The sequence below is a fragment of the Bactrocera neohumeralis genome, chromosome 4 (assembly GCF_024586455.1).
Source record: "Bactrocera neohumeralis isolate Rockhampton chromosome 4, APGP_CSIRO_Bneo_wtdbg2-racon-allhic-juicebox.fasta_v2, whole genome shotgun sequence".
Classification (NCBI taxonomy): domain Eukaryota; kingdom Metazoa; phylum Arthropoda; class Insecta; order Diptera; family Tephritidae; genus Bactrocera; species Bactrocera neohumeralis.
The window spans coordinates 56,231,536-56,303,624 of record NC_065921.1 but is presented as its reverse complement, the minus strand read 5'-3'; the positions used below and the strand labels follow the sequence as shown (position 1 = coordinate 56,303,624).

The 72,089-nt window shown below is 36.6% G+C and overlaps 2 protein-coding genes across 2 annotated transcripts; one reads left to right on the top strand and one right to left on the bottom strand.

The window, feature by feature from the left end:
• Positions 1-38,073: 38,073 nt before the first annotated feature.
• On the bottom strand, positions 38,074-39,134 carry LOC126755780 (putative nuclease HARBI1). The gene is made up of 3 exons (XM_050468512.1): positions 39,115-39,134; positions 38,768-39,057; positions 38,074-38,522 (listed from the first exon to the last, which is right to left on the bottom strand). Exons 1-3 carry the CDS (start codon positions 39,132-39,134, stop codon positions 38,074-38,076), a joined length of 759 nt encoding a protein of 252 aa, XP_050324469.1.
• An 11,315-nt stretch (positions 39,135-50,449) lies between these two features.
• On the top strand, positions 50,450-51,112 carry LOC126755779 (uncharacterized). The gene has a single exon (XM_050468511.1). The coding sequence runs from the start codon at positions 50,450-50,452 to the stop codon at positions 51,110-51,112; it is 663 nt and encodes a 220-aa protein (XP_050324468.1).
• Positions 51,113-72,089: the final 20,977 nt, after the last annotated feature.

Genomic DNA, 72,089 nt, shown 5'->3' with positions numbered 1-72,089 from the left:
AAGCTTTTAAATTGCATTTGAAAGTGTTCACTCTCAAAATAAAAGCTTAAGCTTTTAATTTGAAGTTGAATGTGTTAACTTTTAATTTAAATACAAACATTTTTAAATTGGGTTAAAAGTGTGAACTTTAAAATCAAAAGTGTTTAAATTGTATTCGAGAATGCACATATTAAAATGTAAAGTTTTCACTTTAATATTCAAAGTGCTAACATTAATAATTTACATTTTAAAGTGTTAACTTTAAGATTAAATATTTTTCAATACGGCTGGTTTTCATACATAAAAATTTTTAATTTTAAAGTTCCTTGTACTGGATTTAAAGTGACTTTAAAGTGTTTCTTTTCTGAGTGTATAGATAGGTACAAAACACCTATAAATTTGAAAGACTTAAGATCTTTCTTAGGAATGACCTCATATTACAGAAAATTTATAAAAGGATTTGCATCCATAACGAAACCATTAACACTTTTACGGTAATATTTCAAAGAATAAAAGTAGCGCAGTACATGTAAAATTAGATGACGAAGCGCTTAAAGCAGTTGAAACACTCAAAACTAAACTAAAAGAACAAATAGAATTATTCCAACCAGATTTTGGAAAAGGATTTGATTTGACTACAGACGCAAGCAATCATGCGATTGGAGCTGTATTGTAACAAGGCAAGAAACCTATAGCATTCATTTCACGTAAATTAACGCGAACTGAACAAAATTACTCAACAAACGAAAAAGAAATGTTAGCAATCGTTTGGGCACTCAAGAAACTTAGGAATTATCTGTATGGTCTCACTAGTAATACGAGTACTACTAGGATTGCAGAGATAATAAAGTATATATTTAGAGACAAACCAAAAGTTGATGTTCACTCCACGAGGTTTTAATCCAGAAGAAAATGTTATATTACAAGAAGAATTAAAGAACAAAAGTAATAACTAATACTTATACATGTAAATGTGAGAATGACAGTATGTAAAGAATGTAATAACGTAAAGAGTGTAATGACATGCATAGTGTTAGGTAAACGACTATATTCAACACGCCCCTTCAATATGCAGGTCATTCGGTGGACAAACCAAGTCCGTTAAGACATCTGTCGTGGCTTGCTCGCGTCAATGGTTTCGTCATCACATCCGCAATCATCTCTTGAGAAGATACGTGCCTCAATGAAAATAACCCTGCGCTAATGCACTCTCTCACAAAATGATGTTTGATATCAATGTGCTTGGTACGCGCATGAAAAACGGGATCATTAGCCAAAAACTGCGCACCTCTGTTGTCCACATAAATTATTACATCAGTGAGTTTTTGTAAACCAATCTCATTTAGGAGACTACGCAAATACACTGCTTCCTTTGCTGATTCCGCCAAGCTCACATATTCAGCTTCTGTGGACGAAAGAGCGACTGTGCGTTGTTTTCGTGACTTCCAGCTAATCGCAGCACCGCTGAGCAAGAAAACGTATCCCGTGTAGGAATGGCGATCAGTTGTGCAGCCTCCCCAATCAGCATCAGCGTACCCAACTAGCTGTAAATCGGACTTTTGATACAGCAAGCTTCTATTGGCAGTACCGGCAAGATACCTTAAAATACGTTTGGCGGCATTCCAATGACATTTCAATGGATTCGTGACAAACTGCGCTAGTCTTGACACGGTGTTCGCTATGTCTGGCCTTGATGCGATGGACATATACATTAGAGTTCCAATTAATTCACGATATGGACAGAGTTTATCAATTGAATTATTTTCAACTAAATTCATCTTTAACTCTGAAGGTGTAGCGACCGGGTTGCACTCACTCATTCCAAATCTCCTTAATAATGCTTTTATGTAGCCACTTTGCTTTAAAGTAATCTTACCATCCATTTGGTTAATCTCTAGTCCAAGACAATAATTTGCTCTACCAAGGTCCTTAATGTCAAAATGTTTCAAAAGTTGTTGCTTTAATTTGTGAATAATATTCACTTCACGTGACGCAATAAGTAGATCGTCTACATATACAAGGAGTAAAACTAAGTTATTCTCAAAATAACCATAAAATAAACACGATTCATTTTCAGTGGGCTTTAACCCCATACTTATCAACTTCGATTTAAGTTTGGCATACCACTGCCTACCAGCTTGCTTTAGGCCATACAGAGCTTTCTTAAGTCGACACGCATTACCTCCTTCGTTTAGTTCTTTTATCATTTTTGATGCTTTAATGCCAACGTCGCAATTTTTATCAAATTTCATTGTTATTCGTTGCAAAATATCATGTAGCAAGTCTGGTACCTTCATGAGCACTTTTTCGTTCAAGGTTCCATTCAGATATGCGCTTACAACATCAAACTGCCAGATAGTGAGATTAAAATGAGCCGACAATGCGAGTAATAACCGAATCGATTCTAAACGTGCTACTGGAGCATAAGTGCTAGTATAATTTATACCATATTTTTGACCGTACCCTTTGGCTACAAGACGCGCTTTGCGTCGCTCAATCCTACCGTCTGACCCATACTTATTTGTCAAAACAAAACGGCATCCCACTATATTTTTGTTGTGATCGACCGGAACAATATCCCATGTGTCATTTTTAATAATATTAATTACTTCACATTCCAATCCGTCGCGCCATTCATCACTCTCAGGCCCATTTAAAGCATCTTGTAAGCTAACCTCAGCCATACCAGCAAACACAACATCGTCTCCTGCACTATCGTTGTCGCTCTCTGGGTGTGCCGTTTTCTGTGATGGCTCTGAATTAACACGACTACGAAACACTTTTCGCGGTCTTCCTCTATTTCCCATTCGCATCAGTTTTGGCCTACCTGGCGCTCTCCGAATTTCTTCTAATTCACAATCCGCAACTGCTGTTGGCTCACTAATTCCGTTTTCATCGGTTTGTGAATGAGAAAAATCTACAAATTTACGACAATTACTGTAATTCTCTTCAGGAATTTTAAGTGGTAGCAGCAGGTCACTAGCTTCATTTATTGGATTCGAAATCAGTTGATGTTCGCTAACAAACCGGACATCACGTGCACATATGACTTTATGCGCTTTCGGTATCCACACACGATAACCCTTTGTTTCTCTGGGATACCCAACAAACACACCTTCTTGACATCTAGGTGCCAGCTTATTTTTATCTGGTATTTTATCAAGCACCATTACCTTTGATCCAAACGACTTGAAGTGTTTAACACTTGGCTTTACTTTATTTAGGCATTCATAAGGCGATTTCCCACCTAATGTTCGGGATGGACATCTGTTTCTTATATGGCAAGCAGATGCCACAGCTTCTGACCAAAAAATATGACTGAGGCCAGACTGCAATAACAAACACCTAGTCATGTCCAGTAGTGTTCTATTCATTCGTTCTGCGACTCCATTCTGTTGAGGCGTCCTGGGAACACTTAGCCGACGAGCTATGCCACACTCTGAAAGATACTTATCAAAATCATTATTTAGATACTCACGTCCATTATCGGACTGCAAACATTTAATTTTAAACCCAGTCTGTCTTTCCATGAAACTTTGGTACATCTTGAATGCTTCGAAAACGTCAGACTTCTGCCTTAGTAAGTATATTTCGCACCACCTTGTACAATCATCTATAAAGGTCACAAAATATCGAGCTCGTCCAATGGATTCTTCTCTGAACGGTCCCACAACATCAGAATGTATAATTCTCATTGGTTCTGGACAAGGCACTCTGCCTCTATTGAACGGTAACGCAGACATTTTGCCTAATATACACACTTCGCACTGTATTGGTTGCTTCACCTCGCCAACATCAGAGACAGGAACTATGCCATCTCTTACCAATTTTGATAAATCAGCCCCGTTGAGATGACCCAGACGATAATGCCACTTCAACAGTTCGGAGCACTTCGCCTGAATAGAAGCACACTCGCTGCTTTCTCTGATATAATATAAATCACCCATGCGATCAGCAATCAAAGTAATTTCATCACTCGCGTTGGATACAAACGCTCCATCTTTGGTAAATGTCACTTTATGTCCCTTGTTAGTAATTTTTGCCACCGAAACTAAATTTGTGCGCAGTTCCGGAACTAACAACGTATTTTGTAACTCAACTACTCGCTGGCCATCTGCGCCTGTCACCGACAAATTTACCACACCTTCACCTCGTACATCTGCACACGCCTGTTGACTTGCCAAATTCAACTTAACTTTGGATGATTTTTCCACGGTCTTAAACATGCACTCGTCACTACACAAATGAGCAGTACACCCACTATCCAATATCCAAGCTCGTCTTCCACGCATATCCCCAAGAAATTTTTCTTCTATTGCAGAATGATATGCTACATACGTTTCATCAACACAATATGCCAAACGTTTGGAATTATTGGAATCTTTTCCGTGAACACCATTATTACTCCTAATAGAACAAGAGCTCGCCTTGTGCCCTAACGCGCCGCACTTAAAGCATCGGAATTCTCTTTTATTCTTTATTAACTTTTTCCTACTCAGCTTATCTTGCACATGTGATTTCGCGGCCATAGCCATTACTGTATTACCAGCCGATTGCTTACGTGCTTCGCTCTCCTCTATTATTTTTATTTTCAGTACTTCAGCTGATGGAAGCGTATCGCGTGATTCTATTGCGCACCGAAAGTTTTCATAAGTAGACGGTAAACTATACAATAGCATGATACATAACAGATCACCGTTTATCTGTACATTCATGCTCTCCAACTTATCTACCGCATCGAAAAATTTCGCCATGTGCTCTTTCACGTCATCGCTTTCATCTAACTTTTGCAACATCAACTGCTTTAATAATGTTGCTTTACGTGCCGGTCCTTTTGACGCATAAATCGATTCTAGTTTCAGCCAAACTTCCCGCGAAGTCTCACAACCCCTGACTTGCTTTAGTTCGGATGGTTGAATTGACAAAACCAAATCTGCTTTAGCTTTCTTGTCGGCTTTCAACCAAGCGCTTCTTGTTGTAGTGTCAGTCTCTGCCGGCATCAAATTAGAACCATTTACGTACTCCCACAAATCATTTTTAGTCAGCAATGCTTCCACTTGCATGCTCCAAGTGTCGAAATTGTCCTTGGAAAGCAACTCGATCCGAGAAGAAGTTGACGAAGTAACCGTAGCCATTACTTCAGCCGTATCCAAGCACCTGCTAGCTTTACTGATTTCAATTTTTGGCAAAAACGCTTCTGGATTCTCAATATCACTCATTAGTCTTACAAAGTCTCAAAATTTAAACAAATTTGCGATCCTGGGCCCATAACCTGATAGGATTGCAGAGATAATAAAGTATATATTTAGAGACAAACCAAAAGTTGATGTTCACTCCACGAGGTTTTAATCCAGAAGAAAATGTTATATTACAAGAAGAATTAAAGAACAAAGTAATAACTAATACTTATACATGTAAATGTGAGAATGACAGTATGTAAAGAATGTAATAACGTAAAGAGTGTAATGACATGCATAGTGTTAGGTAAACGACTATATTCAACAACACCGATCATCAATCACTAATTTTTCCAATATCAGATGACAACCCAAATTCAAAATTAAAACGATGGAAAAATTTTATAGAAGAATACGGAGCTAAAATTAAATGTTTTAGAGGAGATTTAAATGTAGCAGGAATCATCCTCGTCAATCAGAATTAAATATGTCAGCGCTCCACTGAACCAATTTAAAACACAAATTGTGATAAAAAAAATGGGAACAAAATGCATTAGAAAGAGCAACAATTTTTGCAAACCACGAGAGATTTTATGTTAATTACGTCACACCACAAGACTTGATAGATACTCTAACGAAAATTATCAAACCTAATATCACGACCGCATTTTACACTACACTAGAAACCTGGTATGAAATTCATGATATTATAAACTCTTCATTTAATATAGAGAAAAAGGTTTTTTGTCAAAATCTATTAAAGGACATTACGAGTGAAGAGGATAGTGAAAATATAATTAAACATACGCATGAAAGAGCACATAGAAATGCAAAAAATTATACATTAGAGATACTAGAAAAAAAAGAAATTGATACACCCCAGTGTTGGACCGACCAGGGTTATTTTTTTTTGAAGCGCGGCCGAAGGCCAGACCAGAGCTATTTTTTTTTGAAGTGGGGCCGAAGAAGTAGCAATGTCATAGAGGGTATAACATTTGTATATTGCCAAAATATTCCACACATTCGAATCGAGAGAGAGCTGCATAGCTTTTTGCGAAGAGGAGGATCTCATTGCTAAAGGAAGGACTTGCAGGGTGCATAGACTGCCGATGGTGCTCTCCGTCATGGGAAATAGCACCGTCGGTTCGTTTAGGTGCCGCAAAGGATCTTGCCGAACGCGTTCGGCGATATCTCCATCCATGGGCACCTGGTTGGAGAATGTGAGAATACCTTTGCCACAAGTTTTTTATCTAATGTTTTGCTACGCATCGGACTGGTCGCACGAGGTAGTCAGGAAAACCAGCATTGTAAGGGAACCTATATTATCTAGCGCTACCATATGTGACTGGTATAACTACTGTTGCGAAGCGGTAGTTTTATACCAAATGGAACATCAGGAGGCGGTAGGTAAAATTGGTGGCCCTGGCAAAAACGTGCAAATAGTAAAAAGCAAATTCGGGAAGAGGAAATTTAATAAAGGTAAGGTTAAAAATATACAATATTAGGTAATTACTTATATGTTTTTCTCATTTTAGGCAGGAGTGTGGAAGGTCACTGGGTGTTGGGGATGGTTGAGGATGGGAGCGACGACATGCGGCTGGAGGTATGCCCAGGAAATATTAGGTCTGCAGAGGGGCTCATACCCCTGATTAAGAAGCATGTTGCGCCAGGAACTATAATAAGCACGGATTGCTGGAAGGCGTACGATGGTTTGGCGAATCACGGGTATGAGCACCGAAAAGTAAATCATAGCGCGAATTTCGGCGTTAGTGGACTCCATGTCTACACGTCTATAACTGTTGAACGCAATATCCAAACTAATCATGCAAAGCGTCATTTTGTGGGTTATGTCAAGACCTTTCAAAGATGTATAGAATTACCAGATACAAGCTCTGTAGCGCTTTATATAAGGTACGTTCCAAAGTAATAAGGACTTCATAAAAAAAAAACAGAACATATGATTTTTTCGGCAAAATTAATTTATTTTATTCAAAATAATCTCCTTTTGCTTCAATACAGCTTTTTGCATGGTTCAAAAGCATGTCGAACGAGTGTTTTAGCTCGTTGGCCGGCATGGCCGCCAGTATGCCGGTGCAAGTCTTTTGAATGGATTCTACTTACGTCTGCATAACGCTTTCCCTTCATCGGCAAATGCATGTTTTCGAAAAGGAAGAAGTCGAACGGTGCCATATCAGGTGAATACGGGGAGTGGTTGATATTTAAAATGTGAGTTTTGGTCAAATAATCGGTCACAAGCGTAAGCGTCTATCGTGCAACAAACGCCAAATTTCATCTTCGCGATATTCGGGCCGAACACGTCGAGTACGGCGCACCAAAGGCTTCAAAGCTCCATGGTATTATATTGGAACAAATTCTTTGTGGACAATACCATCTGATTTGTGATGAATTCACGCACAGTTTCGATGGAATTTCCGGTGATCACGGATTTTTATATCCTCACGACCATTTTGAAAACGTTGAAACCACTTGTGCACTCTGCTACGGGATAGGCAATCATCGCCATAAACTTGTTTCATCAACTGAAACGCTGTGGTAAACGTTTTACCAATTTTAAAACAAAATTTAATATTTTTATTTGCTAAGTAGAAAATAAATTTAGAGAACGCTGTTGCAGGCTGTGGATTGGCATTCACCTTTCGGGCCTTAAACAACAGGCAGGGGCTGTAGAGTGTGTGGAAATTTAAATTTGCCATCAACAAGCCAGTATTGTTTTTATCTTTGTACTTCCTTTTGTTGGCCATAATGTGTTTATTTATGGTCCTTTGCGCGTTGGCCACGGTAAATATCGCATTCGATGGAACGATGAGCTGTACGAGGTCATGTTGTCCGAATGGACGAAAACACTCCAGCTCTGAAAGTATTCGACGCTGTCCCCGCCGGGGAAAGCAGAGGAAGAGGAAGACCTCCACTCCGTTGGAAGGACCAAGTGGAGAAGGACCTGGCACGCGGCAAATTTGAATCCAAAATTTGAATAACAACCTAAAGGTGCGTTCAGTAGTAATCAGCTGTGTGAAGCAATAAGACGATGAGTTAGTTGGCCCGGCAATGGAGTGGTGCGACGATTTGGTAACTGCAGACGCCATCATCAACAACGACAGTAATGGCGCAGCGAAAGGGTTGGTTAGTACTTTCTTTTTTGTAAATAAAACTTTTAACATATTTTATAAGCTGCTGTAATACGTATTTGTAATATTTTTTTTCTGCGCAATTGGTGTAGACTTCAAGCTCGAAATTTAAAACCAGTATTGGATGTGAAGTTCCTATGTACTATAATGTATTAGCATAAACGTAAGCAATTTATAATCAATTTATTTAACATAAATTTTCAATTTTTTCATAATAGAAATTATAGGATTTTAAAATGAGAAAAATCAGAATATCGAAAATTTTCAGAATTTTTATGCCCTGAACAGAGCATATTAAGTTTATCACGAAGTTTGTAACACAAAAGCGTCCGAAACCCTATAAACCCATATATGTATATATGTAAATGATCAGTATGTTGAGCTGAGTCGATTTAGCCACATCCGTCTGTCTGTCTTTCTGTATATATACGAACTAGTCCCTCAGTTTTGAAGATATCGTTTTGAAATGTTGCAAACGTCATTTTCCCTTTAAGGGGCTGCTCATTTGTCGGAACGGCCGATGTCGGACCACTAAAACATATAGCTGCCATACAAACTGAACGATCGGAATCAAGTTCTTGTATGGAAAACTTTCACATTTGCCAATGTATCTTCACAAAAGTTGGCACAAGTAATTTTCTAAGATAATAATGTAATATGCAAAGAAACTGTTCAGATCGGTAACTATAGCATATAGCTGCTACACAAACTGAACGATCGGAATCCAGTGCTGGTAAGGAAAACTTTTGCATTTGACAAGATATATACACGAACTTTGGTTTAAATTATTTTCAAAAGCAACAATGTAATCTCCTAAGAAATTGTTCAGATCGAGTAACTATAGCATATAGCTGCCATACAAACTGAACGATCGGAATCAAATGCTTGCATGGGAAACTTCCTCATTTGACGATATATCTTCAAGAAATTTGGTATGAGATATTGTTCATAGAAATAAATTAATATCGAAAGAAATTGTTCAGATCGGCTCACTATATTATGTAGATTCCATACAAACCGAACGATCGGAATCAAGGGCTTGTATGGAAAACTTTCGCATTTGACGTAGTATCTTCACGAAATTTGGTATGAGTTATTGGTTATAGAAATAATGTAATATCGGAAGAAATTGTTCAGATCGGCTGAGTATAGCATATAGCTGCCATACAAACTTAATGATCGGAAACAAATGCTTGCATGGGAAACTTCCTCATTTGACGATATATCTTCACGAAATTCGGTATGAGATATTGTTCATAGAAATAAATTAATATCGAAAGAAATTGTTCAGATCGGCTCACTATAGTATGTAGCTGCCATACAAACCGAACGATCGGAATCAAGGGCTTGTATGGAAAACTTTCGCATTTGACGTAGTATCTTCACGAAATTTGACAAGGATTACTACTTACGGGGGTATTCTAGTCTAGAATTTTGAAAAAATCGATTTTTTTTTTGCATATTCTTAAAAACTGGACCTTTAAGAATATATTCTCCAAAGGAATTTTTAAAATTCCTATTATTTACCGACTTATATCTATTTTAGTAATGTTAGTATAGACTGCCTGCAGTTGATCTCAAATCTTTAATCGCGTTTTTCTCGAAACTATTATTTTCAACACTTCTGACTTGATTTCTCAAGTTCTAATGAACCGATTAACTTGAAATTTGGTGTGGGCCTTCTTTATATATCTCTCTATGGTTGGAACTAGGATTATTAAAAAATATAGAAATATATGAAAATATATATGATATTTTTAAAAAATTTTGATCTTTGCCAAAAAACAGGCAAAAAATTCAAACAGTCGCCGTTTACTGAAATTTTTATTTTATTTATCCTAGTTCAGACGATAGCGGTATTTGTTGTTTTTCAGATCACCCAAAGTGTTGGAATCGTGTCAGGAAGGGCGCACCCTTATTTTCAACTCCCGCCACGCCACCACTCCGCAATTAATCAAATTATCACAAATTTTTTGTTTTTTATTTTTTTTTTTTTGTATTCCTAAAATACCAATAAATATCTGATAAAAATTGGATAGTAAAAATATTCTTAGTTTTTTTTTATTGGACTTTAAAAAATGCCGTTAAATAGCATTTCTAGCCTAGAATACCCTCTTAAGATTATAACACAATCTCCGAAAAAATTGTTCAGACCGGATTATTATAGCATATAGCTTCCATACAAACTGGACACATAGTTACTAAAAGACATGCACCTGTGAAGGGTTTATTAGCTTCGGTCCAGCCGAAGTTAACGTTTTTGCTTGCTTGTATAATCAATCAATGCAGCTTGAAATTTTGGGAAAATAAAATAAAGCGGGATCCTAAACACTCTCTGAATTATTATATAAATCAATTTATTTAATTCGAATTTTCGAGATTTTAATAAAAAATAAATCGGGATCTCCAATAGGTAGGTTCATTTGTTTTAGTCGAAATTTCTAGATTTTAAATAAACTATATCGGTATCCCGAAGATTTTCGGAGTTTTTATAATTGCTTTGAAACTACTCTTAAACATAAAAACCTTAAGAAAAATGAAAATGTTACTTCGTAAGTTTTAAATGATACAATAATTTGTTAATAATATTGATACAAATAGTAATTGATGTGTACTATTTTCGTAACTTTCCAAGCATTATACATTCAATATATCTACAGTTTTAGGTACAAATACAAGTATATGCCAAATATTTTAAATTAGCGCAAAATACTTTAATAACACCAATCCTTAAATTTCGGGATGCCGAAACAAATTTGGGGTTTCAATATTTAGATATAAATATAACACTGATTCAGCAACAATCTGCATTTGGCTTGCGCATTCACACTCGATTAACACGCCGTCAGAGAGACGGTTACCGAGTGACGCCTGATGAACGACTTTTTTAGCACCTTTTTTATTGTGCAAAATACTGATAGTATTTATAGATTGCCATAATGTTGCTGGAGCAAGCGTTCCTTCCTTTTTATCACTGCTGTTTTCAATTGCTTTGATTTTTTATTTCCTTTGCTGCTATCATATCTGCTAGTGTGTTTTCTTTGTTTTTGTCTTGTTGCTCATGATATGTTTCACCGTTGTACCATTAAAAAAGTATAAGTTTAATTAAATGCAAATCAGAGTTTTTACCCAAAGGGATGTTGAATATAAGTATGTACATGATGTATAAATAAAAATGCAGATAAACATGGCTAAACATGTCGATACTCGCTCGCACATGTTGAAAAGGCATTAGCTGAACATTCACATTGAAATTTGAGCATATGCATTACGTAAATATGTGCATACTATGGACATTTGCTAGGAGAAGTAAAGTGTGTTTTAAGCATGAAATGGTGTTTAGAAATATTTTTGGTACGTTACAAGCCTAGGCAAAGTTTTAAAGCTCGTTGCAATTCCGGCAATGGGTCTTATTAAAGTCTTGTTAAAAAAAAGGATTAATTTCTTCTTCCAAAAAATTATGAACTTGAAACTTTCACATATTTTATATACATATGTATATTCAGAAAAAGCTTGTCAGTGAGTGATACTGGGGAACTATAGCTTTTAAGTGTTTCCTTATTGCTCTTTATGTAGTCAGCTTTTTGCACGAAGTTAGGCCCCACTAATTTACGAGAGGCTTGAAAGTTCTTCCGCTTACATTTTTTCTCATTTCGCTTCAGTCCCTTTTTATTATTTGAGTTTCACAAGGCAAGAAGTCAACGTATCTCAGTGCACCACTGACGTTCTCCAACAAAAGGAAAATTACACTGCTGTACTCTACGTCGAAGCTTAGTTGGTTTCAAAGAAATATGAACTTAGTTTCTAATTCTCAAGAAGTTTAAGTTCTTAAGAAGTTTAACACCTACGAAAGTTAAATGATAAGTGTAGATACTAGTTTAGACTCAAATAGGGTTGTGCTCGAGTTGAGATTTTGGTTCTTTACAATTTCGGTTTCACGTTTGTTACTTTAACCTAAGCCCGAACATCAACCAGTATCGGAATTGTGTTCAGTTTAGATTCCGATCCAAACTCAGATAAGTTTATGTTAAGGTTATTACGATTTCAGTTCAGTTGCAGTTTCTGTCAAAAATTTAAGTCTACATTAAGGTTTCGGGGGAAATTAATTTTTCGTTCAATGTTATGGTTAATTTTCAGCTAAATATATTTTTTTTAGGTCTTGCTCTGTTTAATTTCGTTTCTGCTCAAGATTAACATTCAGTTTTGAATTTCAGGGTTCGATTTCGGTTCCGGTTTCATTTCAGGCTATTAGGGCTAATTAGGGATTAAGTATTGCCAATAATATGGTTTAAGTTTAAAACACAAATATGGATTTACGCTTAGATTCAGGTTCAGATATTTTCTAAAACCACTATAGCTAATATTTGAATAAACTGATGGCTAAAAATCTAGTTTTTTCATGAATATCATTTTACAATACCTGAATATATCCAGATCGGACTATGCTTTAGCCTATAGTTGCCATACAAGGTGATTCATCACAATCAAGTCCATATATGAATCACTTTATTATTTGACATGATACCCTCACGAAACTTGGCGTGAAATATTATCTTAAGCAACAGTATAATTTCAAATTGTTAAGATCGGATGTATGTATATAGCTTTCATACAAACCGAACTATCCAAATTAAGTTATTGTGTGAAAACACTTTTTTATTAGACAAGACATCTTGATAAAATTTACGATAAATTCTGTCAATACTACAACCTCCGAACAAATCGTTCAGATCGGATCACAATAGCATATTGCTGCCATACCCACTGACTGATCCAAATAAAATCCGTGTACGAATAACTTGCAAATATTTGAAAAGATATTTTCACGAAATTTGGCACACATTATCGTAAGAAAACTAAGTCCTTATATGGAAAAATTTGTACAATAATATATATTTATTACACAAAAAAAACTTGATTTTTTTTGCTTAAATCTCTTTAAAAATTATCTATGAATATGTCCCCAAAGTTATAGTAGATGAGAATTCGAAATATTGTCGAAGCTAAAAGGGAAATAGTGGCCGAGCGTCTAGCAGATATATGAGCTTTTGGTCAAAAAGCGAAAACTTTGAATATTTCTCGGTTTTTCATTTTTACGATTTTTCTCAATTGGCGGGCGGGATAGGAAAAAAACTAAACGACGTATGGAACTGGGGCAAAGTTTATTATTTTTGGCAATAAATTATCTTCTATTCAAAGTAAGAAAAGTCAAGTTTGAACATATTTTTAAACAACATAAATTAAAATTTTTTTAGTCAAAAACTACTTTCTTCCTGTTCAAAATTGAACATGTTCGTTGCTGCCAAAGGACGGACAACAACATTACATTTAAAAACGTTTATATATTTCACAATTATTAAATCTTACTATTGATACAGTCCACTAATATTAGATATCTATGTTCAAATATATTGAACATACATACATATAAACATAAACAGACAAATACTAAAAAGGCATTGTCATGCAAAACAATAGCATTCAACAGACAATACCACAAACATTACAAGAGATAAGATTAAACACACACACACATGCACACATGTATGGCATTGTATGGTTGAAAACAACCCCATGTGGTGTGCTGTAACATACATACACATACATATATTTAATTAGATAAGATAGTTTTAAAAATTTGTATATAAGCAAAGAAAAATACCAAATAAAATTAGAATGAAATATTTCTCTCTCAATGAAGGTCATTTTATTTCCCCCACCAGAGGTAAGGAATAAATAATCTTTTTTGAGTTCAAAAGTTTGATCTTACAAATCAAACAGTTTGATGTTATAATTCAAACATTTTGGTCCTTCGAGCCGGATGAAGAGCTCGGCCAAAATTAAAAAGTCCTGTATTTAAAAACCAGGCAACATACAAAAAAAGCCCTGTTTAAAATACAGGCAACATAAAAAAATAATTGTAAGACGGGTGTATATTCCCGCATATTAGAACCTTTATTAACACTTCCAATTTTTACAAAATTTCTAAAATTTTACACTTTTTTTTTGCAATTTTCTTAGTTTAACTAGAAAATAAATTTTTAAAAAAATATGAATCTCTTTAATTTTTTTGTTTCCGATAGAAATTACGCCCTGCATCCTGCCCGCCGTCCGAAAAATGCATATGCGAGATGCATCGGCAATTGCTTCCGAAAGGCAGAATACCAAAGATTTCGTATCTAAAAAAATTGTGAAATATGTTGAAATATATAACTATACTCGTGAGCCCTAGAAATTTCGCTTGAATCAATTATTTTTTTCCATCTCAAAAAAGTCCTCAAAAAATTTTTTTCAAGTCTCTAAAGCAGGCTCCACCCTTAAGCCATCGTAAAGATTCTCCCAATTAAACGCCTTAGCAACACATGCATCTTTGTATAAGCGCATAACAAGAGCAACATACAGACATGCCATTAGGCAAATTAAATGACAGCGAAACGTTTACCAAACCAAACGATAAATACAAAGCCGCAATCAATAAATAGGAAGCGACAAGTAAACACAAAAAGGTGTTAATAAATCTTTTTCATTAATAATAAAGCAAAAGTGCGGAAAACAATTAAAAATGTCATATTTAATGCACACACGCGCAAACAAACCTGAAGTTACATGGCGGGCGCCCGTGGCGTATACGTAATCTATTTTAATTTCGGTCGTGGCGCAAATATGCTTTGCCTGCGCAGCACTTTATGCGCTCGAGGTGTTCATGTCACATTAATGGCCTGCAAACATTTGACATTGTTGGTTTTGTTGTCGTATTTTTAATGCTGCCACTTTTATTATCAAAGCTGCTGTGCGCCGCGATTCAAAATATCTGCTTTATTTCTGCTTGTTCGCGAGTTGCTTTTCGCCATTTGCTTTTTAAATGTAAATTTATGTGCTCACAGCTCGCGTAATTGTTGTTGTAGGCGGTGTTTTTTTCCTCTCATTTTAAGTTATTAATTCATTAAGCAGCAGCGCGCCCGTCAAGCCCTTGGTTGTTTTCTGGTTTTTGTTTTTATTTTTTGTTTTTGCCTTTTGCTTCTATTATTTTTGCATTTTGCCTTAATTGTTTTTCGTTTGCTTGGGTTGCTGCTTTTCATTTGCCAGTCTCACAGGCTCACAGCTTCACGCTTTATTGGTAGCCGTAACAAATATTTATAGGATCTTACACTTAAACACACACATATACACTCACACACATGTATGCATACTTACAACCACAAATCAACCAGCTACATAAATATCTCAGTTTTGAGTAGATTTTCATAGTTTATTTATACCGTAATGTTGGCTGAAATTTATCCAATTTAAATTATATAAATGCTACCTGTATATATTATTTGGTATAACAAGAGAAAATGTAAGTTAACTATCATATCAGAAGTTATAGTACCCTTCTTGGATACGTTTCGTATAGTTTAAGATGGTATAAGTGGATTTTCATTTTGATTTTGAACTATCAGTTTGAACGTGGATATATACTGTAGTGATCCGATCTAAATAATTTTTTCGGAAATTGTAGCCCTGCCTTGTGGAAGTATTCCGACCTTCTTAGAAAGTCAACATAATTCTAAGTCAAATGAAGTTATAATCCTCATCAAATATACATGATCTAGTAAAGAGTGGGGATGATCAATTGCCGATATGAGGAAGAAGTTACATTTGCGTGCTTAGACAGTTGAATACTGTCTTTTCTATTTCCAGTATTGCGGCTAAGTCTGCTATTAGACTTAAGGAAAGTGAGTGTATGAGGGGCCGGGGCAGAGACAAATTGAACTTCTCCACGACTTCGATAGCATTCCTTTCAATATAGATTACTGCATCGCAAAATCCTTCCTCCCGGTTCCTTCTCACTTCACACACCGGCGAGGCATTTGTGGACGGGGCGAAGCCGTTGGAGAAGGGGTGCAGTGATGCTTTTCATCGATGGATCGAAGTTAGTAGGGAGAGTAGGTGGTGGATTCTTGTGCCGGGAGCTTTCTGTCAACTCTAGTTTCAGACTATCAGACCAATATACCATCCTTCAAGCGGATGTGGCTGTTAAGATGGTAGCAGTAGATGAACTGCTCCGAAATTCAACTTAAAGCGTTTTCCATATTAGACTTGCATAGGTGCCCGGTAATAGCGGAATCACCGAAAACTGCACCGCAGATGAGCTTGCTAGTGAGAACACCCTTTCCCCAATATTATCCGATTGGAAGCGAGTCGTTAATCCGATGTCTTCTTGCGTTGAAGCTTTAGTCCGCCAATGAGCTCAGCAAGCGTTTTCAACATCCATCTTAGCAAAGTTAATCTCGCCGCAAATGTAAGTGTTCTAAAAATGTTCGGAAATCTTTAGAATTTTTAGTCTTTAGATTTACAAAGTGCGTTGTTGATAAATTGTAGAAATTAATATAATTTTAGTTAACTTTTAACTGTAGCTTCATCGTTATTTCTAAGGTTTAGAACTCATTTTAAAAATATTTTCTTTACGAAATTTACTAAAATGAGTCGTTCATTCAGAACTCCGTACTGGCATTAGATACTCGAAGTATGGAGGTATTTTAGGTGAAGTACATTTTCATATGAATTTGTGAACTAAGCATAGTTCTAGGTGCATAAGCAAGCTGACTGGCTATGCTTGATTTGGACTAATTCATTAGTTTAAATACTTATATACATCTGTATGTGTTAGTATGTGTGGGTAGAGGCTCAAATGCATGTGTGCGAAACTGCATAAGCGGAGCGATGCAGGGTTACTCATTTGGAATGAGCACTCGAAGCGAATTTTATTAGTCCGTAATCGAAGCTTAGCTTGGTGGACCCCAGTAGCTAGATCCGTTTCTTCATATACAAAATTATTCGGGGAACTTTTCGAGTCCCTAAGCTTATTCGAAATTCGCCTGAAGTAAAAGCCTTATAGCAGTAGACGGTCGTTCTCATAACCGTCCAAACCCAGTAACCGGCATTAATTCGGACTTTTACCGTTCCCACAGTAGTCGGATCCGGATTTCGCACCGGCCGAAGACGGTTATCTTGCATTATTCCTCGAAATTACTTCAGAAATCTATTCTGCCACCACAACTGCTAGGCTTCATAGTCTCCGAAGAATAACTCAATTTCATAGCTGTCACAATTTTGGATGAATATCTTTGGATAACGAACTGTGACACCTGATGGGGTTCTCGAAATAGCAACGACATCAGAAAGTTTATCATAAATTGGGTTTAAGTTTATTGTCAATATGCATATTCGGTATCATATTTAGATTATAAGCTTGTTGTTCTTGGGGGGTGACATAATTTGACCCGCATATTTTTTAACTCGATTTCTTGTGGGATGTTAAAAAGTTCTAAACCTTTATACTGCATTGATTAGAAGTAATGATCCAGTCATTCGATGATTTACTGTTTATGTCACAAGAAATCTGGAGCACTTGATTTGAGGTTAGGAGTCTGTTTTTCATCAATAATTTGAGGTTATAATCGCCTTGTTACAAGATGTAATTTGTATTGGCATCAAAATTTAAGAATCTGAATGGTTAGAAATCTTCCTTTGACGTTTTGCAGCAATTACTTAAGGTTAGGAGCCTCTTATTCAAAAATAGTTTGAGGCTATGACTCTAATAATTGCAGAGTTGATTGGAATTTTATCTAAATACTTGTATATTGTGCTTAGACTACACTGGACTTTTTCTAATAGGTTTTATGAAGTTGCCGGACGATCCCTCACTAGATATAGCGTCCAATAACATTAATCATTAGACTTTTTTGGCTACCAAGTTATAGCGAAATTACTGGCAGCTTCAAAGCCTACGAGCTAGCAAGAAGGAATTTCCTTGCCTCACTCTTATTGGTAGGTGTGTTCATCAAATATACTAGTTAGATGTAAGCATACAATGTATCGGGAAAATACGTGCCTGCTCACTGAGGAATTGCTTATCAGGCGCTAGTCGACGACCAGTTCCTTTGACTGCGTGATCCTTTTGGCTTGAAGTAGAACGCAAGAGGTCTACTTAAATAAATGCCATTGGCAAAGTCCATATAGCCACAATAGTAAGGGTTCTTTCTAGACATTGTTCAGTAGGCATTCATGCGGCGAGACTAGACATCTGGGCGGACGTTAGTTGTCAAAGTTGTATGGAGGAGGGTGAAGTGTAAACATTCAGTCCCCTTCTCCTTTATTGTCTCGCCTTTGCAAGACTATTGCTGAAACATCTCGGCAGTCTTAACTTTGGCGAACCAGAAGACGTAGCCGAAACTGATATTCGCTATCTTAACAAATATGTGATATGCTAAAAGCGCCTTGACGATTTGTAAGGTCTTATGATCTATTATGCAGAAGTTTTAGGCAACACAACGGACCAGCGTTCTAAGCTGTTCAACTGAGACTCTTGTTCGGATCTACCTCAAAATTAACATAACCTCACCGGGACACCTTAAACGTACTACTACAATCACGCCTACTGGAGACCCATATACATATACATATATATGGGTCATTCCATCAAAAATTTACAAAAAAATTTTTTCGTCAAGGTGTTTCTTCGTCGGAATGACTGATATCGGACCACTAGAGCATATAGCCGATTAAAATCAAGTCTTCGTATAAAAAAAATTTATATTTGGGAAAATTTCTTTACAATATTTTGACACATATACAAAGTGTGTTCCAAGGTAAAACTGAACAAATTGTTTTTTGGGCAAAATTTATTTTATTCAAAATAGTCACTTTCAGCTTCAATACAGCTTTTTGCATGGTCCAAAAGCTCGTTGGCCGGTATGGCCGCCAGTATGCCGGTGCAAGCCTTCTGAATGGCCTCTACGTCTACATAACGCTTTTCTTTCATGGGCAAATGCATTTTTCCGAAAAGGAAGAAGTCGCACGGTGCCATATTAGGTGAATATGGTGAGTGGTTAATGGTTAAAATGTGATTTTTTGTTAAATAATCGTCCATCGAATGTTGGATTCTGAGCAATTTTTGGTCGTCAGTCAATTTGTGCGGAACAAACCGTGCACACACCTTTTGTAAGTCTAAATGTTCGGTCAAAATACGATAAATCGATGTTTTGGAGATGTTCAATTCCATTTCCATATTTCAATAATGATTTCGGCTGATTTTTGATGAATTCACCCACAGTTTTGATGGAATTTCCGGTGATCACAGTCTTTGATTGGCCCACATGTTGATCGTCATTTATGTCTTCACGACCACTTAGAAAATGTTAAATCCACTCGTCCACTCTGCTACGAGATAGGCAATAATCGCCATAAACTTGTTTCGTCAATTGAAACGTTTGGTAAGAGTTTTACCAATTTTAAACAAAATCTAATGTTGGCCCTTTGTTCGAAGGTAATTTTCGCACCGATAACACAAACATACTGACACTTAAACGCAATAACTTCACTTCCAATCGATGAAATGTCATGAAATTCTCAATACATATCAATAAAGCAGATTCTAACGCACCAGTCGAAATATAGATGGCGCCACTAGAGGGCGCTAGATTCCTGTTTACTTTGGAATTCTTGTTTTTGTGCTCTTTGATGCAAAATAGTCGACACGTATTTTTTTTATTCGGCTCAATTTGAAAATTTTTCGAATTAAGTTTCAGGTTTTGGAAAAAGTACCTGTCCGTCTGTATATATAAGAACTAGTCCCTCAGTTTTTGAGATATAGTTTTGAAATTTTGCAAACGTCATTTTCTTTTCAAGAAGCTGCTCGCTTATCGGAACTGCCGATATCGAACCACAATAACATATAACTACCATATAAACTGAATGATCGGAATCTAGTGCTGGTAAGGAAAACTTTTGCATTTGAAGTGGTATCTTTACGAAATTTGATATAGATTATTTTCTAAGGCAACTATGTAATCTCCGACGTAATTGTTCAGATCGATTAACTATAGCATATAGCTGCCATACAAACTGAATGATCGGAATCAAATGCTTGCATGAGAAACTTCCTCATTTGACGATATATCTTCACAAAACTTTGTATGAGTTATTGTTCATAGAAATAGCTTATAGCTGCCATACAAACTAAACGATTGGAATCAAGGGCTTGTATGGAAAACTTTGTTCTGATCGGATTACTATAACGTGTGGCTTCCATACAAACTGAACACATAATTACTAAAAGAAATGCACCTGTGAAGGCTATATTAGCTTCGGTGCAGCCGTAGTTAACGTTTTTTCTTGTTATTATTGGTGTTGTTGCATTTGAATAGTTGTATCTGATGTCACATTTCCCCAACATTGTTGGTTTTTTTATGTTGTGATTGTTGTTGTTGGAGGATGGGGTCATGTGTAGAAGACAGCGGCTACGCTGGCTAGGTCATGTTGTCCGAATGGACGAAAACACTCCAGCTCTGAAAGTATTTGACGCAGTACCTGCCGGGGGAAGCACAGGAAGGGAAGACCTCAACCGAAATCATCATTGAAATTCATGGAAATGGAACTGAATATCTCCAAAACATTGATTTATCGTATTTTGACCGAACATTTGAGCTTACGAAAGGTGTGTGCACGGTTTGTTCCGCACAAATTGACTGACGACCAAAAATTGCTCAGAATCCAACAATTGAACGATATCATTGTGACCGATTATTTGACCAAAAATCACATTTTAACCAATAACCATTCACCTGATATGGCACCGTGCGAAAAAATTTATTTTACCGAAAAAACCATTTGTTCTTTTTTTTTAAGTTCTGTTTACTTTGGAACGCATCTCTTACATGAGCTTATGTTGTGCTTCTCCATGAATTTGTATGCATTGTGCATGTGCTCATATGTGTGTGTATAAAACCTACATATGTATATCTATATAGTATATATCCCATGTGCCGCATTCTGTAGAATTTGCCTGCTTATTTGATTCATTTAGTATAATTAAAAGATAAGCATTTCGGAAATATCCGCTTCAGTGGCACTCGACTGTATGCTAGTACGCACAATGCACACACACCACTATTATTTTCACTACCGCTTTGGTTTGCACTGTTTGCTCTATCTTTCACGCTCACTATATCTTTCCAGTTCTGTCACCTGTTCACTTTCTCTCTTTCTCTCACTCTTTGTGGGTAATTTGCAACTGTGTCACGCTTATAAATATTACAATGGGGCATGCGATCACAAAGCTGCCGTTAAATGCTTCCTTCCACTCGAGTGATTTCTGATTTTATTTCCAGCCCGCAGTTGCATAGTTAATTGCATGCAACTAACAGACACACACACGCACACGTGGATGTGGAATATTAAATTACCAACTATTTATGGAATATTTATAGATAATATGAAAAATTTCTCAACATTTCAATTTATTTCTGTGCCTTAATTTAATAAGAAAAGCAGTCAAGTTTCTAACCTCAATTCAACAATAAAAGAGAGGAAATTATATGAGTTGGAGGATATGAAAAGCTAAACATCAGCTATCAACAATATGTCATAACAGAGTGAGATTGCTGTAAAGAGGTGTCTTAAAGAGACCTTTAAAGTCAACAATACTGCAGAGAAACCTAGGCCTTAAGATCTTATAATAAGAGAAGCTTAGTAAAGTAACCCGACATAGGTATGGCATATTGGTCGATTTTGGATAAGAAGGAGGTTAACCTACTACAGTAGTCCGAACGAAGTTGCTCATGGATACATCTAAGGCAAATCGGACTTCGTGTTTCGCATGTTTTGATTAGCGTTTTATATAGACACTGCTCATACTAGTAACCCTACGTATGTCTTTTTACTGTGTAAATGAGTTTAGGTTACCTCAGACGTCCTCAAGTCGCACCGACTTTAATTAACTAAGGCAAGATTCTTCTAGTAAAATGATAAGAATTTGATTTAGTTGCATTAGATCGACCTCTTGACTTTGTGTCTGGAGAAAAATTGAATTTTTCGGCCCTTTCTTTAGCTAGTCCATAGATTTCCGAATTTATTGACCAAAAATATGATATCTTGAATCTACTGGAATTGCAACCAGACAAAAAACGCTACGTGTTTGCATAACAATAATGCATTTATCGCCATATTACTGGTAAATTCAGATACTAAAAGTTTTCAAATTAAGATAATTATTTATTAATATAAATTGAAATCATCACTCAACAGCAGCAACTGAACCGAAAAGTAAGCGAGTCAAAGAGTAAGTTTTTGTTAAGAAACTCAACAAGAAAGCCATTTGTGGGTGACATATGTAGTTATTGCCTACATTATTCAACAATAATGAAATATGTAAATAGTATATATTAGGATTAACCGAAAAGAGCTTATGATGTATAAGTTAAAAAACGTTTCGTTATTTTTACTAAATTCCACTTAAGAACTAAAATTAACAATTAATTATACTTAACTCTAGACCTATGTTTGCCGCTGCAACGGGTACGGAGTTTGCTGACGCTGCGCTTCCCACAGGTTGCCACTACACGTATCGCACTCACAGCGATTTAGTGGTGTCATATTATATTACTTTGTATCATATGAGATTAGTGCATCATATGATACTTTTTGAATGTATGGGGTGCTAACTAGTCCCCCCTTGAAATTCAAACGTCCTCGTTTGAACCTTTAGGTGTATTAAAAATTTGGTTGAGTCCTTCTATTGCGGTTTGTGACAGTTTATTGGGTTCCTCTTCTTTTTTTTTTTCATCAGAAGATTCTTCCCGAAAATTAAGGCGATGATTATTAAAATTACGATTAGAGTGATGCTGGTTCCGAATTTAACTCTGTTTGCTGCTTCTAACAGACTTACTTCCTTTGTATTGTTGAAGTTAAGCTGTTTCAGCATTTCCAGCGAGAGGAATTCTTCTATCTTGAGTGGTGCGGATGACGGTTGTAGGATGGCTGGTAGTGGTTTACTTGCTGTTCTTTCTTCGCTATAGAACTTTTTCCCGTTGATAGCAATGGTTACGTTGGTATACAAAATGATGAAAGTCCCGTTTAGAAATGTAGATTCGTTGTTTAATAAAATTTCTCCGTTGTATTTATTTAAAAGTAAAATTCCAGGTCCCATTTCCTCTATAGTGGAGATATGCTGGTTGTTGACCTCCGTGCAGTTTGGCAAACGACTTTTTAAAAGATTAATTATACAAGTATCATTACTTAAATCTACTACATTATTACTTAAGCATATTTGTAGGGAATTGTATTTCTTACAATAATTTTCTATTCCATAAATTCCCTTTTCGCAGTTTAAAATTGTATTAAAATTTATCTTATTGATCCTCCCGTTATTTTTTACTGCCCTAATATCTAATGTTTTACAATTTTGGTTATCTACGGTTGGGAGGCTAACAATATAAATTATAATTTTGCCATTAGTTGAAATTTTTATTTCGGAAAATTCGAGTGCTTCGTCTAAATTTACATATGGAATATTGTCATTGTCTATTACTTCTTTCACAATATTTATTTCTTCATTTGATAAAATAAAAGAGTTTATTATGTTGGCTTTTGCCCAATGTATTGCGTATGCAATATTTAAAATTTCTTCTTTAATTATTTCTAATTTATATTTTAGCTGTAAAAATGCTTCAATTTCTAAACTTTTTTCATTTTGCATGGTTTTAATTATACTATTTGTAATATTGGTTATCTCGCTAATTTTGCTAATTGTAAGTTTGTTAATTAATACATGATTATTGTTATTTTGTAAGACATTATTTATTTTATTTGAAATTATTTCGTAGTCTTCATGGTCAGGACTTCCTGCGATCCATTTCCATGCGCTACCCAGGAAATTTAACGATCTTTTTATTTTTTGTTCTACTTTGAGATTGTTAAGTTGGGCTCTTATCTGTGTTATCAAGTGGGATATGAAGGGATAATTAGGGTTTTTGCGGATAGTTTCAGTTTTGATAGTCGCTTCTATGTGGTCAAGTGTGTCCGTATATTTTTCTATGTCAATTTCATGTATTATCCTAAATGTTCCTGTTTGCAGTCTAGCTGTTCCCTTTTCTATTGTTATTAATTGGGAGTTTGAGTAGTCGAGGATCTGTACTTCCGCCAGGCATAGCGGTAGTAGTATTCTGAAAAAAATATCGTACATATTTAGTTACGTATTCTACCTTTGTGAATTATTTGTCCTTTTTCAGTTAACACGGTACTATTTCTATCTTCCTTAACAATTTCCTTACTGTAGGGTTTACTTAACTTAGTTCCTAATCTTCTATTTTTCTTAACGAATATTATTTGTCCTGGTAGATATGATTTTATTTCCTTCTTATTCTTATTATGGTATTCGATATCCTTTCTTTGTTTCTCGGCTAATTTCTCTAAATTGCTTTGTCTAGTTCTTTCTATGTCCTCGGGGGTAAATGTAACATTTCTATGAAAAAATAGGTCTACTGGTCTTTTAAATGTTGTGGAATGAACTGAATGATTATACTCAGATACTGCTCTTTCTAAAAGTTCTTCAAAATTTCTGTGTCCACCGTTTTCTTTTATGCAACGCATTATTTCGATTAATGTAGAGTGGAACCTTTCCACTTGTCCGTTAGCTTGGCTTTTGTATGGAGGAGTAGTGTAAACTTCTATTCCTAATTCGTCTTTCATCATAAATTTTAAAGAAGCTGAGTTTAACGATGGCTCATTGTCGATAACTATCAATTTTGGTACTCCGAAGAAAAATATAATATCTCTTAAAGGTTTTCTGACGTCTTCTATTGCTCTGCTATTTAGGCTTTTTGTTATTGCGTATTTTGTAAATTTATCTAAAGCTGTCATGACTATTTTTCCCTCTGTTAAAAATATATCGATATGGACTGTGTGTCCTCGATATGTTGGTAATGGAGTTTCTGTAATTTTCGGTTGATTGTCTCTCGTACTTATTTTCTTTACAAACGGTGCAGTTGGCTATTATTCGTTTTATTTTATTTAACATACCTGGAAAATATTTTGTTTCGAGAATTTGTGTTTTGTTTTCAGAGGCATTCCTATGCGCTCTTAAATGTTCTTTTAATATGACGTTCTCCTGTTCTTGTTCGTTACTAATATCTTCAACTAATTTTTGGGTATATCGGCTTTTAATGTTACTAAAATGAAAAGGATAGATATTTTGCATCATACCCATTATCCTTTCTTCTGTATGAATTCCATTTATAACAGATGGGTTCAGGTATCGTTTCAGGTAAGAAATCAATAGCTGTTCGTTGTACTCTGGTTCTGTAATTATATGTCTATGAACTGTTGGAAAAATTATTTTAAATTGGTTTTTGAAAACATTAATTGGAACTTCTGTACAAGGGATTAAATTGTGACTTGAGCTTTCATCGCTATGAATCGTAGGAGTGAGTGAATTTATTTGAATTGGTATCCTTGAAAGGGCGTCTGCAACTACATTTGTTTTACCAGGTTTGTAAGTTAGTTCATAGTTATATTCTTCTAAAATGGCTTTCCATCGCTTCATTTTACTATTCGTATTCTTATGGCTTAAGGCATAGGTAAGAGGTTGATGATCGGTGATAATTTTAACTTTTTTTGAACCGTAGAGGTAATTTCTAAGTGAATTCAGTGACCATATTATACCAAGCATTTCTTTCTCATTGGTAGCATAATGCTCTTCGGCTTTACTTAAAGTTCTCGATATGAAAGTAATTGGTCTACGTCTTGCACCTAATGCAAATGCAAAATCTGAGGCGTCGGTCGTTAGTTCAAAATCTTTATCGAAATTTGGATGCGCTAAAACTATATCCTTGGATACTAAAGTATTTTTTATTTTATTAAATGCTTCTAAGGCCTCGTTGTCTAATTCTATTTCTATTTTCTTCGAGTTTCGTTTGGAGACATGACCGGCTTCTCCTCTTAATAGTGCTGTTAATGGTTTAGCTACTTTTGCGTAATCCTGGATAAATCGTCGGTAATAACCTGACATACCTAGGAAGGATCTTAATTCTTTGAGAGTTTGTGGAACTGGAAATTTAGCTACCGCTTCTACTTTTTCGGGGTTTGTTTTTATTCCATTTGAACTGATTACATATCCTAAAAATTCTACTTCCTCTTTAGCGAATGTGCATTTGTCTAACTGGATTTTCATATTTGCCTTTTCTAATGTTTGGAATACTAACTCTATATTTTTAAAATGCTCTTCTTCATTTTTTCCAAATATAATTACATCGTCAATGTAAACGTAGCATCTTACTCCTATATGTTGTCGTAGGATGTCGTTTAGTGCTCTTTGGAATGTGGCCGGAGCATTTTTTAGACCGAAGGGTAAGCGGAGGAATTCATATTTTCCGTTGTCTACGGAAAATGCGGTTTTTTCAATGTCTGCCTCGCGAAGTGGAATCTGATGGAACCCACTTTTTAAGTCAATAACAGTAAATAGTTTATTGTTTCCCAGATTTGCAAGGACTTCATTAATTTCTGGTATGGGATATTTATCGGGGATCGTAACCGAATTAAGTTTGCGATAATCAACGACCATTCTATACTTCTTTTCACCAGAGGCATCTGACTTTTTGTTAACTATCCATATTGGGGAGTTGTATGGAGATTTCGATCTCCTTATTATTCCATTATCTAGGAGTTCTTCAATTTGGCGTTCGATTTCATATTTTAATGCCATCAGATACGGGTATGGCTTGGAGTAGACGGGGGTTTCGGTTGTTGTCCGGATTTCACCTTTTACGAGAGTGGTGTAGGTGAGTTTTTCATCAGGATCAGAAAAAAGGTTTGGGCATTTATCAATAATATTATTAACTTTGTTTTGTTGTTGTAAAGAGAGGTGTGGAATATTGATTGCCACATTATTCACTTCGTGTGATATTCTTTGCTTTAACCTTATATTTATACCTTGACAAATCGTCATTAAATTTTTATCGGTATGAATAATTGCTTTTAATTCTTTAAGAGTATCGTTGCCTACTATGCCGTGAAACGACCTTAAAGTTGGCAATATGAAAAATTTTATTTTCCCTACTGTTGGTCCAAAAATGTCGACAAAGTTGTGGTGGGTAATTTCGATTGTCCCGGCAACTGATTTTACTATAAAGGGCTTTTCGTTCAGAATTGGATTCCTAATTCTAGTGGATTGAATGTAATTCTTATTGGATCCGGTATCAATAAGAAAATCTATTGTGTCTCCGCGCCTTGTTCTAAATTCGTAATAAGGCAGCGAAGACGGCGCTAATCTAAAAAATTAATAGTATTAGGCTCATTTTTACCTGCATTATCATAATTGCTATAGGAATTGTCATCATATATCCCGTTCGGGTCTAATTCGACTGCGTTAGTAAAAAAATTTCTTTGTATTTTGCTTGGAGGGTGAGTCATTTGTGCAGAAATAGGACGTTTCGGTGGTCGATTGTCCTGGAATATATTGGGCCTATTTTGATAATTAATTTGTCTTGACCGTATGGACTGGTCTACTTCCATTGGGGTCGGTGGTTTAGGTGGTAGGTTCGGTCTGTTATTAAAGGAGGTATTTTCTCTAGCAATATGGGGATTGTTCGGGTAATTGCTGAACCTCGGCATGAATCCTTGGTTACTTTGCATAAAGTTGGGAAAATGTTGGAGATATCGGTTTGTTTGGCGACCGAATGCCTGTTGGTCAAAATTTCGTCTGGGGGAATGGGAATACGTTAATTCGGGGTAAAAAGCTCTGTTGTTATTGAAATTATTAAAGTTGTTATTGAAATTATTAAAATTGTTATTTCGGGGAGGTCGTGGTGGTGGTTGGATATTGGGTTTGTGTGTGTTGTTCGCATGATTTATTCTATATGTCATATTGTCAAGTTTTTGACATAAATGTAGTGCTTGGGGCAAGGTCGTCGGTTCTCTCATGCTGAGAAGACGAGGTAAGTCACCATTAAGTCCTCTAATAAATGTGTCAAGGGCTTTATCCCTATATGAGTTTGTCATAGTCCGTATGGATTCGTCACTTAGCTCGAGACATGAAATTTTGTCTAATATAAGTGAAAGGTGTTGGTAAACTTTTTGGTAGAAGGTTGCTATGTCGTCGTAGCGTTGAACCAGAGTGGTCATCTGGTATTCGAGGGTACCTATGTCCCTTTTATCCGAATAATACATCATAAGGCATTTTCGAATTTGACTCCAATCGAGCGGAGTATTGTATGATTCTAATGCGGTGTCGGCATCGCCAATTATTTTGTGCCTTATCGTATGGAGTATCGCAAAGTATTTAGGAGTATTCTTGACTCCCTCATAAGCTTTAAAAATTCTGTCTACGCTCTTCCTCCAGGAGTTAAATTCACCTGGTCGTCCTGAAAATTCCCTAAGGCATTTCACCATGTCCGGAATTTTATCTAGTTCGTTTATGTTATTCGCGTTCAGTGTCACACTGTGGTCGGGTTCGGTAAAGTCAGTAATATTTTGAGTACTCATTCGTTCGAGTACTTCTCGAACTATTGTCGTTATGGAAGTTGGGTTAGGGGTGGGAGGGTTTAAAGGATGGTTGGAGGGATTTGTAGGATGGGTGGTTTGCCCATAGTCTATCCTCATTTGATTTAATTGCTCAATTAGCTCCTCAGCTGTATCCGGCATTATGATAATCTTTTCTTTTAAGTTAATTAGTTTAAAAAAAAAAAAAATTCTTTGTAATAGTACTTTCTTTGACAATATTAGAATCTTTTTGCAAAGCTTACGTTAATTTAAGGCTTTTTTTCCTTTTTTGTGTCGGATAATTAATTTCTTTCAATTCAAGTTTCGTATTCTTTATAATAATAAAATTCTTTATAATTTCTTTTTTTCTTTTTGTGTCGAATAATTATTTTCTTTCAATTCAAATTCCGTATTCTTTATAATAATAATATTCTTTATAATTTCTTTTTTTTTGTTTCGAATAATTATTTTCTCTCAATTCAAATTCCGTATTCTTTATGATATTCTTTATAATGGTCTTAAAATATAATATTTTATAGATCTTACATTAGGTGTTTCCAGCTTTCCATAGGATGTTGTGATGCGCTCCGGGGTTGTCCCTCTTCTTTAACAGTACTGAGGTCCCTCGGCGTTTAAAAATCCCACGTTGTGCGTTGTAGCCGCTCGTTAGCACAGTATTTATTGTATTTACACTTTTCACGTAGCCTTACTTTTTATTTTCAGGCTTTTTTCCTTTTCTATTCACAATCACTGCCGTTCGCCACTAGCGAAGCCTTACTTTTTGTTTTCAGGCTGTTACTATTTACGCGCGCTGGTCCCTGCTCGGGCGCCAGTTAAAAAACGTTTCGTTATTTTTACTAAAAAAAATGTTTTCTGGGAGCTATGCTCCTTTATTGAATTCCACTTAAGAACTAAAATTAACAATTAATTATACTTAACTCTAGAGCTATGTTTGCCGCTGCAACGGGTACGGAGTTTGCTGACGCTGCGCTTCCCACAGGTTGGCACTTCGCTGACGCAGCGCTTCCCACAGGTTGCCACTACACGTGTCGCACTCTCAGCGATTTAGTGGTGTCATATTATATTACCTTGTATCATATGATATTAGTGCATCATATGATACTTTTTGAATGTATGGGGTGCTAACTTATATATGGTTAACATGAAACTACTATAAACGTTGAAAATACCATCCCCGCAGGTACGATTTTGTAGCTTAATTTTAAATTTGGCGGTGGGTTATTAAGAAGGCGTAGAAACCGCTTACGCGGTTATAGCCGAGTTAACAATAGCGCTCCAGTCGTTTCTTCTTTTCGCTACCTGGCGCCAATTGGATATTCCAAGCGAAGCCAGGTCCTTCTCCACCTGGTTTTTCCAACGGAGTGGAGATCTTCCTCTTCTCCCGGCGGCTACTGCGTCAAATACTTTCAGAGTTGTAGTGTTTTCGTCTATTCGGACATCATGACCTAGCCAGCGTAGCCGCTGTCTTTTAATTCGCTGAACTATGTCAATGTCGGCGTATATCTCATACAGCTCTTCGTTCCATCGAATGCGATATTCGCCATTACTTACGCGCAAACGACCATATATCTTTCGCAGAACCTTTCTCTCGAAAACTCGTAACTTCGACTCATCAGATGTTGTCATCGTCCATGCCTCTGCGCCATATAGCAGGAGGGAATTAATGAGTGTCATATAGAGTCTTGTTGTTGTTCGTCGAGTGAGGACTTTACTTCTCAATTGCCTACTTTGTCCGAAGTAGCACCTGTTGGCAAGAGATATCCTGCATTGAATATCGAGGCTGACGTACGCCAGCGGCTGTACACTCTTATAGAAGATTGTTCCTTCTCGGTTAAGTTCTGCAGCTCAAATTATATTCTCCAAAAGTATTTTGAAGAAGTCATACGAAAGAAAGTCGCCTTGTTTGAAACCTCGTTTTGTGTCGAACTGCTCGGAGAGGTTCTTCCCGATTCTGACGGAAGTTTTGGTGTTTACACAGCCGTATTAGTTTTGCAGGGATACCAAATTCAGGCATTGTGGCATAACGGAAAAGGAGATGCTGTCAAAAGCAGCTTTTAAATCGACGATCCTGTTTTCACAAGTCTTTTCCAAGGTTTGGCACATGGTGAATATCTGGTCAGTTGTAGATTCCCCAGGGTAATATTTTCACCTTAGGGGTGTTTTTTTCAATTAAAGAATAGCTAGATTTAGAAGCTTTCAAGAGTGAACATATCAAAATATACTTGGCCGGGATATGTTTTTCTGTGTATAAAGCTTCATTTATACGTATACCAATAAGTTTTTCGGGTCACCCTAATACGAGTACCAATCCATACTATTAGTTTCTATTACATGCATATAAAAATTAAAATGAATGCTTATTTTAAAATAACTTAAATCGACCATCATTTATTGTTCATTTCCACGTCTAATAAATATCTGGCTCTCGGAGACTTTGACAAAAACATAGTTTTGATCAGATAGATATTAATTGTAACCCAATTAGGCGCCTTAATGCGCAAAGTAATTATAAGCAAATACGATCTATTCATATCTATGGCAAGTACATATACCTAAATACAGTTATTCATGTATTTGATTGGATATAGCGGTATAATAGAGCGATTATATCTGCATGCATAGCAATTGAAGTGATGTAAATCTCAAACGGACAAAGGGGACAAACTTGTTTGCATTTAAACATAACTGTATGTATGTGTGTGTATTTATCAGCAATCTATAGCCATAACTTCAAATTTATAGTAGAATCATCCGCACGCACACATACCCTTCATACGTACTACCTATGTATACGCAGCGATTTATTTGCATTCAATAAATAAGCGTTCAAAGTTTAGTTTCAACAGGATACTCCGTTGTAGATATAAATTTGTCGGTATGCTTCTGAGTTTGTGGGCAAATTTCACACTTGATTAAGTAATTTGTTAAGAATGTGGAAATTTCTTCGAGCTGGCAAAGTATTTAATTGAATTGCAAATACGACTACATATTTTTAATAAGTTAATAATAGGGAATAAGTTTAAAGCTCGAGTAAATCGCGTTAATAACTTGTGTATTATATTTGCTTGCAGTTGGCATAAAGCATAATTCCGAAAAGGTGTTTGTTTAAGTGAATGTTGAATTAAATACTTTAAAATGTTAATCACTAAAAATATCCGATCTTCGGTAATCCCGAAACTTCGGGATCCCGTGTTATTTTTGGGACTGCTCGGAATTATATTATCTTTTACTTCAAAAATATCTCATGAAATAAAAAAGCTTTTCGTACAATCTCTTAATTTCATCGGTTCTGATGAAAAAACAGCTTCTTGCGGAGAAACGGACGTGTCCAAAATTTTAGATCGATATCAAAAAAATACTGCATATAAACAAACAGACTGACGGACTTAGCTAAATCGACTCAGCTTGTCCTCTGATCATTTATATAATGGTTTGTCAAAAAAGTCTTGCGGTATTTTTATTGAATTTTTTTTTTTATTGAAATTAAAATGAATTTTTGATGACTCATGCCCAGCTCTTGGCCGATGCTGCGGCTGCTACTATGCCGGTCTCTTTCGACCAATTCAGCGATTTTATCGCAATTTTCGACGACAGGCCTTCCGGAGCGTGGCGCATCTTCGACCACCTCTACACCAGAACGAAAACGTTGAAACTCGTTGTGCGGTGGAAATGGAAACTGTATTGGGTCCATAAGCTGCACAAATTTTATTGGCGGCTTGAGATGCATTTTTGCCTTTATCATAGTAGTACTGAGTGAAATGAGCTTTCCAAAAAGATATGGCATGACCCGATGCGACGAATAAAACTAGAACTACGCGCTTTCAGCGCCAACTAGCGAAAATACCGCAAGACTTTTTTGACAACCCATTATATAATTTATAGGGTCTCCATAGCTTCTTTATGTGCGCTATAAACTTGTTGGTTACTGTTCAGGAAATAAACATATTGATACCGAGTTTACAGATTTCTCCTTGAAAGGAGGTAATGTTTAAAGTCGTACAATGGGAATAATTTGTAGAATTTTCGTCGAACACCAATTCATTTTCGCTATGACTACGTACACTCGAGAAGAACGATCTTATTCGAAATCCTAACCACTGCTTTAAGCTGGCGCAGCAACCCTAAATGTGCAGTAGTTGTCTATATGAAACGTTCTAGATTCATAATTCGTACAAGACGAATCCTTTTTTCTCGAAGTGAGCTAGGCGAATTGAACGAAACAGAATCATACATTCTGTAAATAAGATTAATTGCAAAGGGATTTAAAGTTTTGTCGGTATAAAAATCCGAGTCCATACCGGTTACGTATATCCGACAGTGAGAATTGGTGTTTTGTTTTGCTCAGAGTTTTACTTGCTTCCTTCCTTACCGATGGCTTAGAGTCTTCGTCTGTAATGGCGATGGTAGCGCTGTTGGCTTTCAACCCGGTAGAATGTTCGAGTCGATTCTAAATAATCATGGAATTTATCTCGAACCACTCTGAGCAGGAGTAATTTATTGACTTAATTTTTCCAAGAATTCAAGTTTACTCTTCCCGAAATCGTATTTCTTAGTGGCTGGTTTTAAAAACCAAATACTAAAGAGATTAGTGAAAGAGCATTGCAAAAATGCAAATTATATAAAATTAGCTCTGGCAAAATTTTCATGTATATACCCTTACTTTCCCATATTGGTTGGGTCGAACATAGAGTTGCTCGGCATGGGTTATCAAGAGGCTTAAGACGGGTAAATATTTGTTTTTTTGCTTCCCAATCTAGTTCCAGGACTGGCTTCTAAGCTGGGCATAGAAATTTTCTCCTCGGTAACCTCAGTGGTAGTAGATATTGCAAAATCTCTGAAGGTTAAATAATAACCCTCGTTCACTTTCGCACTATACTGCGCGCGTTAAAAAATCTCCAATATTGCCTTCCCTTCTAAAGTAAAGTGGCAAAGAAGCGAGGAGGACAGATAGACAGCGTCGAAGTTAAGATCTGTACGTAGAGCCCACACCTCAGAATAGAGTGGGTGGTGCTGTCTTTTCAGCAAAATTAAATAATGACTTCTTGTTCTGGCAACGAGTGTGCTATGGTAAGGAATTTATTTATATGTGCAGATATCCACGAGGTTTTGCAAAATCTAAAGTCTCTTAGGATTTCCCTAAAGATAGTGAAAGAATTCCTTCATCTTTTAGTGAATTACGCACCCTTTTTCACGATAAACCTGCTATGGATTCGAAGATATAGTGACATTCCTGCTAACTATGAAGCCAGAGCAGGCGCCACCCTTTAATTATACTCCAGAAAAAAGGGAACTTATATGCAGAAAATAAAACATTTTCTATTGATGAAGCACGAGGTGGTTCAGAGAGGACTTTATAAAGTGAGGGCAGTCCTGCTGGTATAACAATGGGCCTCCCAAAGACTTAGGTGCGTGATCAGACAGCCAGTCTTTCTTCTTACCTCCCTTGCTCTTCGATGATGGTATGAACAAACAAATTTTACTCTGTCTTTCGTAAAAAACCGGAAGTACCGCGTGCAGTTGAGATTGACCGTTTGAAAGGATAGGCTATATTTCCTCATCATCGATCTCATTTGTTCATTTTTTGCCTTAGATCATTTTTCATATAACATAATATAATACTTTTTTTGTTTTAAGGATTCATTTTCGGCAATAAAGATGTTGAAGTTTAAAAAAAATTACTGAAATTTGGTAAACAAAATTAGTAACGCGGCTTCAAGCAGCCACAACTAAAAAAACATTTCGTTTCTTTAAATTAAAGTAAATTTATACTTTTTATATTTATGCAAATATGCACATACTTAGATATTTACACGCCTCTTGCCACACAAAGAGCCACAAGTTCATTAATGCTTGGTTTGCTGCGTTCCAAGGACATACTGACTGAAACTAATGACACATACATACATATATAGTACATGTGTGTGTTTGTGTATACATAAATATGTGTTCACATATGTACATAAATAATAGCATGTAACACACATTCATGCCACTTAAAATAGCAAGGGCAGGAGTGTCCTTATATATGCGTATATTTGATTTTTCATTTGGTATTCTTTCCATGTGCTGCTTAAGTGAGTATGGTAAAAGTGCATAAAAATAGCGAGAGAGCTTTTCGGAAAATCCGCAAGCGCTCGAAAGTGTTTCAAAATAAAAGGGAAATAGAACTAGCAGGGTTTCAACTAATGAATAGCTAAACCTAAGCTTTTTCAGGATAAAGGCAAGGAGCCGAAAAAATACAGCTTAAAGTTGAAGCTAGAAATAAATTGCATTCGGTGCGAATATAACAGCTTTATATGGGGTTATTTGCAATAAGGTATAATTTTTTGGAAATATCTACCAATTTTCACAGTTAACTTCGAAATTTTATTAAATGCGTACTACAATTTATTTAAAGAATATATGTAAGTATGTATGCATTCTTTTGTACTTTTAAATGCTAATCTTATACATACATATGTAAAAATGAATCGCAAAATGCGTTGCTAAGCGCTTAACTCAACAACGGCTGAACCAATTTTGCCAATTTTTCTTTTAAATGTTCGTTGAGGTTCAAAGATGGTTTTTATGGCGAAAAAAATTCGAATAATTGCCGGAAAACCCCTAAAAAGAGCCCTTTTCTTTTTCCCATTTGTTTTGTTTTTCTTTTGTTTTTCAATTATTTGAATAGTTAAAAAATTGTCATTTGCTTTCTTTATTCCGCCTATTCAAAAAAAAATTATTGAAATTTATTCAGAGAAAACGTTATGTACTATGTTTCACACAAAGTGCTCAATTACAGATTAAAATTTGTTCCAATGCCACGAAGAGGTCGTGTTCGTTTTGGCATCAACAATTATTGGCAGCCCATGCCACTTGATCGAGTATTCCCAAGCTGCGATGACATACGAATGAAATTATGGATAGCGGGCAATCAGCAAGAAATCGTCACGATGTCAGAGCACGACTTTTCAAACAACAGATGTTATATAGACTTTATTTTGAAGCAACGTATATTTGGTGCTGTTAGACGCTGAATGTACTCTGTTGAGTGGCAAAAGAAAGGTTTGCCGCATGCACATATTCTTCTTTGGATTGTGGATGGTGGTTACACCAGATCAAATTGACGAAATCATTTCTGCGGATATTCCTGATCCAGAAAAAGATCCAGTATTATTCGAAGTGGGGAAAACCAAAACCATGGACCTTGCGAACACCACAATTCCTTTTCGGTTTGTATGGCTGACAATAAATGCACGAAACACTATCCAAGTGCTTTTCTTTCGGAAACACAAACTGGAAATGATGGATATCCACTCTATAGGCGTTGATCACCAGACGACAATGGCAGAAAATTCAGCATTCAATTTAGAAGAGTGAATATCGATGTTGACAACACATGGATCGTACTATATTCACCATTATTGTCTAGTTCACATTCAAAGCTCATATCAATGTTGAGTATTGCAGTTTGGGGAAGTTGATCAAATACGTTTGCGAGTACGTCATAAAAAAAAAAAAATATGGCGGTTATTGGTCTTGAACTAAATGAGATCAGCAAGTATCAAATGGGTCGATACGTGTACTGCAATGAAGCGTTATGTAAGATAATTACTTTTGCAATTCATTTTGGAAAATGGCCAAAGAGTGTATTTCAACACAGAGAATACAGTGGAAAACCACCAGCAACAAAATGATTGACAAGTTTTTTCTCAACTTTCGTCAGTGATCCGTTTGCGTGAACATTGCTCTATTCGGAAATACCTTGATATTTATTACACATGGAATGCATCGTCGAAGAAATAGTTACGCAGAAAGAAAGGCCAACCAGTAGATGGAAATCCAGGTGTGTTCTCTACTAATGCATTAAGAAGAATTTACACAATCCACCCGAAAAAACCACAATTGCTTCTAACTTCCGTTGCTATTGATTAATGTACGCGGTTCAACTTAATTTGAGAATTATGGTGTGTGCAACGTTCTAAAAAGCATGTCAGCAATTACAATTGCAAGAACTTGATAATCACTGGAATCAAACGATGGACGATGCGATAGCTATTTCGAATGCAATTGAAGTTCGCACACTTTTCACGATGATCATTTCGACATATCAGCCTTCAAATCAGCGTCAATTAAGGAATACTAACAAAATTACATTGCCGAAGACATTTTACATCGTATTCGATAAGAATTGGAAATAGGCAAATTTCGGTTCCAGTGATTTGATATCAATTCCACCTGCCATTTCACTTCAACGAAATATGAACTCATCACGAATGTTTATACCAACATTGGCCAAATTACGACTACGATTGCATGAGTGCGCGCCAGTTATACGTGGCGTGTTCCCGAGTTGGAAAACCATCTTCTCTGTACATTTACGCACCGGAAGAGAAACCAAAAAATGTTGTTTATCAAACTGCGTTACATTGAAAAAAATTTAGAAAAATCGAAAATAAATGATTTTTAACACAACGTAAATTCAATTTTCTTTCATTTCAAAGCACGTAATTTCAAGCAGGACAACGCATGCGGGGTCAGTTAGTTAGAAATATATGTCTCAACAAATTTTTGGTTTTCAAAATTTCTTAGTTTTTAAATTTGACACTTAGCCTCAAAAAATACACTTCTGACTATATTCAAGAATTCTAAGTGAGAATATCGGAAGGAAAGCCTGAACATGTTGAAAATATATCTACGTTATACCAGTTTCAATATTTTGGGGATTTCCATCACTGGTCTGCCTGGATTCGGCTTGGACTCACAAACGTTGGACATTTCTAATGAAGCGCCAGTCACTGGTCAGATTGACGAACCTGGAAATACTTATCTGTTTGAGGACGCAGTCACCGACCATTGGACCGATTTGGTAAAGGATCCCGAAGATTCATTACCAAAAACAGTTCGAGTCGAATTAGAATTGGCTAATGGCGAAGTTTTTGTGAATTCTGAAACCGAATGCGTCCCTCCATCTAATTTATCAGTCAATGTAGCATCAATAAGCGAGACTCCTATCCCCAGGCGATCACAGTACTTTCCCACACAAACACAACGTCGAACCAGTAAACGCAACATCGATGCAGTTTCTGATGCAAATGCCGAACGTCGAAAATACGAAAAACAACCAGCGGTGATGAAGTATGATACTATGATAATGGAGGCCAAAATAAAAGAGTTGCGCGAAAAGGAGACGGACCGGCAGTTGGAACGAGATCGAAGTGCTCAGTTACACAAACAACGCGATGCGATGCTTTTGCACGAGTTTCGCCTCAAAATGTTATGGTACCGATGCCGATTGATGGTTTAAATATGACGCCGATCAGAGTAGCAGAATCATTAAACACAGTTAGTGCAAGCGAAAAACACACAGACTAAATTACATATATTCGAATAACTGAGTATTGTATTTATTTCAGTTTAGATATTATTTTATAATAAACTTAAAATGTAATGTTTCGCAAAGCAATAATTTTTTAATTTAAATTTCGATGCTGGTGTCGCTCAGCTTCTATGCGGAAATATTGGAGCACTTCGTCCCTTGCCAATTGGTTTACACCCGGCAATAATTCTTCTTCTGTTAATTGTTCGTTGGCTGACTCTTCTACGTTTTCATTTCCTACCTCTTCGTCCACATATACTTCACCTTCTTCAATGCATATATTATGCAAAATTGCAGCGGCAATAATTAGTTTTTGAGCGGTGGGTAATGATACGTTTAATCCGTGCCGAAGTACAGGAAAGCGACGTTTCAATACGCCGTACATACGCTCCACTACGTTCCGAGTGCCTATCAGAGAGGCTTGGTAAACACGCTTGATTGGGTTAGTAGCCAATCCTGGATGACTAATGGTGTATGGTGTGGCCAAATACGATGTGTTAGCGTATCTTGAATCGCCGACCATGATGTATTGGCCGAAATAACCTGTATCGAAACGCATTTTCAAATTTGAGGCAGAAAAATGGTTTGATCATGGCTTGCACCCGGCCATCTTTCAACAATATCCAAAATCTTCAAATCGGCAGAAGAAACCGTTTGAACATTGAGAGAAAAGTACCCTTTTCTGTTGCGGAACGTTTCGGCCTGAAAACGTAATACATATATAATAATTTGTTTCCTTGTAAAAGCCAAGAGATAATTAAAACTGTTATCAATAATAACCTGCAAACCTCCTGGCGATAATAATTTGATTTGGGTGCAGTCTATTGCTCCGATAGTCCGCGGAAAACCAGCGAGAGAATGAAATGCGAGTGGTGCCGCTTGTCGCTCCGACGATATCTGTGGCATCCGAATAAATTCGGTAAAATGATTGAGCAACGCATCGCACACAATTGGCAAATTCAGACTGACAGTTGGCTGAGACACACGCACTAAATCTGCAGCATTCTGCTCAAAGCTGCCAGCCGCCAGAAAGCGCAGCAGAATCAAAACTCTCTGCTCAGTGGTGAGAGAACGGCATCTATTGAAACATGAATTATTTGTATTTAATAGCGAGCACCCAAATAAAGACACTTACCTCCCTGGCTCCGTTAGCATGTTCGGTTCCACCAATGCTACCACGCGCCGAAAAGTGGTCTTTTTCATTCGGAATCGCTGATGAAAGGCCACATCGTCCCATTCATCAACTACTGCGTGGGCTCGTAGTGTATATGGTCGACGACCAGCTTTTTCTGGTTTTGACGCAAACTAGTTTTCACTGAAACTAGTTTTCAAAATCCGAGTTTTATTCCCCAAAACTACAGTGAATAATACCAAACTTCTCAAAACTAGTTTTTAAATAGCCTATTAAACCAGTTTTCAGGTTAAACTAGTTTTCAAACTTGTCAATAATACGGCCGTTAATTAAAAATTCTGAACTGGAATAAGCAATACTTGTTATTGGGGTATGTCTTGCATATCGACAGGGTTTAGTTGAAAATGCGTGGTGCTTCAGTTAAAGCCTTAAATACTCGGAGGTTCATTTAAAATGAATCTCGGTCGTAGAAAGTAATCTATCCGGTAAGGCATGGAACGTTCGGCTTGTTTTAGCGAAGGATTTTCAAGGCCAAAACCGTGAAAACCCTGTGGTTCCGTTGAAAAATTTATCTCCACCGAGGTCTTTCCATTATTACTGCGACATACAGAATCGCTATAAAATCGAAGATGTTCAAAGTATGTAGTCCAAGAAATCAAGATAATATTCTTCGGACTTTTAATTGTAGTTCTGAATGGGTCCGAAGTTTTAACCATATAAGACTAATGAATTTGACGAAATCATTATTATCGATGGATTGACTCTATAAGAATAGTTATGAATAAATGACATATTTGGTTAAAAATTCCGAAGAATTTTATTTTTCAAGATTCCTTTCTTAAACAAAACTGTTTCGAAAACAGTTCAGAACTCAGGGCCTTGTTCAATATGCTTTTGCAGCAATCGCAATGAGCCCTAGCTACCTGTAAATCCCCAATCAGTCGCATTATCCACTTGTGCGTACATATTTTACCTCTTTCGGCAAGTATATGTTAATTATGTTAATGTGGCAGCCATTCATGCTGCTCCACCATTTTTTCACCACACGTTTTGCCAACTTTAATCGCAGCTTCTGCTTTAAAAGTCTTTTTCTTTCAACTAACGCCCGCAAACACTATCAACGCATTAATGGTCAGTTTGTCTGTTACATACTTAGTTGCTTTTTGCACACAAAGCGCAATTTTTTGATGAAGTTGCAAGTAAAAAATTAACAAAAAAGAAAACGAGTGGATAAAAACCCAAAGCCTTTGACAAATCCGAACTCAATCACCCGTAAGTGCCTATAAAAAACCAATATATGTATGTAGATACGAGGGAGGTTTGATGGGTTAAGTTGACTTATTGAATAAAACAATATCCTCAGCAAGTGGAGTTCTTGGTTTGGTTTTGAGCCGACAAAAGTCGCTTTCATAATAATTCCAAGGTGTTTCCATGAACCTTTACACTTGTACTCATACGAGTATTTAGAAATAAAGAATTATGAAGAAAAAGTCACAGAATAATTTACACATCGAAGATTTTGCGGAGCTTTTGACAAGCTCTACATGTCAAATTTAAACGTGGAAATCTTCGATGGACTGGTATTAAAAAAAGTTAGATATTTTTTGGTTCTTACGCTTTCGGATCGAACATTCTTTACTTGTTACACATGTAAATAGAATATGTATCTTTGTTGGGGTTTTTACCTTTTGTCTCCGATTTTTCAACGTTGAGTTTAGTTTTAGAGTTTCCAAGTAGTTCTGGCGAACTTCAGCTAAAGCGATAGTCTATGATCGAATAAATTCGGTTTTCTGTTATTTTAAGTTTTACTGAACCAATTGATTTTGGAAGCTAGTTTCTTTATTGCGATAGTATAATATCGAATAAAGCTTCCATTTTGCTTAGGTATATTGACCTAACTAATCTAGGAAACGTTATTTCTTTATCACTCATACTCATATTTTTTAAATGTTCAATCCTTCTCTTTGGATCTGACGAACTTCGGCTAAAACGACGGTATATAACCAAATAAAACTTAAATTTTTCTTGGATTGCCAGACACGACTGCTCTTTGAAGCGTTATCTCTGCAACACTCTTATCTCATACGCTTTTTTTTTATACTCTCGCAACAAAGTTGCTAAGGAGAGTATTATAGTTTTGTTAACATAACAAAGTCCTAAAACTAAAAGAGTCAGATATAGGGTTACATACATATATACATATACCAAAGTGATCAGGGTGACGAGTAGAGTTGAAATCCGGATGTCTGTCTGTCCGTCCGTCCGTCTGTCCGTCCGTCCGTGCAAGCTGTAACTTGAGTAAAAATTAAGATATCATGATGAAACTTGGTACACGTATTTCTTGGCTCCATAAGAAGGTTAAGTTCGAAGATGAGCAAAATCATCCCACTGCCACGCCCACAAAATTGCGAAAACCGAAAACCTATAAAGTGTCATAACTAAGCCATAAATAAAGATATTAAAGTGAAATTTGGCACAAAGGATCGCATTAGGGAGGGGCATATTTAGACGTAATTTTTTTTGGAAAAGTGGGCGTGGCCCCGCCCCTACTAAGTTTTTTGTTCATATCTCGGAAACTACTATAGCTATGTCAACCAAATTCTATAGAGTCATTTCCTTCAGGCATTTCCATATACAGTTCAAAAATGGAAGAAATCGGATAATAACCACGCCCTCCTCCCATACAAAGGTTATGTTGAAAATCACGAAAAGTGCGTTAACCGACTAACAAAAAACGTCAGAAACACTAAATTTTACTGAAGAAATGGCAGAAGGAAGCTGCACCCAGGCTTTTTTTAAAAATTTAAAACGGGCGTGGCGTCGCCCACTTATGGACCAAAAACCATATCACTGGAACCACTGAAATGATTTCAATGAAATTCGGTGTATAATATTTTCTTAACACTCTGATGACATGTACGAAATATGGGTGAAATCGGTTTACAACCACGCCTTCTTCCAATAGAACGCTGTTTTGAATTCCATCTGATGCCTTCTCTGTATAATATATACATACATTAGGAACCGATGATGATAGCGGAATTAAACTTTACACAAATACGGTATTCGAAAAATATGTAAATGACAGATAATGAAATATCAGTTAATCATGCGAGAGTATAAAATGTTCGGTGACACCCGAACTTAGCCCTTCCTTACTTGTTTGTTTTCAATTTAATCCTTATTCGTGAGCCCAATTCCATTCGAAAAGCGCCCCAGTCGTTTCTTCTTTTCGCAATGTGACGTCAATTGGAGACTCGAAGCGAAGTTAGGTCCTTCTCCATCTGGTCTTTCCAACGGAGCGGAGGTCTTTTTCTTCCTCTGCTTCCCTGAACGGATGAACAAATTACTGTAAATCGAGTGCATTCGGAAATAAAATGTCTTCCATGTTACTCTTACTCTGCACTCCTGTAAACAAATAATATTCTCCTATAGTCTCGAACCTATAGCAGCGGTGTAATTTTACTATTTTACTCAGAAGTATATCTCAAGTTTAACAAGAACCTAAATATTTCGCCAGCTAATTTTCTCGCTGAAATAAATTTTACTCTTGCTTCTTGTTATTAATATTGCCTCCTGACAGGTTTTGAAGCGTGCTGCTGAACTGACAACTCATTATTAAACGTATGCTGTTTTTTTCGACTGTGTAGGTCGGATTAGTCTTGGGAACAAAATCTTGATTGTCCGACTAGTCTAGGGAAAAAAACGTTCGGTCGTCGATTTTGCACTCGTGGAGTTATAAAATATACGAATATGATTATTCAAAGTGCCACTGATCTATCAAACTGTTCTTATTCAAACTCATATTTACATACACATGCCAATGTACTTATATACACATACGCCCTTTAGCCGACATACGCATTTAACGGCTGGCCGGATTTACTCTTAGTACACTTTGTTGCGATTTTTGTGCGGTTGTACGATTTACAAGCATGGACACTCATACAATATACAAGTATGATGGACATATATATTTTTTATGACAGAAAAGGAATATATATGTACATACATGTACATATACGTATATGCACGTCATCCTGCTGATAACTGATAAATATATTATTTTTACATATATCGGGTGATTTTTTAAGAGCTTGATGACTATTTGAAAAGATTTGTTCATGACATTTACTTTTTGAAGATAATTTCATATATATTCGGAAAGTCCAATTTTGGGCATTTTTGTACATTTCGGCCGGATAGCGTCTATATACCTGGCTTATTTCTGTAGACTTTAGACTTGACGTATATAGCCCCACAAAAAATATCTAAAGGCGTTATATCGCATCATCTTGAATCCATTTCTTGAGAATTGTTCTCCGAAATCCTCAAAATGGCCATAGAATCGCGAGCTGTGTGGCATGTAGCGCCATGATAAACCACATGTCAACCAAGTTATTCTTCCATTTTTGGCAACAAAAAGTTTGTTAGCATCGAACGATAGCGATCGCCATTCACCGTAACGTTGCGTCCAACAGCATCTTTGAAAAATACGGTCCAATGATTCCAAGCGTACAATCATGCAAACAGTGCATTTTTCGCAGGTATGGTTGCTCTTCACCAAAAGCGGCATTCGTATACCATTCAACCAGAAATGAGCAACGCTGACAAAATTTGTTATAAAATACCGGCCGAAATGCTCGAAAAAGTTGCAAAATAGCCCATTTAAATGAAATTATCTTCAAAAAGTAAATGTCATGAACCAATCTAACGTTTCAAATAAAGAACCAAATGTGTTTTAGCGTTTTTTTTTTAAAAAAAGTTATCAAGCTCTTAAAAAATCACAACAACGCACACTTCTTTATACAAGCATGCAAAGATAGCCCAACTGGCTCATTCGCGCCAAATGTGTTAGCGTAGCAGCCTAACGCTGGCGCCGCAGCAGTGATTTCCAATTGATTATTGGATTTTTTTGTGCGTTCACTTAAGCTGACACAGATTTAAGGAAAATTTTGCTACTAGTCACACCTCCCAGACTATGTACATGTATATAGACACACGCGCATATATATATATATATAGTATATATACATATGTACATATATGATTATGGTGAAATATATAACGTATAAACATATGAAAAACTAATCTTCAGTTATATACTATATATTTATTTGTTTGTAGGTGCATACCCAAACTGCTGTTGTAGTTGTACCTTCGCCTTTTTCCCGCCACTCTGTGCATATATGGCCAAGCAGTCAACTATATAGTTTATATGGATCGTAGTTATGTTTAATCAACTGGAAATTGGATTGTTTTTGTTATTGCTATTTTTTTGTTGCTGTGAGCATGAATCTGTGGTCTACCTTATGCTTATGTTATGACAACCTGTTGTGCCGAAAAACCGTTATGAACTTCATAATGCTATAATCGTTGCGGCAGGAAGGACTCTAATGCAGGACAACCAATAGAAAGGATGCGAAGAAAAGAAAAAAGCAAAGCAAATCTTAAGACAAAAAAGTCGTAAATGCGTTATGCGTTTGGCGGTTGAATTATGGGTTGGCGTTGAAGTGTGGTTGTGGAAGTTAGCAATTTATGCGCAGATTGGATGTGAGGGATTTTATCGAGTGTAAGTCCTGTAGTCTGCTTAGTTTATTTCACGTGAAAACATTATACACAAGTATATGAAAGCTATTAGCAGTGAGTTATAATAAAACAGCGTTTTGCTGCTCATTGGCACAAGTGTTTGTACGATGAAAGCAATCGAAGTACGGCCAAGGAATTTCTCTGGTAGTAGAAGCATATCTTAGGCAGTAGAAAATTGCAGAACAAGATTTTCTTGAAAAAATGTAAAAAGTTCAGGTTATGGGCCTATATGACACAAAATATAGTAGTAAATATTTCGGGAATCGTGTAAAGTAAACGTTTTGGTATTTGTTTAACGCGGATTAATTATTTTTAACGAAATAATTTCGGATTTTGTTACTTGAAAAAATGGCGACAAACGCAGTAGCTTTCCCATTCGAAAAATTGAAGGGGCGTGAAAATTTTGATATCTGGAAGCGCCACGCGAAATCATATCTAGTGATAAAAAACTGCTGGATGGTAGTTGAAAAAGAGCTACCTGCAGAAATTTCGGAAAAAGATAAAGAATGTGATGAGCGTGCATTGGCTCAAATAACCTTAATGATAGAACCTAATAACTTTTCTCATATTGCCACAGCTGAAACGGCATATCAAGCGTGGAATGCATTGTTCTGTGCGTACGAAGACAGGGGTCTTACGCGGAAGGTAGAACTTTTAAAACAATTAGTGCAGTGCACGCTTAGTAACTATGTATCAGGCAAAGAATATATGAATGCGGCTGTGATGACGTCACTTAAAGTCAAAAACGCTGGTCTCAATATAGACGATGAGCTGACAGCTTCGTTAATGTTAGCAGGTCTATCGGAGGAATTTCGCCCAATCGTACTTGCTGTTGAAAATACGAAAGAGAAACTCACCATCGATAGTGTTGCAAGACGTAAAATTTGATAATTCAAATAAGAGTGGTGAGAATGTACTATATTCGAAAGAAAAATCAAATTCGAAAGTGAGTTCTAATAAGTTTTGATGTCATTCTTGTAAGAAAATTGGTCATTTTGCTCGTGATATATTTATTATAACAATACAAAAAACAAAAATATTCTTTTCGCATCTTTACTTTCCCATGACATTCGTAATAAAGATAATTGGTTTGTTGATTCGGGTGCTACTTCACATATGACAAAAAATCGTGAAATGATTGTAAATGAAGTGAAGATAGAATATAGAAACATTCTTACTGCAAATAATGAAGTAATTAAAGTTAACTCAAAAGGTGACGTGAATATGTGCTTATTCGCTAATAAAATAAAGACAAACGATGTTGTAAAAAACGTTGAGTATGGGCCGGAGTTATGTGCAAATTTGTTATCGGTACGACAAATGACGGCACGATTCCGATTACTTTGGCGGCGGGGTAAAAAAAACGAATTTCCATATAAATGGGGTATGTGCGGATAGGGTAGCTTCTCCAGAGGAGGAATATCCGAAAATAATGTAAAAATAACTAATATTTTTTGAAATATTCACGTTTAAAAATTCAAAAATTTGCACTAAGAAAACTTGTTATTTCTCTATGTTTCTGTAAATTTTTTCACATTTTTCTCTTGTTATATTTAAATATACACTTTAAAGATTGAAATAAGTTCACATTTCACTTTTTTTTTGTAATATTTTACCTATACTTATTAATTTAAAAATCACTTAGAACACTCATCGTTGCAAAGGCTAGATTGTTTACAATTATGAGGAAAACGAGCGTTGCCACATCTCAAACACCAAATTTGTAGGATTCTTAACGATTTTTCTTTGTTTAGATACATATGTATACATATATACTATACATATGTATGTATATGTATAATATGCGATTTATGTTTAATAAAAATAAATAAGTAAAAATCTATAATAATATTGTAAAATTTATATCATATCGGGGTGACTGAAGTACTTTCGCGTAGTACGCCTTTCTGCGTTGGAGGCCTTCGGCCGCGCTTGAAAAAAATAACCCTGGTCGAGCGAATACCCGGGGTGACTGAAGTACTTTCGCGTAATACTCCTTTCTGCGTTGGCGGCCTTTGGCCGCGCTTTAAAAAAATAACCCTGGTCGAGCGAATACCCGGGGTCACTGAAGTACTTTTGCATAGTACTCCTTTCTGCGTTAAAATAAAAAAAATATATTGAGTTTCGTTATAAAGTGGTTATCTTGCACTAATATTCAAACAAAGTTTGAGTTTTCATTACAAAATGGTTAAATATTATTATATAATATTATTATATAATATTAGTATATAATATTAGTATATAATATTAGTATATAATATTACATATTTGTTTATTAAATTGAGTAAAGAACATATCCATATGAATGGATAGAGGAATTTTTGGGAAAAAAGGCATTTCAGCGAATTTCCTTATTATCACATGGCAGCGCTCCATTTCGTCGTAATTTTAGCACACACATGATGTTCACTACGAGTGTAAAATGTAATTTTTAAAATAAAGAATTCTTCGGTAAAAAAACTGTTAAAAGTGTAAAATGTGGATTTATTTAAAAGTTTATAGTTTAAATTAATTAATTTGAAGTGAAAAATGTGAGTAAAGTGTGTTTAATGCGGTAAAATAGCTTGTTGAAATGCTCGAATTTTGGAAATTTTTGAACTTTAAGGTCGAATATCTCGTAAACTAAGCGTTTGCGGTACCTATAACCCTGCATATTTTTTAATCAGGAGGACTTCCTCTTTCCAACGGTACCTTCAAATCGCGGCGCCAAAGAAATCGGAATCGAAACAAAGTAGTGTTTGAAGGCGATAAATGCAAAATTTACAACAATGATAATAATTTGATAGCCACCGCAAATGTTGTAAATGATCTGTATCGTTTAAATTGTAATATTGAGTATAATCGTGATTCGCCATTTTATACTCGTGACGATTATAATTTATGGCATAGAAGAATGGGGCACATTTGTCAAGAATATTTGAAAAAAGTAAAATGTACTTCTTATGGTATAAACTTTGGAAAAGTTAATACAGAGAAATGCGAAGTCTGTGTAAAAGGAAAGCAAACGCGTGCATCCTTTAAAAACAGTGATACTCGGGCAGAAAACTTTCTTGATTTAATACATTCGGACGTAATGGGTCCATTTTCGGTAAAATCGTTTTCTGGTGCTCGTTTTCTGTTGACATTCGTAGATGACTTTTCGCATAAGCTGTTTGTGGTGCCAGTCAAGCACAAATCAGAAGTGTTTGCTGAATTTGTAAAATTCAAAAAAGTGATCGAAAATCAATGTTCGCGAAAAATAAAGGTGTTTAGATCGGACAATGGCACCGAGTATGTGAATGAAAATTATAAAAAATTTTGTGATTCAGAAGGAATTATACATCAAAAAACATCACCGTATGCACCTGAGCAAAATGGTGTTGCTGAGAGACTAAATAGAACAATTATTGAAAAAGTGCGATGTATGTTAATTGATTCTGGTTTACATAAAAAGTTTTGGGCAGAGGCGGCGAATACAGCTGCGTATATAGAGTTCCGTTCGGGTCACACGCGAAACGTTCCTATGAAATGTGGACTGGTAAAAAACCTAACTTAAAGTTTTTAAAAGTGTTTGGCTGTAAAGCCATGATGCATGTGCCAAGTGAAAAGCGAAAGAAGCTGGATGATAAATCGGTTGAATACATTATGATGGGTTATTGTAGTGTGTTCAAAGCATATAGACTGTTCAATCCGAAAACGCAAAATATTGTAATAAGTCGTCATGTTGTTTTTATTGAAACAAAAAATAAAAATAAAAATGTAACTGAAACGGACTATTATTGTGAAATTGCTGACGAGTGTGAATCTTTCAACATTGACAATTCAGAAGAGGTAGAGAGTAAAGAATCGCCAATGGTTGAAAACATGCAAACGGAATGTATTAACAAACGCGATAGTCAGTTAGTGAATAATAAAGTAGACGCAGATTCATCTGAATATGAAAGTGCAAATGACTCTGATGAAATTAAAGTTTTGGGCAATCATATCTTAAGGCGTTCGAAAAATCGCGGCCAAGAAAGATGGCTATAACTTTTGTGTAACTGACTTGGTATCAAATGATCCAAAAAATCTAATTGATGCTATGGCCAGTGAAAATGCAGATGAGTGGAGAGTGGCAGTTCAAGCTGAAATAGACTCTCTCCATTCTAACAATACATGGTGTTTAGTACAATTATTAGTTGGTAAGAAAGCCATTAAATCTAGGTGGGTATTCAAAACCAAAATGAACAGGAATGGTGAGGTGATACGACGTAAGGCTAGAATAGTGATCAAAGGATATAATCAGACAAAAGGTGTTGATTATGAAGAAACATTTGCTCCTGTAGTTCGATATACGTCATTACGTTTTTTATTGGCGTTAGCTGCACGGAAAGATTTGTTAGTACATCAAATGGATGATGTAACAGCATTTCTCAATTTAACAACGTTCTGCTGAAGTTAGGTCTTCTACGAAGCAATGTTGATCAATGTGTTTATTATAAAGTAAAGGGTAATTTGGTTGTTACTATTCATTGGGGTGTCCCAAACCCAGCGCACAACCCTATGTGGGGGATATTTCGCCTTCTCAATTTAGCTCGCCTTCAAACGGATGTTCTTAGGCTACCCAGAGGATACTTGGTCAAAGACCGGAAGTAGTGGGCTGCTTGAGTCATATGTAAAATAATCGTTTCTGGCCACTCCCAAGTGAATGGCGATCAGAGAACTTTCCTCACTTGCGTGAACTTCTACACATGACTCCATCCTCCACAGCTGCTGGCGTATGCCGATGATATTGATATCATCGGCCTCAACACCCGCGCCGTTAGTTCTGCTTTCTCCAGACTGGACAAGGAAGCAAAAGAAATGGGTCTGGCAGTGAACGAGGGCAAGACGAAATATCTCCTGTCATCAAACAAACAGTCGTCGCACTCGCGACTTGGCACTCACGTCACTGTTGACAGTCATAACTTTGAAGTTGTAGATAATTTCTTCTATCTTGCAACCAGCGTAAACACCACCAACAATGTCAGCCTAGAAATCCAACGCAGAATAACTCTTGCAAACAGGTGCTACTTCGAACTGAGTAGGCAATTGAGAAGCAAAGTCCTCTCTCGACAAACAAAAACCAAACTCTGTAAGTCACTCATAATTCCCGTCGAGTCGACGTTGCGAGTTTTCGAGAAAAAGTTCTGCGAAAGATTTATGGTCCTTTGCGCGTTGGGCACGGCGAATATCGCATTCGATGGAACGATGAGCTGTACGAGATATACGATGACATTGACATAGTTCAGCGAATTAAGAGACAGTGGCTAGAGGCTGGGTCATGTCGTCCGGATGGATAGAAACACTCCAGCTCTGAAAGTATTCGACGCAGTACCCGCCGGGGGACGCAGAGGAAGACGAAGACCTTCACTCCGTTGGAAGGACCAAGTGGAGAAGGACCTGGCTACGCTTGGAATATCCAATTGGCGCCACGTAGCGAAAAGAAGAAACGACTGGCGCGCTGTTGTTAACTCGGCTATAATCGCGTAAGCGGTGTCTGCGCCAATTAAGAAGAAGAAGGGTAATTCGATGCTATTTGTAGCTGTGTATGTTGACGATGTTCTGTTGTTTTCAAGCGACGACAAAAGTATGAAAACGTTAAAGGAACAACTTTCATTAGAATTTTACATGAAAGATCTTGGTGAAGTATCCTCAGTACTTGGTATGCGTGTTACTAGAGATACTACAAAGGGTACTATAGAAATAGATCAATCGCAATATATGTATGTTCGATAATGAACCGTTCGGAATGTCTAGCAGCAATCCGGTTGCGACACCAATCGATTTAAATCAACGTCTGAGTAATGAAATGTGTCCGAAAGATGAAACAGAGCAGCACGAAATGTCAAAAGTTCCGTATATGCAGGCTGTTGGTTGTTTGTTATTCGCCTCACAAATAACGCGACCTGACATCAGTTTTGCAGTTAATCTATTGAATCGTTTTTCTACAAATCCAGGAAAAGCACACTGGGTTGCGGTAAAACGTGTAATGCGTTATCTAAAAGGTACCATTGACAGCGGAATTGTGTATAGCAGAGAAGTAAATGATCTCACTGGATACTGTGACGCAGATTGGGCTAGTGATCTTGACGAAAGACGACCTACGACGGGCTATATGTTTAAGCTTCAGGGTGGTCCGATATCCTGGTGCACACGAAGGCAGCGTACTGTTGCTTTATCATCGACAGAGGCCGAATTCATGGCCATGACATCAGCTATTCAAGAAGCAAATTGGTTAATACGTCTACAGTCTGAACTGACATCAGTTATGGTAAAAAGCATGGTACTTTACTGTGACAATAAAAGTGCTACACAAGTGGCCTTGAATAACTCATATTCACCTCGTACAAAACACGTGGATATAAAAGGTAAATTTATTCGGCAGCATTTAGAAGCGGCAAGCTTAAATTGATTTATATTCCAATGAACGAGATGTTAGCAGACATTTTGACAAAAGGTTTTGCTAAAGAAAATCATTTTAATATTTGTAAGTCACTTGGACTTTTTAAGAATTGAAATAAAATTGTTTTCTTTGCTATTATTTAAAACACGAAACTATGTATTAAAATGTATGCATAAAATGTAAAGAACAAAAAGTTAATTTATACATATTTATTGTAAAAAGTGTCGTTCAGGAAAAGTGTTGAAGTAAAGAAAGAGCGACCATTTGTACTAATAAATACAACTCTGTAATATGATATGTTTACGCTGATTTAATGAATAAATATGTCCTCTCTCTTCCGGTTTGTATTTCACGCTAAACAGGTTGTTTTATTCCACTGTGTTATAATATATCAAACTTTAACAATTAGATCTATTGCTATCGATCTTGGGCCAAAAGAATTTTGCTACAGCGCATTTTCTGATGGTGACCCAACGATTCCGTGAAGTTCGCCTATCTAATAGTAGAACACAAGAGGGTACGGGAGCATCGCCCTACTCCCCTTCCACTGATAGCCTAGGGTACTCTCTTTGATGGTCACTTTTCTGAAGGGGGCTGGACTAGAGAAGTAAATCTACTGCTATCTTGCTGTAACCTCGGCTTGAAAAACACTGCAAACGACATGTTTTCATTTAGGAATCCAGCTTTTTGAGTCTGTTAGCAACTATCGAAGTCATACACCTACCGGCGATGTTTATGGGCACCATCTGCAAAATGACGTTTAGTGCCAGGGTTGGATTGGACTTTAGTGCATCACATATGCTGATGAGTCCACTAGTTGAACGCTCTCGAGTTTTTTTGCAAGTTTTATCCTTTCTAGAGCCCTCCACCATATAAAGGCTCCATTGATCATAATGGGCTTGACAATGGTGTCGTGGAGGCAGAAAACCGCTTTCGGTGAGAGGCCCCACCTTTTGTCAATGGCTCCTCTACAATAGTATAAGGCAACCGATGCCTTATTCGCTCTATGTTCGAAATGCGGCTTCCTTGAAAGTATCCTATTCAAGATGAGCCCTCGATTTTTCACTGTGTCCGCCGGTTGTAGGCAGGTGTTCCCCATTTGCAGCTGCGGCGCAACCAGAATCTTGTATTTTCTAGTAAATAAACCCATTTTGGTTTTATTTGGGGTAATGGCGAAACCATTTCCAACAGCTCAATTTGTTACGATGCTGAGATACCCTTGCGTAAACTAGTACATGCTTCTCAGGAATTTTAAGAAGGAAGAACTTTTCTCCGAGACGTCTGGACCCATCGACTTAAAATTTTCGGACGAACTACTTAGTTTAGTCAGGTAATGATGGATGGAAAACGATTTTTACCTGTATTACGCAAAAGTAATGAAAATTTTATTTTTTACTTTTCGATTTGAGATCATTTTAAGCAGAAACATTTTACAAAGCACCTTTTCATAGATATCTTCCTGGAAATCGACTACAGAAGGTTAGGTTAGATTCTACTGACTAGCAGTCACCCATATATATATGTCGGCGCACCGTAATAGTGTGTGGATATTGTTATGCGTGTGTATGTGTATACGGTTTAGGGAATTTCATTAGAAGTCTAAGTTCCTCATTATTACATCAGCCGTTAATTGTGCTGTGTTGAAGTACCGCTTTAGCGGGGCGACAACGTGGCGTCGCCACCGTCGAGTGTGGTTGTCTGCATGTCGTCTCTTCAAGGAGTACCGTTTTAGCGGGACGACAGTGTGGCGTCGCTATCGTCGAGCGTGGTTCGGTGGTAAGTTCAAAAGGAAGAAAACGACGTAGAGTCAGTCGAGTTGAGGACTTGATCTAGTGAAGTCGTGTTCAAGAGTTAATAGTGTGAAGTGAGAAAATATTGTGAAGTGTAAGTGTGAAACCGAAACGCTGCAAACATGTCAACCGAAGACAATGGTATTCCAACATCAGAAGTGGGATCTGGCTTGATACGAATTAGATGGGCCATGGCGAGTTGTAATGGAGATGCAAAACAAAAATTTGATTGACCTTATCAAGGCCGTCCAATCATCGACACCCGAAACAACAAATAAAAAAACAATTGCGCTACCGAAATTTAACGCAGACCTTGATGGCGCCGACGTATCGGCGTGGTGTTCCACAGCGAGTACAATTTTGACGGAAAATACCGTAAAAGGCAGCGCGTAGGTGATGGCCTTGAGTGCATCGTTGGAAGGCAGTGCGTCGCAGTGGCTTTCTCAAATATGTTATCCTGACATAACTTGGGACGAATTTAAAGAACTTTTCATGCAGCGCTTTGGTAGTGTAGAGACGCCAGCGGCTATGTTTCTGTCAATGTTAGCAAATTGTCCGACCGATGGCGAGTGCCTCTCCAATTATGCAAGTCGTATGATGACGTCACTTATCACAAAATGGCGCGACATGGACGTGGAGGAAATTGCAGTTTCTGTGACGCTTGCGAAGATGGCTCATGTTGATAATAGATTGCAGCGCCTAACCTTTACTTCAAATATGCGCACCAGAAGTGAATTACAAACCGAGCTTAAAGCATTCACGTTCAACAAAAGGAAGAAAAATCTGCAAGAAGAAATGTCTTCACCTGACATAAAGCGTCCGAAACTTTCAACAATCAAATGCCATTTCTGTGGAAAATTAGGCCACAAGATGATGGAATGTCGAGCTACACAGCATCAAGATCATCCTTCGTCTCGTGTTATGAATAGTAGCGGAAGGAGTGCATTTGGCCACCAGCAAAAAGCGAATGTAACCTGCTTTAAGTGTGGTGAACTTAGTCATATTTCAACACATTGCAGTAAGTTCAAAATGGATAAGGTCAAGGATACACACCAGACGAAAAGAGTGGAGCTATGCGAAGTTGTTGAGCCCAAAGGAGAGATGATTCATCACGGTCAGACGTTTATAACAACATTCGACTCTGGAGTGGAATGTTCATTAATAAAACAAAAGATAAGTATCAAATTAGTTGGTAAGAGAATTAACAATGTTGGGGAAGATAGAGAAATTACAAAATTTATTGGAAAAATATTCAAAATCTTTTATTAAGGGAACTCCTTCGAGTAGAGTTAGTTCGGGTGAAATGAAAATTAAATTAGTAGATCCAAGAAAAATTGTTCAAAGAAGACCATATAGGCTTAGCCCAAATGAAAGAGAATTGGTACGAGACAAGATTAATGAATTATTGCAATGTAAAATTATAAGCCAAGTTGCTCTCCTTACGCAAGTCCCATAATGTTGGTTAACAAAAAAGACGGCACTCATCGTTTGTGTGTTGATTACCGTCAGTTAAATTCTAATACAGTCGCAGATAGATATCCCTTGCCCCTTATATCAGACCAGATAGCCAGACTTTATGTAGCGAAATATTTTACATGTTTAGATATGGCAAGTGGGTATTATCAAATTCCCATGCACAAAGAATCGGTAGAGTGTACAGCATTTGTCACTCCAAACGGGCAATATGAATTTTTGGCAATGCCTTTTGGGCTCAGGAATGCACTTTCCATATTTCAACGCATAGTTATGCAAACACTTGGAGATCTTGCAAATGCGTTTGTTGTCGTTTATATGGATGATGTAATGGTGGCTGCTGCAACGAAAAGTGAGGCTTTGGAAAGGTTGAAAATCACTCTTGATTGTCTCACAAATGCTGGATTCTCATTCAATATAAAAAAATGTTCTTTTCTCAAGTCAACAGTTCAATATCTGGGATATGAAGTGAGTGCAGGTGAAATCCGTGCGAATTCGCGTAAAGTTACAGCGTTAACTACTTTGCCACCTCCTCAGTCAATCTCTGCTTGACGTCAATTTATTGGATTGGCGTCTTATTTCAGGCAATTTATTAAAGGATTCTCCTGTTTTATGAAACCGTTATATCTTTTAACTTCGGAAAAGAATGATTTTGTTTGGAGATCGGAACATGAAAAAATTAGACAAAAAGTTATTTCTATCCTTACGCAAAAGCCAGTCTAAGTAATTTTTGATCCAAATCACCCCATTGAGTTGCATACCAATGCAAGTTCTCGGGGATACGGTGCCATCTTGTTACACAAAATCAACAACAAGTCGCATGTCATTGAATATTTTAGTAAAGCTGCTTCTCCTGCTGAATCACGGTATCATTCTTATGAGTTGGAAACTCTTGCTGTTGTTTTGTCTATAAAACATTTTCGCCATTATTTATTAGGTAGAAACTCTGTGAAGACAACTCACTGATTGTAACTCACTTAAAGCATCAAGAACTAAACTGGATCTATGTCCCAGGGTACAAAGATGGTGGGCGTATTTACAGTCTTTTACATTTGACATACAATATAAAGAAGTTAAACGAATGTCTCATGTTGACATCTTTTCAAGAAATCTGCCTTCAGCAGAGTTGACTTGCAAAATTCCAGAAAAACGAGTTAATTTGGCAGAAATATCTGACAATTGGCTTTTGGCCGAACAGTGTCAAGATTCTGAAATAGTTAATATTGTAAATAAAGTAAAAGAAAATTCTCTTGCTGAGGATATTGCTAAAACTTACGAGTTGAGAGCAGGAATATTATATCGAAAAATTCAGCGAAATGGTAGAACTCGATCCTTACCAATTGTTCCTCGACCATTTAGATGGTCCGTAATAAATCAGATCCATGAGTCCATCATGCATTTGGGATGGGAGAAGACCTTAGATAAGGCTTACGACTATTACTGGTTTGATAACATGTCCAAGTATATTCGGAAGTTTGTTGAGAATTGCATTACGTGTAAAATGTCAAAGTCTTCTTCGGGTAAAGTTCAAGTAAGTCTTCATCCAATACCAAAAGTAAATACACCTTGGCACACCATTCACATCGACATAACTGGAAAGCTGAGTGGCAAGTCTGATCAGAAGGAGTATATCATTGTTCAGGTGGACGCCTTTACCAAATTTTTTTACTGAACCCACACGCTTAAAATTGATGCTGAAAATTGCATAAATGCTGTCATATCTGCTATTTCTCTGTTTGGAGTACCAGATCGCATGATAGCGGATCAAGGCAGATGTTTCGCCAACAATAGATTTAGTGAGTTTTGTTCACAACAAAAAATTAATTTGCATTTGATTGCGACAGGTGCAAGTAGAGCAAACGGACAAGTTGAACGCATTATGAGCACCTTAAAGAACTTATTAACTGCTGTTGAAACTAGCAATCGATCTTGGCAAGATGCATTAGGAGAAGTTCAATTAGCTTTGAACTGTACGGCTAGTAGAGTGACAAAGGCAAGCCCCTTAGAATTGTTTATCGGCAAATACCTGCGATATGGTAGAAGAGATCGACTTGACAGAGAGGACTAAAGTAGTTGGATGCAGGGTTGGGGATTTCGTATTGTTAAAAAATGAAGAGAGGCATCAAACTAAGCTAAGTCCAAAGTTTAAAGGACCGTTTCGAATAACCGAATTGTTAGAGGGGAATAGATATATGCTCAGGTCTTTGACAAATAATAGAAAATATAAATATGCTCATGATGACATAAGAAAAATGCCAAATGGGCAAATACCAGTTGAGTTTGAAAGTTGTGATAAGGATTTATGTGATGAAATAGTTGGAAAAGACACTGTTGAAAGAGAAAGTAATGAAAGCATGTAAAAAGAAACTGTTGAAAGAGACAGTAATGAAAGCATGTAAAAAGAAACTGTTGAAAAAGACAGTAATGAAAGCATGTGAAAAGAAACTGTTGAAAGAGACAGTAATGAAAGCATGTAAAAAGAAACTGTTGAAAGAGACAGTACAGGTGCCTTAAGGAATAATAATGAAATTTGTAATAATAATGAAATCTGTAATTATAATGTAAGCACAAGTGCAAAACAATTGTTTTGATCATGGCGTGTGGCGCTTTAGATAACATAATGTGAAACCTGAATGGTTAATAATAATGTAAAAATGAACTATGTCAAAAAAAATGTAAATTGTAATAGAAATTATAAGTTTAGAAGTTATAATTGAATAAACTTTATAAGTTGGTTAACTGGTAACAAAGCATCTGTGGTACGACGTAGAGTCAGTCGAGTTGAGGACTTGATCTAGTGAAGTCGTGTTCAAGAGTTAATAGTGTGAAGTGAGAAAATATTGTGAAGTGTAAGTGTGAAACCGAAACTCGCTACGCTGCAAACATGTCTACCGAAGACAATGGTATTCCAACATATACATTCTGTTTTTTGCAGTAATGCCAGATAGAAGTTCAGTTAAATTTGAGCTGATGGTCAAGCGACTTAATATCTAAATTTAATACTCATCAAGAACGTTGAACTCTGAAACTCTTAGATAAGCCGAATTCCATATAAGTCTCTAGAGGAGCAAATAATGTGTTCCAGTATCTCTCATGCTTACTTCCTTGCACTTTATATTCTCTTAAAAAACTTTTTTTTTGTATTGAAATGAGGCATTCGTTGACGTGATAGCAGTCTTGCCCTAATGAAGCCATCTCGTTTATTTTCCCCACAAACTGCGTTCGATGCTTCTGTTATCAACTTGATGCAGCGCTCCACAGCTTGGGTGTGGCATAGAAAATCTGTAATATCCTTACATGTACCAAGAACGGTTGACAATGTTTTTCAAGGTTTCATCAAACATTTTTAAAGTTAGAGATGGATTAGTTATATCAGAGTCTTGCCACATAATAATTTCAGTGTAATCTAAGGCATCGAAGTTGAATGTAGGTACTTTAAAGGTTCAAAGTCTTCGAGCTTTCTCTGATCTTGGTTTTACAATTCTTCGATATGCAAGATCTCTTAAAATCTCTCTGTCATCACCAAGCATGGCAATGAGAAGATTTTCTGGGTGACCAAAGTACCCATTTCGTTAGAGTACCTTGTCAACGATCACTTTCATATCGGAATTCAAATAACGACTTAGATTAATGGTATGCCATATGTTTTTGGCTCCGTTAATGTATGAAGAATTACGTTTTATTGTAAACCACAGTGGTCCATAAACTTTCATAACATACGTGGCTAATACAACTAGCTTTTCTTCTGGGTCAGTTTTAGTGGCATTCAATTTTAGAATGATTAGCTGTTGTTAGTCATCTAAAATGGTTAAGGGCTCCAGCTTCCATATTAGCTAAACTGGAGAAAATACGAGTATGCCAGTACTGATAGCGGTCATTATGTCGTATAAATACGTATTATGTCGTAGGAACGAATCAATTGTAAAACTCTTTTTACACTTACAATTGGCAGTGAAGATTTTCGCCATATTTTTAGAACTTCACCCCCTGATCTTTCAGATATTTCAAGAATTGTTGGCTCCATTGTTGTTCTATCGGGCTTCAATTCGTGTTTTATGAACTGATAATATTTCATCAGATCATTATACGTAGGTAAGTGAGAAACATGTAACTTCTCCGGCAAACCAGAGACAGGACACCTCGTCGTTTGTCGTGCTTTAACTTGAGACATATTTCTACAATCAAGGCAAGTAATAAGTACTAATTACAGTTATAAGCTAAGCTACAAGCATCAAATATACGTGAAAAATACGATTTACAGTAAATATTCCGATTCCAGCTGTAAAATTTGATGTAACAAATACATAAATGAAAGTCGAACAAGTGAGCTGCTGTAAGCGCGCGACTAAAGTGAATAGGTATCAACTTAAGTTTTTTTACTTTTTTTAAATCAAACCACTTTATTCAACTTCAAACTTAAGACTCTACAGAATTGACAGATCGCTGTCAGTTGCTTACTTAAATCTACCGTTATTTGGTTATTGTCGGCCTGGTATTGTGGAAAGTGAGTGCCTGGGAAAATTAGCATAACATATAGAATGGGGAAGTTTTGGAGTGTGAAATTAAAGTGCGGAACGTATCTATGTTATTATAATATGTTAAGATAGTGGTATATATGTTTTAAGAGCATTAATTTCTATCTTACTCTGACATAGCATCGCTTAAAACATGAAATAACGTTTATAAAATGTTTGCGAATTTATGAGTATTTGGCATAAATTTTCAAAATTTCAAGTCGATGGGGGCACCTCTAAACATAGCATGAGATTACTGATTTTTCTTGTGTTTAATATTTACCTAAAACAGCAACTTTCTACAGGTATACAGAAACAGAAACCAAAAATTAATAAAAATCGCTCCACCCTAATGTACATCTAGGTTGGCCGATATCGCCCATCGGTGTTTGACCCATAGAGGATTGTTCCTCCCGTTACTGATTGTATCTACGAAGTTTCCAGTTATTAGTATGGTATTGCATATATATTATATATATATTATTACTAGCGGACCCGACAGATGTTGTCCTATACAGACGTCTTCAATCCGAAAATTTCAACCTTTTAACAATATGCTGTAACAATCTGGACCGTTTTGATGAAAATTATTATTAAAAAGCTATTACATTATTTAACCTCATTACGGGTACATTCATCACAATTCAACCAATCCATAGCGTGAGAGTATGCGTATACTATATGAGAGAAATTAAATCTAGAAGCTGTGATAAGTAAAAATTTTAAGTCCGTTTAATTAAAGGTGAAAACACTTACACTCAAACTATTTTATTTTATAACATATTATATATTTTTTGTAATTTACATAAACTTAGTTTACTGTAATGCCATTGGATGTACAATATTTTTGGTTAATCCTTGAGGAGTATAAATAAACAAATTCGTGAGAGAAATACGGATTTTCTGGCGTTGCATTGATGTTTGACCTGACAACAGCAAATTTTTAATTTAATTCCAGCTTGGATTACAGGCCAATGTGATAAAAAGATTTGGTCGGCCGTATGCACGTACGTTAGTCATAGCGTCTTGAATGTATTCTAGCATATGACGCGGACTGCAAATGTATGATGATGGGAGGATATATGCAGTACCGATGTTGTTGATGCCATTTCTTGCATCTACGTTACCGATTATGGCATCACACAAACTAAAGTACTCCTCAGTACGAAGTTTTGCTTGATTAAATTTTATATATCGTAATCTCTCACTTTCGATTTTTACATACATATCCACAATGTACTCATGAAATAGTTGCCTGCATCGGAGAATATTGTTGTTTTCATTAGCACGAATCACCAACCGATATGCATAGAAGTTCATAGCACTAACTGTCTTCATCAGTTCTTCACCTTCAAATTAATATATTTATGAGATAAACAGAAACCATAAATAAAAAAATTGTAAGATGATCTATAAGTGGTAATTGTAGTTGGATTCTTTTGTTTAATATTTAAATGATATCCATCTTCTCCTTCCCAACGATGATTGTCTTAAATTATTTGCATCGCATTATCTCTGCGTTGTATGCGTATGCCTCGATGTTCACATTGGTAACCAGCCATAACAACTGCAACTTCATTAACATTTGGAACATTATATACTTACATATGCCTGCGTGCTCTCCATGGGGCACTTTTTCTGCTTTAATGACAATGACGTAGTTGTCGATTTGCAGTCTGTTAGAAAGGGTCTTGAACAATTGTACTAATTGGTTATGGTTTTTCAAAAAACGTTTCCAAAAAGTGCACAACTTATTGTTCCTCTATCTGCGTAAGCGCAGCGTGTATGTGGTGTAAATGGACGATCATGGACCAATTGCGCGTTCCGAGTTCGTCGACCAATATTTCTTGCTCTTCCACGAAGACGTTGCATCTTTCTGTAAAAATAAGAAACTGTTAAATAATACACAACGAATATGAGTTACTTATAGAAGGTGAAATTTTAATTAATTATCTGAAAGGATTTATTGTAACAAATTTTGGGTAAAAAATGTGTGATTTTATTCCTTTGCTTTTTGTACTCTTGCAACCAGTTGCTACAGAGTATTGTAGTTTTGTTCACCTAACGGTTTTACGTATCACCTAAAACTAATCGAGGTAGATATAGAGTTATACATATATAAATGATCAGGTGACGAGAAAAGTTGAAATCCGGCTGACTGTCTGTCGGTCCGTAAAAATTGAGATATCTCGATGAAACTTGGTATGAGAGTTTCTTAGTACAAAAAAAAATCGAGTTCGTAGATGGGCGTAATCGGATCACTGCCACACCCACAAATCGCGAAAAAGAATAAAGTGCCATAACTAAGCACTAAACTAAGCTATAAAGCTGTAAAGAGGATCCCAGTAGCAAGCCGCGCCTAAGGGAAAAGTTTTTTGAAAAAGCGACTACAACCAAACTTGCTGAGTACAAATCTTATTAGTACTTCTACCTACAGTATGAAAAGGGGGAAATCGGAGGATAACCCCGCTCACTCCCCATATAACGGTACTGTTAAAACTAGTAAAATCTCCATAAATCAATACCTAAATACGCCAGAGACATTAATTTTACCACCGAGATGGTATGAGAGAGCCTTATGATACCTGATGTGAAAATTTTACGACGGGCGAGGCACCGCCCACGTTTTGGTGAAATCCCATATCTCGGGACCCGACTCACCTATTTCGACAAAACTTGGTATGTGGCATTATTTTCATATTTCTCTGTCACGTTGTGAAAATTCGAACAAAAACCACGCTTCCCTTCCATATAACACAATTTTAAATTCAATTTGATTATTTTACTTTCCAGTACAGAAATCAAGAAGCAATTAATGTAATGGGATTAAACTTTGAACGAATAAGTCCTTTTTGTTCGAAAATATCGGTCAATGTCTAAGATATATAATTGAGATTCAGGGATAATCTTTCTCTTATAATGGTTTGTCTGTATGTTCAAAATGAGTTGAATCTGATCAATACTTCATTAGCCCCCATATACCTAACAAAAAGATAATCAAACTTCCGGGTGACTTTGTACCGCATATGTTAGCCAATATGTGAGTCATCTCAATGAAAATAAGATAGCTTGTTTTATTCATAACAATGTATCTTTGTGCTGCAAATAGATAAATCTGAGCGAATACTTCACTTTTTCAGTAAGTGACATGTTAGTAGCATGTCGATACAACTCCAACTTCGATATGCTACATACAAGGGTTTTCGCTTTTCTAACAAACCTTATGTGTCTGTCACTACAGGAGTTATACTATATATAGTATATGAGTATGTATATAAAATTGGTTGGATTTTGATCCTCAGGTTGACGTTTTACACCATAAAGTATTTTCCTGGCTTTTACTCTTGTAAGTTGCGAGAGTATAATATGTTCGGTTGCCCGAACAAGTATTGTTTTGCAATCAGCAGAATTGAGAGCAAAGAAATACACAACTGTGCGTAGGTATGCGTGTGTTTGCTCGCTTTGATAGGTCAGAAATCGATTTAGAGCGACAGCAATTAGGCATTCAACATATTCATATATATTATAACTATAGGCTAAGTCGTAGATATATATAAATAATGGACATATATATACGCTCATACAAATGCATTTACATATATACATACACACACCCAAATACACCAGACAATCCTTTTCGGAGAAACTCAAAAATCTTGAGAACTCCTCCAAAAGGCAAACCTGAAGAGGCCACCGCTGCTGGATCAGCAAAAATATGCGAAAATGCCGACCAAGCAGGCAAAGGTGGCAAATCTGAGCAGCTTCAAAATAATGAGAATCCCAATATTTTCTGCAAACTGGGTAAAAAAATTAAAGAGCTCCAAAGCATGATGTCTGGTCAGGGACATATTAACCAAGCTATACGTGATCTGATAAGCTGTATCACAAGCTTGTATGACAAGGCAGAAAAGCAAGACCACCCGTCGAAAAGAGTAATGGTAGGAAAGGCAGGTATCCCCTATCAAAAGTGATAAAAATGCCCCAAAGAGACCTCGCGAAATATTGGGATATTTGCCACCAACGGAGAAGCCGAAAAACATGGAATCATAAAGTGCAAGGAACATATAGTGAGGTCACTGAATGCATGCAAAAAGACAGTTTGGGAGACAAGCCCAAACTGGTTTCAAACGTGAGGTACATTAGAAAACCCCTCAAAGGAAACCTGCTAATTGAACTAAAAAATCAAGCAGAAAAGAGAGCTGACACGTTCGAAACCGCTCTAGAAGGAGTTATTGGTGAGATGGCCGTAATACAGCCAAAAACTCATAATATTACCATTATGAGCAAAGACTTGGATGAAATAACCACCCCTGAAGAAATCTGTGAGGCATTACAAAAGGAGTGTGGGATCCAAAACCTGGGGAAGCAAAATATAAAAAATTTGCGGAAAACTCGAAGTGGCAAAAGAGGATGCCAAAATTTTACTCAAGTGTGGCAAAGTAACGATCGGGTGGTCTATCTGCCGCCTCCGGGAATTCTCACCTATTACTCGTTGTTTTAAGTGCTTCCAACTAGGACACTAGGACCCACTGATAGGTCTTCCCTTTGTACACGTTGCGGAACCCCTGGTCACGTGGCAAAGACATGCACAAATTTCCCAAGCTGTATGCTCTGTAAATGGGAGCACTCCGTTCTAAGTACGGTCTGTCCTAAATACGCAGATTTTAAACAGTGGCACACAAAAAACCTTTCAAAAGGGAAATAAATGTTCAATAATAGACCTAATGTTTGCTAACGACGTGCTTAGCAGGCATACTAAGTGGAAGGTGTCAGATATGTACACAAATAGTGACCATATGGCTATAATTGCTGAAGTTTCGGTCTCCCAAGAAGCGGAACACTGCCGGAGAAATACCTCTCGAAAATGAAGTTGGCGGCAAAAGGAATTAGGTACTGACGTTTTTGAGAGCGTCTGGAGTGCGGCAAAGACATCAGGCGAAAACGCAGCCCACTTAGTATCCGCTGTGCGGAAGGAACTAGTTGCAACATGCGATGCAACTATGCGCAGGACGAGATACTATAACAATCGAAAGCCGGTATACTAGTGGAACGACGAAATTGCCAAGCTGAGGAAGCTTTGTCACTCAGCTAGACGCCGCCTACAGCGTAACCAGCATTGCATTGTGGCAGCAGCGGTGCAAACTTCATGCAAAGGACGGTAGACCTACCAACTGATTTCGGACATACATACATTTGTGGATAGGTAGACAACATGGAGACCACCTGGATTTCCACCTTACCCAAATACTCCTGCTTTTAAAAAGAAAAAAAACAAAGCCCGTATTTTTATAAATGAAAACATTTGAAATGCGTCTTGCGGCATACGGTTGTGTATGTGTGCATGTAAGTAAGTGTGAACGTGTCAATTGCAAATATCAATGATATTTCCACCCTATAACCAAATACAATCTATTATGCATAACAACAACAACTAAATAGTTTCGCACGTTTATAAATTTCAATTAATATTCTCAAGTGCCGTTTAAGCGGCTTTTGTTTATCTAAATACATTTTGTATAAATGTACGGTAACGTTGTCAAAAACTTAAATAGAGCATTCTAGTGGCGATGTAACCCACAAAAATTAAGTTCAAGACACTTCCTCAACATAATGAGCCGAAACAGTAATCGAAAGCCTGAAATAGATGAAGGACTCAAATATCCTAACATAGATGATAAGATTACTGTATAAACGACTATGAGCAAATAATAATGAAAACATAAAAATGTTAATTTCGTTGCACAGAGGCTATAGCACCCTTCAAATGCAATGCAAAAGATTCCTTATACGAACTTTATTCAAATCGCTCAGTTCCTTTGGCAGTTATATGCTATACATAGTGATCCGATTAGAACAATGTCGGTAGAATATTACATTATCGCCTTACGCAAGAACCTATCCCAAATTTCGTGAAGATATCTCGTAAAATGAAAACCTTCATGCAAAAACTTGGATGACCTCGACTCAGCAAGTCAAGCTGATCTTTTATTTATGTATATACTTTATGGGGTCTCCAACTTCTCTTACTGAGTGTTAAAAACTTCGTGGCAAACTTAATATAGCCTATTCAAGTACAAAAAAAAAGTCAATTGAAACCCAACTGAAATATGGAAACCTGACGAGAAATTGATTTTCTGTGATAGCTCTATGGGCTAGTGGTGGGAAAAATCTCTACTAGAAGAGTGCTTTTTCTGAAAAGCACGGCTTTGGACTTTTTAATTTTTAAAATTAAAGGAGAGCTTCCGCACCACTAAAATACTAAAGACAGAAAAGAAAGAGCGAAACCTTTTTATCTGCGTGGTAATAAATGGTGTAAAACAATAAGAGTACTCGGCGGTCCATCTAATGGATTTAGCAGTTTACAAGGGAAACCTTCTTCTAGATCTTGTAGAAGCCCAATAATAGATTAATGTAAAGTTAACAAATTGATTTTATTTAATTTAAGTTTTACATTAATTGTCTTTACACTCTTAACACTCCTAATGCTTTAATAATAATGTCTTAATATCACAGTACAACAGCTAATCTGGGGGGTGAGAAATTCCAAGTCAGGGTGATGGTACTAGGTCAGTATAGTAAAACCATCAAAGGGTTTGGCGTTCGTATGTGTCAGTTTTTTTATGACTTTTTAAATTTGCATTTCAATCCGATATGGGTAATGGTGCAATTGTGTGGACTGCTCTTCTTATAATCCCGTTTGTCGTTTTAATGTCCACAACTCTGCCCTGCCCTCTGAACCAGGGATGATTTCGATAATTATGCCAAGTTACCAATGCTGTGGGGTCAAGTTGGATTCATGGATGATGATCATTGGTTCAATTTCGATGTTGTCTTCCGGTTTCAATCACTTAGAGCGTCGTTGTAGGCTAAGAATATAGTCGTGTGACCATATGTCCCAGAAACGCTGCTTCAAATACGTCACCCGCTACCATTGTGTTAACGAGGATACTGTGTTCATATTGATAGCTTTATCTGGCATCGACAGTAATGATGTTCCAATCAATAGATGAACCGGAGTTAAAGCTTCGCCATCATTGGGGTCATTTAAATGCGGTGTCAGCGGACGAGAGTTCAAAATAGCTTCTACTTCAACTACGGCGGTCTGAAGTTCTTCATATGTCAGGTGAGCGTTTGAGATGTTTTTTAGCAAAATGAATTTCATTGATTTTACTGCCGCCACCCATAAAGCCCCAAAATGTGGAGCACGAGGCGGAATAAAACAAATCTTAAAACCAGTGTTGGTGCTATAACTAGTGATCTCATCAGTGGACGCTTGATTGAAGAATTTTTGATGGCGTTGTCACAGCAAATGCGTTGAAGTATGCCGCGTCTTCCTACAAAACGTTTTAGAAGATATTCTATGTACAAAGATGTAAATCGATGATCTTTTGGAAGAAGTGCGGGAAATTTTGCGTCAAAAAGAATTTGTGCCTTTGACAAACGGCCACCGACTCTGAGGACTGAAACTGTCACTCCGTTAAGATTCATTTCATGTTGAAAAGGAGTCAGCTTCTGTACGAACGATTTAACTTCTTGCTGTTTCTGAAGTCTTTCAATTTCTTCAGCGAATTCGATCTGTTGAATAGCTACGGCGATTCGCCACCTACGTGGACCGAGTTCCTTTAACGGTAGATGAAGTATCATTGCTGGCGTTAGTTTATTGTTAACAGCGACTTTGTTGAAACACGAAATATATATGCAGCGACGCGAAGTAATCGTTGGTACGATGGACTGCGGTTGATGATGATATTGATGATGTTTCCCTCGTTGCTACTTTTGCTACACTTGAGGTTGATTCCCTTCCGTCGTTCCAAATCTTGGATTTTAATGTTATGTTCCTTCTTGCATACAGACCATTCCGATGAATTTTTCATTAGAAACTCTGGTCCAGAGAACCAGGACGTACTTACAAGATCCTGAGCGCGTGAAACGATATCTGCAGGATTGTGCGTACTTGGTACGTGTTTCCAGCTAATGTCTTCTGAAATTTCCTGAGTTTCAGTGACTCGATTGGCAACGAAGCAATTTAATGTCGTCGAATGAATGTTGAGCCACTTTAAAACGGTCTCTGAGTCAGTCCAAAAATATATATTAGTGCAAAATTTTAATACCTTATCCTTAATTTTTTGCCAAGTCCTACTCAGTAACAGTGCTGCACATAACTCCAAAGGAGGATTGATGCCACTTTAGATTTACTAAATGACTCTCGGCCTACCCTATCATGAAACACAGCCACACCAAATTTCACCACTCACCTTCCACATCACTACACATCACACCAATACACTCAAGCATTACACCACACTTCCAACTAGAGCACAACAGTTTACGCAAAAAAAGGGACGGACAACTCCAGCCGGACACACTTCGCTTTTTGCTCCCGTACGAGTCGCTTTTGCGCATACGCTTTTCGCAGCATCGCTTTGCTTTTTTCTCTTCCTCCCACGTACATCAACGTCCGCTGATTCCGCCGCCGAGTGAGATATCCGAGCAATTTATAACGTTTAAAAAAAAAAAAATATATATATATATATACATTCTGAAATAAAATAAATACATTTACGAAATTTACAATTTCAAAAAAAAAAACCTGTGCTGTGCGTTATTTGTTACCACAAAAAACTAACAAGTGAGTTTCGGAAATAAAGGTGAGTTCGCTACTTAAAGAAACATGGTCCTTCGAGCCTACAGAAAGGCACCTTAAAAAAGAAAAACGAAAAGTAAATAATAATAATAAAAAATTTTAATTAAATAAAGTGCGGTGACTAAAACACATATTTTAAAACTATTAAAGTGGAAAAAAAAAAAAGTTGAAAAACTATTAAAGTGGAAAAAAATTAAAAAACAGTGGGGTGAAAAATACCTGAAAATCATAAAGACAAAAAATTGACATATACAGTGATACTGCAGTACAACACAGTTGGGATATACATATAATATATCTAAGAAAAAAAAGACTAAACGAAAACAAAAACAACAACAACAGCGGGCGCGAAACTAAATAAATATCACCAACGGGCGCGAAACTAAATAAAACACACTAACGGGCGCGGATAATAAAAGCAACATACACAAAAGCACATACTAAAGGCACACAGGAGAATAGAAGGCATACTAACTGCACGGACAAGAAGAAAAAGGAAAAACATTAGGGCAAGCCACAAAGAAATACACTCCCCCAAAATTCCCTTGATGCGAGAAAGGGTAAGTGTATCGCTTCCAACTTACTTATATGCATGTACATATGTGTGTTTAGCAAAAAAAAAAAAAACAAAAAAAAACTGGTTTACAAATTATAACTCGGTTATAACTTTAAACAGTTTCATCAAAACGGAAACTCAAATTTAATACGGTGCTTTAAAAGACCGATATTAAAGTTGATAAAATACATACGTGTATTAAAATTACTAATTGCTTATATATGCTTATTTTTGTGAACACAATCACACACAACAAATTAAAACCTTAAAAGGACATTCTACTTGCAATATTTTCCGACACCCCTTCTGCTTTTAAAGCAGCAAGCGAATTGCACTAATAAAGGCATATTAAAAAGTACAAACCAGGAAATAAAAGAAAACATAAATGCGAACATATGATTTATAAATTGAAACACACATACATATATACATGCAAACCAACTTTTCTTAGCTTGGTAATTAACTAGCATATACTTACCGAAATTTATTAGAGGCAAATATAGGAACATACATACGAGTATATACATACCGTCACACATGTGTGTTGAGTGCAGAAGTTAAATACCTGCAAATATCGTTTCTCTTCTTCCAATTTAACTAACTTTCCTGCGTCTATACTAGTACCGCGATTACAACAATAAATTGTATTTCAATAAATTGCATGCCTACATGGTATATACCACATATACATAGGGACAATCAAATTACGGGAAAGTAATACAATTTTGAAAAACAAAAAAAAATAATAAACGGAGTGTTACAAGATTGATAACACGAATTAACAACAGAACGAAAAAAAATTTTATCACAATAAATACATAAAATACCATATATATGTACATATATGCACATACATAAATATTCATATACTCAAAGTCCAAATTGGCATCAGGTTCAAGCAATACCTCTTGTATTTGCACAACAAAAACAAGCAGGTTTGCTTCATATTAAAATAATTTAAGCATACTTATATGCATACGAAGCACATATCGTGCACACATACATACATACTTATATACAAAAGGTATTGACCCTTTCCGGCACACAAGTACGAGGGCATACCAATAAATCCGAAAAAAAAAAAATATATACTCGCAGTACATTAAAAAAAAAAAAAAAAGAAAATAATAAATAATAATAATATTATAATATATATTATAATATTATTATTATAATTATTGTTATTATAATTATTATTATTATAATTATTATTGTTATAATTATTATTACAATAATAATAAACACAAACGCCATCAAAAGTAGATACAACGGCGAGTAATATAAGCTATAAACGCGGATTTTATTAATTTTTATACGAAATAAAAAAAACTCTTATTTAACTAAAAGAGTTCTCGGTTAATTAAGTTCTCAGTATACACTGAAAGAAAATATACACAAATATTTTACAAATTTACATTTTCTAAATGAATATAGATTCAAAAGAATCTAAAACATCTCAATTCCTAAAAATTCCAAAAATGATTTCTGACGATAAGAGTCCATGTACACCTGCAGAAGCTACACGCTCTAAGCAAGGTGCTACAAAACAAAAGAGGGGGAAAGACATATCATACTCCAAATTCATTTCAGAGAGTGACTGTCTAGTAAAATACTGCACTCGGTTTGCCTCTTCGCCGATTCAAGACAATTCTGAATCGGCGCTAGAAATAAAAAGCCAAACGCTTGAAAATTTTTGGATACGTCTCCAAGCTGCATATGACACAATTGTAGATACTGACGAGTCAGATCTACCAGAAAACTTTAAATCTTCTGCTTACGCCAAATTTGAAAACTGCTTAGACCAGTATGAAGACACGAAAATTATGATCACAGATCAACTAAAACTTATAAAGTCAATTGCACCTACTCCCCACAGTAGAGTAGAGTTACCACAAGTGCAAGCCCAAGAGGCAACAGGCATTCATCTCAAAGTGCCAGCATGTGATACGGAAATATTTCATGGAGGTTATGAACAATGGCCGTCCTTCCGGGACATGTTTACAGCCGTGTACATAAACCATCCAAAATTATCACAAGCGCAAAAATTGTATCATCTCCGATACAAAACAAAAGGTCAAGCAGGCGTAATAGTAAAACAGTTCGCATTAAGTGATGACAATTTCAATTTGGCTTGGGAAGCTCTGAAAGCCAGATATGAAAACAAAAGAATATTGGTCGACAAGCAAGTAACCATACTCATGAACTTGCCGAAAATTCAAAAAGAAACAAGTGAAGAATTCATAAAATTAGAATCCACTGTTTCAAATTGTTTGTCGGTTCTAACGACACAAAATGTTCCCACAGACAGTTGGGACCCTATTCTGGTAAACATATGCACCGCAGCATTACCAGAAAAATCATTACTTCTATGGGAGCAATCGCTCTCATCAAGAAGAGACTGCCCAACGTGGCAGCAAATGAAAGATTTCTTAACTGCCCAATATGAAATAGCAGAAAGGGTAGATAAAAAAACAGTCAGAACTAAAAACGTTCAACCCGACCTAAACAGAAGCTTCAATAGACCCCAAGTCAATAACAATAACAATTTAAATAGAAGCTTTTTCAAAGCTCAATCGTTCACATCTGAACAGAACAAATATACATCATGCGAACTATGTACAGGAGGGCATAAACTCAAAACTTGCGAGAAGTTTAAAAAATTAAATATAAACGATAGGAACAACTTTGTCAGGTCAAAAAGACTCTGCACAAACTGCTTGTCCCACTCACACAATCTTAATACTTGCGAAAGCAAATTTAATTGCGTATATTGCCACAAAAGGCATCATTCCATGTTACATCTCAATAACTTTCCCAACACATCTCAAAGTAGCGCTTTTTCAAAAAAAAGCCACGGGTTTAGTTGCAACAGCAACTCCCGAAACAGAAACTCAACAAAATTGCCAAGAGACACCATGCTGCTCAAAGGCATTAAAAACTCAAACGCTACACAGCGATAATCATAGTAGAGTACTACTACCCACAGCAGTTGTCTCCATCGAACATCGAGGAGAACTGTTCAAACTAAGAGCCTTAATAGACCAAGGGTCCCAACGATCCTTTATAGCGTCTAAGGCCCAAAATAAATTAAAATTGCCAACAAAACATGCCAACTATGAAATTACGGGAATGGGCGGAAGAGTAGTACAAAACTCTAACAAAATATGCCCCATTACCCTAATTTCCCCCCAAGCGGATAAGCGCATTCAAGCAAATGCTATTGTCTTACCGCAACTAACAAACATGCTTCCAAGCTATCAAATAAGTAGCAAGCATTGGGATAAGATTTCACATCTGACTCTAGCAGATCCCAACTGCAACACCCCCGCTCAAATAGACCTTCTATTAGGTAGCGATCTTATATCGCAAATAATACAAGAAGGTGTTGAAAAAATTTCGAAAACACTACTGGCGCAAAATACCATTTTCGGATGGGTCCTAAGTGGACTAGTTGCGGAACCAGTCACAGCAATGACAACTCAAGTTGAGGAAATCTCAAACGAGTACCTCAATTCACAATTGAGAAATTTTGGGAGTTAGAGGAACTCCCCCCCATTTCAATTACAACACCAGAAGATCAGTATTGTGAAGACTTTTACAAAGCCACAACTACTCGATCAGATAATGGTCGGTATGTCGTACGACTACCATTTAAACAACAATTTCCAGATACACTCACCATAGGTCACTCTCGCACCTCTGCAATACAGCAGTTTCTAAGTATGGAAAAAAACCTGCTTAGAAAAGGTGAACTCAAACAACATTATGATGGAGTCTTAGAAGAATACCTCCATTTAGATCACATGGAGGAAGTAAGCCCATGTGAAAAACTTATAAGAGGCAAATATTACTCTTTCTACTTGCCACATCATGCAGTAGTAAAGCCTGAAAAAAAACAACAAAAGTTAGAGTTGTCTTTAATGCCTCCAGATCTACTAGCTCGGGGAATTCCCTAAATGATATTTTATTTACGGGACCCACACTCCAACCAGACTTGATGCTCCTCATA

Bases quoted from the DNA above. Each gene is read 5' to 3' on its own strand.
- LOC126755780 (XM_050468512.1), bottom strand. From the start codon at position 39,134: ATGCTAACGGAGCCAGGGAG. The intron at 39,058-39,114 runs GTAAGTGTCTTT...ATGTTTCAATAG, and splicing joins ATGCTAACGGAGCCAGGGAG to ATGCCGTTCTCTCACCACTG. The intron at 38,523-38,767 runs GTTTGCAGGTTA...GTTTCGATACAG, and splicing joins CAAATTATTATCGCCAGGAG to GTTATTTCGGCCAATACATC.
- LOC126755779 (XM_050468511.1), top strand. From the start codon at position 50,450: ATGTCTAGCAGCAATCCGGTTGCGACACCAATCGATTTAAATCAACGT.